The sequence below is a fragment of the Haliotis asinina genome, chromosome 15 (assembly GCF_037392515.1).
Source record: "Haliotis asinina isolate JCU_RB_2024 chromosome 15, JCU_Hal_asi_v2, whole genome shotgun sequence".
Lineage (NCBI taxonomy): Eukaryota > Metazoa > Mollusca > Gastropoda > Lepetellida > Haliotidae > Haliotis > Haliotis asinina.
In genome coordinates, this window is record NC_090294.1 from 3,592,231 (window position 1) to 3,656,367 (window position 64,137).

At 38.4% G+C, this 64,137-nt stretch overlaps 1 protein-coding gene across 1 annotated transcript; it reads right to left on the reverse strand.

Annotated features, from left to right (window-relative positions):
* Positions 1–2,906: 2,906 nt before the first annotated feature.
* Positions 2,907–36,543, reverse strand: LOC137265580 (fibroblast growth factor receptor 2-like). Its single transcript, XM_067801000.1, has 19 exons — positions 36,404–36,543; positions 25,673–25,838; positions 15,273–15,423; positions 14,763–14,887; positions 14,416–14,484; positions 12,501–12,658; positions 12,243–12,366; positions 11,968–12,155; positions 9,833–9,971; positions 9,289–9,476; positions 8,845–9,017; positions 8,571–8,686; positions 8,132–8,242; positions 7,702–7,919; positions 7,217–7,339; positions 6,906–6,976; positions 6,613–6,750; positions 6,303–6,411; positions 2,907–6,152 (listed from the first exon to the last, which is right to left on the reverse strand). Exons 2-19 carry the CDS (start codon positions 25,755–25,757, stop codon positions 6,042–6,044), a joined length of 2,397 nt encoding a protein of 798 aa, XP_067657101.1. The 5' UTR covers positions 25,758–25,838; positions 36,404–36,543; the 3' UTR covers positions 2,907–6,041.
* Between the last annotated feature and the right edge of the window lie 27,594 nt (positions 36,544–64,137).

Sequence of the window (64,137 nt, forward strand, 5' to 3'; positions counted from 1 at the left end):
AACCCTCATAGCTCCTTCTTGTTTAATGTGTGTTTTTTTCTAGCATAAAAGAATTTGAGTTTTGATAGTGTACAGTTTGATTAGTTCTCCTTAGGCCATAGTATATAGCATCCTTGGTCTCTACTGATCAAATGTTTGTGGCGGCGTTATTTGGGCGGGTGGGTAGGTTTAGTTTTACGCCGCTTTTCACAATATTCCAGCAATATCACGGCGAGGGACACCAGAAAATATGCCTCACACATTGTACCCATGTGGGGAATCGAACCCGGGTCTTCGGCGTGACGAGTGAACGCTCTAACCACTAGGCTACCCCACCGCCCGGCATTGTTTGCAAGAATATGTAGCGAAACACTGCACTCAAGAAACAAACAGGTTGCTATCCATAATGTTTGTCCATATGATACTTGTCACGTATTTGAGAGGAATCCTGATTCGCTTTACAAGTTCTTGGTGGGCGTGCCAGCCGACGCTAAAATAAACGTCAAACGTTCAAAGTCAGTCTGAAACAAAATGGCCCATATGGCGGTCAGTCGTGGCGGCAGCCCAGTCACAAATCAGTTAAGGTTAAGCAACGTTGAGCGCTGAGTCATTGGATGGGTGACCGCGTTTGGCAGCTTGACTCCTGAGAGTTTCTGGGACTTCTTTCCTGTCCCACAATGAAGTACATTTGATACATGTGGTCTCACCATAGGCAAGTGGGTTTGTTAAGATTTTCCCAGTTCATCCAGCCGAAAATGGGTACTTTTTACGTTGTTCCTGAAGACCAATTGTAACAACTGATTCTTCTAACAACATATGGCTGCCTGCATCACCATCGGAAACCTTGAACCTGTTATCTAGTCCACTGATACCGTCCTCGGGATACACGTGCATTGCACAGTTCTTACATTGATCTGAGATAGCAGGTGTATTCGTTACATGTAGAATAAATACAATACATCGCTTATCTACGAGGCGACGGAGCAAGCCTAAGAATCTTCCAAGAGGCAGTGGACGGTAAATCATATGTGCTGCTGAAGACGGTAATACGGAGCCCAGTCCATGACTAGACTGATACTTCCCTACCCATGTGTATATATACCCATCATTCCATATGCGACCGGTGACGGTGGGCCATATATCTGCCATCAACCTGTGTGCGCGTGATCGTAATTCCAGCAGTACCTTTAGTCAGTTGTCGGTGAATTATTGCTCCATTTCTCGTCGCTTCTGTCGGCGGGTGATGTACTGACCAAATATTTTTGTTTCGGTTATTCGAGAATAAACAAACAATCTGATAGGTTGATTGCCGTGTTGGCGGAAGGTAATCGGCGGACGGTCGTCTGCTCATTAAATACCATCCTGACGATATCAGAAAGGCTTCTCGTTGCAAGGAGCATTATTTGTAGGTACAACTTCATAGACTGCACATTGGTGCTTCCGGGACTATTGATGATGGATTTGGAAGGTTTTGGAAGTGATAATCTACGGCTTCTGTTCTCCCTGGTTGTGGTCAGTTGTTGGGAGCGTGAAGCGAACGGCGCATTCGTTTTCCGTGTAACACCAGTACTCCTGCTGCTGTGTATTTAAACACATTATACTGTAGTTGTTTAGCAGACGGTCAAAGAATAACGAATCCCGTGATGGGTTGTTTTTCATAATTCGAAAGAACCCGATGTATAGTCGCAGGGGTTAACTGAAAGGTCGTCCGAGCGAGACCGTCACAGTTGTCAGTATTCCGTTTTATATACAGTGGGTGAGTATGGTTGTACGCCGCTTTTAGCAAAATCACAGGGGGACACCAGAAATAGGCTTCACAGAATGTACCATGTGGGGAATCGAACCCGTGTCACGTTACAAGTAGACGCTTTGGCCAATAGGCTACCCCATCTATATATAAGCAGAAAGCTATAAATCATATATTTTGCTGCATATGGACTGGACAACCAGGCCAAATCAATACCAGGAAGATGCACCTCGATGGTAAGCCTTGGCAGACAATCAGCCAGATCGAATCCCGTCCTTGTTTGACCCAGCAGGTTACAGAGGCACATTTTACCCCGAAATCCTGACGTGGGTGGTTTGTGGTAAGAATTATCTATCCAAGTTATACGAAAAATGCTGCCATGATTTGAAAGCAAATACTTTGCTAGTGTCGGTCATGGCCACAACCCCGTCTGAGCTGCCGAAATATTCCCTGTCACAAGACAGGTTTTAACCTCTATTCGGCTACTTCTTTCACAAGTCGATAAGGCCCAAGAAGACTTGCCTAAAAAGGTGCATGGAGAGATTCTGGTCAGATTCGCGAGCAGTCTGCGAAACAGTTTCCTAACTATGATAGCCAGTCAGGCCCCTAAAGTTGCTAACAACTAAATAATACAATAGCCAGAAATTTGAATGTGTGTCACATGGTTCCTGGTGTCAGAATTATGCTTCTAATATGAAGAAAATTTGAATCGGTCCATAATCTTGCATGATAAAAGGTTTATTATGTAACCTAACAAGTCAGAGAAATGATTTACAAAATGACCCCATGGAAATTCACTAGTCACTGGGCCTAAGGATTGGATGTTCACTAGCCACAGGCTAGTGGGCCAGTCACATCAAGGAATCCTGATTAAATATGCCCTAACAACATTTCTTGCAAGTGGGCTAGGTTGATATACCCAGTGGTAAATGAACATATTTTTCTGTTACGCTAAGTGATATTCCAGCCACATCATGGCAGGCACCAAAAAATAGCTTCTTATATTGGCCCCCTGTGCTGAATCAAACACGAGTCTGTCTGATGAGCAAATACTGTAACCACAAGGCTACCCCGTCACTGAGGGGTGAATTTCTGTTGGGATCAAACCAGATCCCAAGAGAGGCAGCCACACATACCATGCAGCTAGTGACAACTCCTTAGAATGACACAACACTCCAAGTAATCTACAGATTGAGTTTTATTTTTCTAATTTACAACAATTGTACAAATATATTACATTAGACCAACAGTGTGATGATAGGATGGTGTCAATTGGTTTAGCTTGTTTCAGAATTTCATCAATCAAACCTCAGTTACATGGCATCTAGAATCAAATTCATTTACATTAATATAAAGTATAAAAAAATATTAAGTAGGCCCAATTATTTACATCAAATATTCAAAACAACTGTGTAGAATTAATCATTAACTGCTGACCTTTATAAAACTGCCAAATGACTTAATGATGGAATACTGAGATTGCAATACTTTCAGATAATTAATTCATGACAGTAGGGTGCCAATACACTTCAATGACTTATGAACACAAAATTCACAACTTGAACAAGTGCAATATGAACATTAAATCTTTAACAATTTGGACAACTCATAAAAGAACCAAAAGAGACTTACTTATAATATCTATTCCATTCTGAATTTCTAAACCTTCTAGAAATTCAGCTAAAAAATAAATTCTCTGGCTAAATTATGCCATTTTAAAAATGAATCTGTCTGAAAAATTAAGAACAGGCCATATTTGCCAATACTAAAACAACAAGCCTTTCTTACCAGTTCTCTAACAACTTTTGCTTCATTAATTATAAAAGTTGCGCAATAAAAACTTGCACAAATAATAAATGTCATATGTCTTGAGGTTTTCACTCTCATTTAGCAAAAGTTGTTGGAGATTCATAAAATGCAATAATAAAATATAAAACTGCATGATACAAGCTGTAAGCTCATACTTTAAAAAACCAGTGTGACAATTTCCTGAGGAACCATCTACAAGATGTCTTGCAGAAAGTAGTATTCTGCACTTCTAATGCAAGTACTGGTGAATATAATGTAAAATGCTAACTGGTATTTGGTGGTGAATATCTTCATAACATAGAAGTCATGAATAAAATTCCCTGTAAGCAATTTCAGGTACATGTTCCATGTTCATCTGGTCCAAGTCTTCAGGCGTGACGCCCCTTTTATCCCACATTTAGTATATATTAACAATTCACATCTTCTCTGTGATCAGGTCAATTAATTCAGCTGGACTGCAAGTAAATGCACACTTGCTGAGTTCAATATTCACATGTGAAAGGTTCTCCATTTAGGCCACGAAATATTCACACCCATACAAAGCATTAATGTATAGTAGCAGCTGCAACTAGTTGAAGGGAAACAGCACATGTACTTGAAGCATGTACAGCTCTGGCAGAGCACATCAAGCACAGGTGCGATTAGTCCGTACATCAGACGTGCATTGCAGCACACTCTTAATCCAAATATACACATTTAGTCTTCTTGGGAGTGTTGATCTTCTGACCTTAGAATACATGTCTTTCGGTAGCATACTACCATTAGGGAAGACAATGAGACAGAGATTTTGCATATGGTACTACCACAAAATACATGAAGTGTTCACAGCTCTAGAATTCCATCAAAACACCAAAAAAAATGCGTTTCATTGCAGTTAAAAAATCTCAGTTCTGTCTGTATATTTTGTCCAGAAAAGTGACAATTTCATGTATTGAGACGAAAAAAATGGCTCGAATTCACCCCATGATTGTCTGCCATTATATATATTAGTGACACAAGAAAGACATTACCTGCCAAATACATTCACAAAACAAACATGTGGAAGACATGGAAATAATGCAACCAACAGGCAACAAGTCAGAATGCTGACTAAATAATTTAGGTAATGAAACTGATATTTACCCCCATAATGCACCATTTCCATGTTGCCTAGGTAACCTGGTACTATGACAACTGAACACATGTGTGGAACCATAAGCACTATTGAAAAAACAAAAACAACTTGATGCCTATTGTCATGATATGCCTGCTAATGTTTAGCTTAATGCAATGTTTTAAGAGATGAAAATGAATCCTATCATCTAGCATGAATCTCCACTAAACATTACCAAAGTTACATTGACAAAATAGATTTCATTCAACCAATGCTTACATAAAACAATAACAAATGGCAGTGACACTAACAAAAATGCATGTAAATTGCAGTTTGATTAAATGCACATCGATGGCAACAAATAATCCAGTTGCTTCTCGGTGGTCCAGATAAATGCAAGTTGGCAAGAGATTCAAGTTTTTTCTTGTAGACATTTCACATCATTAAACATACTAATGTAAATTCTGCCATTGCTTAGACAGTCAAGATTAGTAAAAAGTTCCTGATTATTTAAAATCCATAAATGATAGAATATTGACCTTGACCCCAAACACCCATGGTTGACCCTAATTTGTCTGGAGGCAGTTGGATTGTCTGTCCTTACCTTTTGGTGGCTTTTAATACTTAATATTAACATTAATATACATATGTAAGTCACAATTAACTATGAATGTTAATGACTGACGGAAGACAATCCATGTTCTTTCACTTCATTGGCACACATTTTGGAAGCTCACGACAGACAATATTAAGTTGTCACAGTCCAATGAGTTGCGTCTACTTAAAAAATATACATTCTCTAACTCTGGACTCAATATAATAGCATAAATTTCTCATAAAATTCAACTCAACAATATATATCCTTGAGCAGTCTAAAGTATATACACAACAGCTTTGTAAATGACTGAGCTCAGGGCAGACTCATTTCTTCATGGGGTACTCTTTACATCCTGTCACCCCTCAGTCACAGTGAGACGTTCCAGCAAGAATTTGAAAGGAATATAGTCTTGTCCACAAACATCTCCTGTCCACAGACTGCCAGGACACTACACAAAGTGCCAAAGTTCCAGTTGAAGACTGTGGTTTCCTCATTCTTTCAATGGCGAGGTATATATATTTTCACAATCCTGTGAAGCACAGTATGTCAGTTTTCTTCAAATAGACTCCCAGAATTGCATACATTGTAACTAGCACTCTCAAATTCTTCTCCCATTGGCCGGATTGACAAGTGGTAGTATCTATTAGCATATTGCTAATAGTTGCCCTACACTGTGTGTGGTATATTTACAAATAACACAGCCCAAGTCCGCAGTGTTACAAAATTTGGCCGACTCCACACAAGTAGTAGCGTGGCACCTCTCAGCCGCTGCCCTTGCTGGGGAAGGTCACACGATCACGTGACCACTCACGTGGCTACTCGATAGTGTTGCTCTCTCCACTGCTCGTACTGCTATGTGACATTGAGGAGTACTGACTATCTGACGTGCTCATTGGTGGATCTACAGGCTCCAAGTCTAAGTATGCCTATGAAAAAAGAAAACAAGTTTCAGCCAATATACAGACATGGTTGCCTTGAAAGAACTGGTCATTAGCAGTTTATAGAAGAATATAATTGAGGTAAACAATGAGTAAATCTACATTTACATTACAATACAGTGACTTGATGATACGTACCTCTTCATTCAGTGAGGATGTGAGGATCTTATCAAGCTCCACCACAAGCTGTTGGAAGGAAGGTCTCATCTGAGGGTTCTCCTGCCAACACTTGTGCATTATACCATACCTGGAACACAAGGGATACAAGTTTGTAACACAATATAATATAGTATAACACTTTAAAATAAACATGCTACGAGAATCCATGAAAACATATATAGCAGTTTCTTTACTTCTGCTAAGTGTTTTCTCTATGCACTGAAAACGATGTTTTTTTTCTTTTGAAAGCATTACTTTTTCACAAAAAGACAAAATTAAAATGACATACATTTCATTTGATGCATATGGAGGTTTCTCCATCCGATGTCCTTCTCGCAGGAGTTCAAACAATTTCTCAACTGGTACTGAAGGATATGGGTTTCCTCCCAGTGTGAATATCTCCCATAACAGAACACCGTACGACCAACTGAAACAATATGAAGATTATGCAACACCATACCTATGTTCATGTGACCAGATAACAGAGGCTGATAAAAAGAAGGTATTACTGTAGTTTCATGAACAACTGGACTGAATTGTTTCACAAACTAGGTTCTTGAACAAAATGCCTTAAATACTTACACATCACTTTTTGAGGTGTATTTTCGGTCAAAGAGAGCTTCAGGTGCCATCCACTTGACTGGTAACCGACCCTGAAAGTGAAAGTATTTGATATTTGTTAATTATTTACGTACAAGGTTGAAAGTAAAAATACTACTTCCATTAACAAGATTTATTGTTACTAAAAATATTTCTATCCTATACAAGGTATTGAACAACCTCCAATTTTATACAAAAAATCACATAGTCATACAAAGCCCAGCTAAAGAAACAAGTAAATATTGTGTGAAGGAAGGATACTATTACAAGAGCATGAACATTGGTATACTTACATCTGTCGTTTTTCTGTAGTAATCTACATTACGCAGGTTTCTTGTGAGGCCGAAGTCGGCAATTTTCAAAACGTAGTCATCGGTTACAAGAACATTTCGGGCAGCCAAATCTCTATGGATACACTGAAAAGGAACCACAAATGCAAGTTACCATAAACACATTATGTTTTCCATAAATTTTAGCAATATTCTTGTGAAATCTTGAGAGGGAACACCAGAAAATGTATATGCATCATTATATAACATTTACATCACCATGACATCACAATATTGTTTATGACATCACAATATTGTTTATGACATCACAATATTGTTTATGACATCACAATATTGTTCTTGCAGGAAGTCACTGGCCATTGTGAATGTGATGCCAGTCCTCATGGCAGAATGAATGATTTCTACATCAGTTCACTTACAACAGGGATAAATCCAAGCAAATACTGGTCCCCCAAATCACTTTTTTTTGCATTTTTGGCAGGACTTACATGTTTTGTAGCAAGATATTCCATTCCTCTTGCAACCTGATATGCATATGATATCAAATCTTTTTGTGTGAGTGGTTTATAGTCACTCAGTTCGTCACTGATGATTGGTCGCTCGTATCCTGATGTGCAAGGGTAACCAGAGTTGGGAGGACGGTGTTTCTTCAGGAAGTCACGGAGATTTCCATTAGGTGCATATTCCACGATAACATAGAGGGGACCTGAAAAAAGAAGCTGGACATACAATTTTCTGATACAGTATTTATCGAAAACATACATGGCATGCCATGTGACCCAGTTTGGATTCCACATTAAACTTGATCTATCAAACTATGCTGGTAATAGCAGAATGACAGCCTAATATCAATCACTGGATTGTCAAGCAGACATATGTGGTTCTGCAGCAACATGGCAGCAGTGTCTGAAAACACACCTCTCTGTGTACAACATCCAAGGAGGTTGATGATGTTCTTGTGACTTCCAATGAACTTCATTACTTCCATCTCCTGCATCAGATCGGTCATCTCGCGATCGGTAGCATCCTCTGGTGGGTGGAAAAATATTTTAAGTAAGATACTGAGTATCGATACAAGAAGATATTGCATATTAAGACTTCAGTTGTGTTTAAATGCCTTGTTTTCCCAATTGTAAAACAACTGCAGTAGCTTAAATGGAATTCGCAGTTGGTTCCACTGTTCTACAACCATGGTGACGCACTAAAAAAAACAAATAAACTTGGTTATCAACCAAGTGCATACATAATGTGATACCATACGTATTAGATCAGTATTGATAATCTTACAGCGTATTACTTCTCCATTATACTGTGCATAATGTTACAAGAGGGATCATACTTGTAAATTTCAATTTACCTTTTAACATTTTAACAGCAACAGTAGTGTTTCCTGGCATTCCCTGGATACCAAGTGCCACACCCTTGACGACCAAACCAAAAGCCCCTTCTCCAAGTCTTTCTCCACAGACGAGTCTGAAAGTCAAGGAAAATGTAAGTGAAATTGCAATATACAAGACATGCTTGGCAGATAGAAAAAAAATCTAAATTAACAATCATCTTTTTGGAAAATCTACATAAGAAAATACTTGTTTCCCCTCAGTTACAGAATAATTCAGAGTGTCATGATTTACCTTTCTCTAGGAAATTCCCACGTCTTGTCTAGTGGGATATCATACTCTGAAACTTCCGTGAATTCTGAGGATAGTCGACGCCTCGTGAAGTTGCTGTTCTCTATTCGTACTTGGGGTACCATTAACGGCACTGTTGCATATGGATCCTTGCTGTTAGGGTAGTATAGGTCATTCTGCGAAAAAAAAAAAAATGTCCAGTGACTTCAAAGAACATAATAGGAACAAGACAATTTAATTTGCAACAACTGTCCATTTAATCAAGTACAAAAGGTACCCAAGACAAAATTTCACATTTTCTCAAAAATTGAATGATGTCAAGACATCACTGAAAGGAGGCATCTTTCACCATCCCTATCATAGCCCTGATTCATGGCTTAAACTTACAATGGTAATTAGCACTGTAACACAACTGATATTATTTTTTGTTGTTTTAGCGACTCGTACCTGTCTCATAATGATAACCCGCTTCTTGTATGGCATACTAAGACGCCGTTTATGACGGAACCAGAAGACGATGATGCCAATGCTGATACTGACAATTGCGATGCTGATGACAGACCCCCCTGCTATCATTGGGACGGTCATGGGTTGTTCCACGTCAAGGCCCACTGATGACTGACTCACTGGATGCTCTAAAATTCAAACAATAAATTGACAATGAAAGAGCAACATATGAACAATATATCACATCTGAAGTATCTATCACATACTAAATTCCATTCATTGGAGTGAGCGAGGGAGTGAATGACAAGACACCTGTCAATATTCCAGCTTTCACCTGAGGAATCGGTGTGGATGTAATGAGGAACAAGCTTTTAGCCAAGAGTCCGATCACAAGTGTCCTGTGATAAGCCATCACATGAAGGAATAATATACTGAACTATTAAGCTGTATTCTCCCCAAGGAGCTGAGAATAGAAACCTTGTTTCACTGACCAAGGTTATAATAATATTACATGAGAAAAGATCCATGTTTTCGCAATACCTACCATCTATAACCTTAAGCCATGCTGAGCCATATTCGATGCCAATGCTGTTTTGTACAACACAAGTGTACCACCCAGCAGTCTCTTTGTCCACATTGTGTAGAACCAACTGCTCTGGTTCTGATGTGTTTACGTTTGACATCTGTTGAAAAAATATATAATTGTTAAAATCATGCATTCCAAAACCAGCTACCAGGAAAGGATTGTGTGAGTAAACGACCACCACCTTAATAAACCTGAACAACAATAGGGTTAAAAAATATTCATCACTAAATGATATTTTGCGGTGGAAATTATTCTACACTGAGTAGGCTTAATTCTTAACTGTAGTAGAGTCTGTTATAACTGTGTTATACAATATCTTATAACAAGAAATATTGTGGATAACACTATATAACACTGTGTAATATAGAAGTTGCTATCCATAATATTCCTAGTCATAATTACATCCAATTTTTAGTCCAAAATTTATGAAATCACTCAGCACAGCTTTTATAAAAAAATGTTTTTGTTGTTAAAAGTGCATGTGTGCAACAATCTGTGTGCGGCAAAGTCCATGTGTCTACACATGCAGATGGGAGACAGACATGGGACAAGCGGTTAACATTGTCTATGTCGAAACATTGTGGTTAGAACACAGGGGGTACCCAAACACTTGCGTACCCTCATGCTATTGATGCTGCAATTCAAATGGGATTAAAATGGTCATTTTCAAAATTTCTATCAAGGAGCCCTCACTGTCTACTTATCCTACCAAATTATTCTTGTGATCTTTCTTATCAATATGGACGATGTGGCTAATTTGGCTATTTGCATCATAAAAAGAAATCATAACAAAAAATAGGGTTTCACTGAGAAAATGGTATATAATACCCACTGGAGAGAGAAAAAACATAGCAATCATAAAGCACACCTTTGGCAGATATAATAATTGCATATGCCATTAAATATATCGAAATAAAAAAGTAATACTGCCAATGTAATTATGTAATTAACGTTACTTGAAAGTACAAAACCAGTACTATCCTATCAAGGGATGGAATCGATACTATCCTTAAAAAAAAAACAAAAAAACATGAAGCAGTAGTGTGTAACATTTATTATAAGAGTGTAAAAAAGTAGTATTTATGAGTACAAAATGGGGGTTTAGGCTCTCCCTTGATAGAAACAGAGCTAGGTGCAACATTCCGAGGGCTGGATTCCTGAAAGTGCAAGATGAAGTTAATAGTGCAACTAGTGAATGTGCTGATGTGGTCGCAGAGGCCATATAATGTTGTACTATATATGCTAGACAGACGAACTAGATGGACAAAGACGGACGTTAAGACAACTAGACTGCTCTATCACGTTGTCAGGTTCTATGCCAAGCTGTAAGAGAGACCATGTTCATTCATCACATGCTGCGCCATCTTGTCACGATGTTGTTGTAGTAATTTTAAAAAACAGGCATTTGACATAATCAAAGATTTAATCTAAATAGTTTTCAAATGGTCCCTAAATGAGGAGAATCAGAACAGATTTCATAAACACTAATCATTAAATTATTTTATTAATTTATCATTTGGGTTTGGATTTTAATGTTTTTAGGAATGTTTCTGATTTCAAATGATGTTAAAAAATGTTCAAAATAAATTGTTAGGAAAATGTACATTATGTATCATATGACGACAAGTTGGCGCCTTGACTGCTCCCATTTGAGCTAGTCATATTTCTGTATAAGGTCATCAGTCATTCATCTCATCAACATTCTAGGATCATTCCGACAGCGCCAACGACCCACTACAACGTTGGTACTGGCACAAATGCCACAACATCAAAACTCAATTGGCCAACATTGCAGTCTTACCTGAGTCTGAAGAGAGCAAAAATAGAGAGGGAATTATAACAGGCTCGTCTTAATGTCAAACTCGATAACAACAATCTTGTTGATACAACCTATGCTGAATTTAGGTAGGTGTGAATAAATATGAAGTTCTACTCTTAGCACAAAATTATTTCTACATCTTTCTGTATAACATCAACATTTTAACCTTTTGGAAATCTCTACAAAACAAACTAAACCAGAACAGAAAATGATATAGAACAAGATTTGAAAAAAAAATATTAAATTTGGTTGTAAGTTGAATTAGTACCCTTACCTGTAGAACATTTACATAGGGGTCCCCTTCAGGTGTGGTATACGAGCCATTGACCATGTAATGTCTCAGCCACTGTATGTGAGGGTGAAGGTCACTCAGCAAAATCCTGCAGTTGAAAACAGCTGTTTCTCCGACCACTACAGTTTGATTCTTTGGCCCTTTAATAATTGGAGCATGTGGAAGGCGCTCTGAAATTAACACAAAATGCATTATATACATAATGCTAAAGGTGTGAAAATACTTAGGTGTTAATTGTAGGAGGTAATTCTACTTACGGACAACTTGTAATGTATATGTCCAGTTGATGGAGCCGTGGATGTTACTGACAATGCACGTGTACTTCCCACTGTCAAGAGGGACCAGATCACCAAGGGTCAGCTTGTATCCCTTCATGGACATCTGGAATTTAAAAACCCACATCAAGCACTAATAATGGATTTTTTTGTTTCCTTTACATCACTTCAGCAATGTTTTAAATTGCACTTAATTGATAATATGCACAATTAAATATATATATATTGACATATGTTCACCTGGCCAGATGTGTTTCGTTTGAAGGGTTTACCCTCAAAGAGCCATTCTATGTCGGGCTTGGGTTTTCCAACTGCAGGACACTTGAAGTCGACGTAAGAGTTAGCTGGCTTTGCTATATCCTTCATGTCTTCTTTTTTCCTTGCCCATGTTGGTTTTCCTACAAAAGAAGAATTACACCTTCTGTACCTCAGAACAGTTATGAAAAACATTTCTGAGTATACATATTTCTTGAATAATCAAAATGGGGGAGGCTCATTTTGCAATGCAATATCAGCTAGCTCCTTTCACTTGAACATGTCCTCTAACACAAAATTTAACACTTACATATGAACGTTCCACAGTTTCAAATCTCCAGCAAGTATTTCTTATCCTTCACCTTGTAACATTTATTTAGATAAGATTTATTCTGAAAGATTATTTTGTGCGACCCTGCTGGTGGCCATCTTGATCTACTGCCAGTAGACCCTATTGCATCCTGCCTTCTGCCCCTTGTACTAACTTGCCTTCCCTCTTCATTATCCGTCAGGGCCTACATTTCTACCGATGGAGACTAAATTAAAAGCAGCTGCCTTCAAATTAGCAGCTCAGCCCAGCGTTTCTACTTTTTGATGGTTCTGCTCATTTTTCTTCCTTTTCAGATGGGATTTGATTGGATGGTGTTTTTTTGGTTTCGAGAAGTTTAGAAATAGGCTATTCCGCAGGTTGCATGGTGTTGAATTCTTTTACATATGCTTTTAATATCAACCCATCAGCAACCATTCTAAACCATTGACATGTTTAGCCCTCAATTTCACAGATGATTTCTAAAGTAAAAATAAAAAAAATAATCCCTGTTTCTAATGCAAAGTTCTAAACAATAAAAAAAGCCAAAAACTCAAATGCAATCGTTAGAACAGGAAGTACTGACAGGCTTTCCCCCATGACTGACGAGAGATGTGCACTTGCACAAATAATTTCAGGTAATGTTTTGAAACTAACAAAGACTGCTTTCAGCAAGTTGATGTTTGGTGGCAACTGTTATTCAGCCATCATGAAAGGAAATGCCGTCTGCTACTACTGGCAGAAGGACTCTAGCTGATCAATCGCGTTTCATTTCTCATATCCCGCATCAAAGGCTAGAGTGCTGAACAGAGACTCTGGTCTCTTTCCATGCACCATCACTTTGCCAGAAAACTGTTAAATTGCCCTCCTTAACTTCAGAGCACAAATGTTGTTAAGATTTTCTATGGCAGAAACATAGTCATGTACTGTTCTTTTCCAGATTATCCTGCCATGTTTCTCAGATATCTGCCTGTAGCCATTAGATTCAAAATCATTTTCATCACCCAAAATTTATTTATCTGCCCTACAAGTAATTATCTTTCAAATCTTATTGCAAATCAAAGGTATTTCCTAGCAAATTCAATATACACCATATCTACATAAACTTCACTCCTTCATGCAACATATTTTAATCCTTTCAAAAAATTATACATGGATAATGTTTGAACTGCATTAACTGCCCAAGTAGTATAGGTTTGGATCGGGTGGATTTGATAAAGAGGAGATAACTATGTTATGTCACCTCTGGGATTTCAACTGGACCATATTTTGATAAGCTCTCTCTCTTCCATCAAATTGGGCCCAAATCGAGTGGAAACCCTTATCTGTACTCCCTCCCCTGGGCTTACCGAGCCACGTGATAAGCTGGAAGCTCTCTCATTCACCTATCATATATCCTGTTACATGCTATCTTCCTGCAGACTACTTATAACATGCCTCTCTTTTCATCACTAGGTCTAATTGAAACCTTCACACACAGACGGAGACTGACCAGTCTTCAGAATATTTAAAGCAAAATTACTAACTTCATTACACAAGATATCTATTAAGCATTATGAATAAATATATTGAAACAAACACAGAAGTACTTACCAGGAATTTGCGGTTCATTAACATAATCAGTTTCATAATCGTTTTCGTAGTCATCAAAATTTGTTGTGTCTGCAAAAAAAAAATGACAACATTGTGAAAAATCGTAAGGCACATATATACATCAACATTTGTGCTTGAATGTCAATACCTGGCAATGAATTACAATACATTTCATTGATAATTAACACAGAAATTTCCCTTGCTTTTTCTACACAAAAATCATCTTCCCAATTTTTTAATTAAATGCTTCCCATTACAAAATATCATGTTCTTTCACATTGTTAGTTTGTGAGTGGTGGAGTAACCAGTAGCCAACAAGTTTACATTTTCCATGTCTAGATACTTACTGCGCACTTTAAGGGTGAAGTTTCCCCAAACCTCTCCATGTTGGTTCTGTCCGTGACATGCATACCGTCCTTCGTCCTCTGGTTGTACGTCTTCAATGACCAACGCATAGCGGTTCACTGTCACCCTAAATGTCACAAAAAACAATTAGTAACAGGATCCATTAGAGAGCAGTAACTACCTGACCTGCAGACAACCTAGACTCAACCACACAAACCTATGACTGGCGACAGTTCACACCATCTGTGGCATGCAGCCAGCACTGTCACATAACCTGTCTATCCAAAGGAGAACTCATGTGAATGTTTTGGCTGGTATGCGAGTTTGAGCCTTACAATCCAGTGACTGATGCGGTCATTGATGTAATTGATAAATAATAGCAAGCATCAACAGAGACACAAAATCTGGCCATCCGATTCATTATGTCGACCCTGAGTGACTTGCCAAACTTGTTAAATGCATAAATGCAGAGAAATTCTACTTTTGGCAAACATCAGTCTCACTTGTATTACCTTTCATTACTGGTATGGTCAATGAGCTTGTCACCCTTGTACCATGTTAGAAAAGGTTTGGGATGGCCTCGAACTCGACACCGTAGCTTGATGGTTTCACCAATGATGTGTTGTAAGACAGTCTCCGGCTGCTTCCTAAAGTAGGGTCGCACTGAAATATATATTGATACAATATAGAAATCTCAGCTTTCAAGTTCAGTTGACTATTCATGTTTGAAAATGTAAAACAATTGCCTAAAATAAGGTAAATTTTGCAGAAATACCCATGATTCAATAGGGAAAAGCTGTTACGAGATATCTCTATTTATGTTCATCTCCTTCAGTTGTGAATGTTGAGTGCAATCTGTGGGGGCTTCCTATCTGAGTATCATGTCATATTTATCAGTAAACTGACAACTCTTGTATCAAATGGACAGTTCTGTCCCTGTAAAGATAAGCTATCAAGTTATGATTTCAACAAGGGCAGATAACCCAGTCTGACACTTCAAACAGAACAAGGTTTTTGGAAGGTTTACAGGTTGGCCATGAGTGATAACACTAATAAGCACAAATCTTGACAGTCCTCTTAATTGTCAATTTCCTGTGTGCATTCTTTTCAATGACTATGATTTATCATACTTGTATTATCAATTAATTTACAACATATCCATTGTCATGTGGTATAGTAAATGTTACACCTATTGAACTTTTACAAGTCTTAATGGATCAAACTCCTTTTGCAAATCTACAAGACTAAATTAAATTCTGATTTGCTTGTCTAAATCAGTTTACGTAACATACAAATATTTATTATAAAATAACTATAATTATGAATTTATTCACCCGACATAACTCGTTGCATTTTATTGCTCCTTCTTATCATTGAGGTATCTTCACTTTACGAAATTATTTTTCATACTGCCTAAATAACACTCATCTGTCATGTCTCAATGACAGGTTTCTATCAATTAAATACATGGCATTTTCTCATTTGCTGTGTAGATATGCTTTGTAATTATCATTGCCTACTGCATGCTTCTTACCACTGCGATACGAGTCAATATATCACTGTTAGTTATGAAATGACTTGGATTTCAATTGGTAGCTCATTTTCTAAAATAGGATGATAAGGCATTAAAAACACACCTGGAATCCTGGATAAAAAACAGTGTAGGCAGGTTTGGAGATAAGATAGGTTTAATGTCCAGAAATATTTTAAGTTACGACTTGATATTCTTACAGATTGAGCAAATTTTATCGATAGTGTGATAACCCATGCCACAGTAAACAGCTTATTTTAGTGGAAGTCAGCAACTAGGAAAATTGGCTCGCAATTCATTCACAAAGTTTCTAAAGGTGGTGATCCTGTTCATAAAGAGAAGCATTTAGGAAAGTCCAGATATGATCGCAGGAACATACACAGTGAAACAGGAAGGATGATGCAAAATTCAGCACATAGTTCTATCCATGGACAACCATGTCTGGAAGAAGGGAGACAGCTTTATCCAGTTTGTTTATTTCACATAAACATTTTTCACTTAAAACGTAAACCAAATGGATCCAATTTAAACATTTCGAACTAGTTTCCAGATCTGCCTTTTAGTGACAACTGATTCCACACAACCATCACTGGCATTACCATGGAAACAAAAGAAATTCATATCCATAAATAAACATGTATTTCTTCCGTCCTTGTTGAATTCCAAGGCCCAAATTGAGTCCAATAGAAGTCCACCCTCCGTATCAATGTCAACATGGCCGCTGCTAGCCCTCTGTGAGCAGACGGACAAACACTGCTGGCAGGTATCTGTGTGCTAGAACTTTGTTTAGGGGAACCCTACCTGAGACTTGTGACATTCCACATTCACCTCAGCACACACAATGGAAACACACAAAATCAGGTAATGGAGGCATTAGACGAGAAATTGTTGATAATCAGCAGAGACTGCAGTGCTAACAGTCACACTGATGTGTTGAAAATTTTTGCATTGCAAGCACCAAGCCTAAATATTCATTTTCATATATATATGAAAATTTCTAATTTGTTGCATTTCACTTACAACTACACTGATACTATGGGATCTGAACAATAATAAATACTATATCGCTCTGCAGAAATGTTGGCAATTCAACTGAAAAGGACATGACTTAATCATAACACACTTAACCTTAACTACCATACAATATTGTCATCAGCATTTTATATCACAACATTTCTCAAAGCCCAAAGTCCAATGAGCCAAAGCCTTTTACAACTGCACAATATTTAAAATGAAAGAAATACCACAATTGTCCACTATACAAGCATCACAATACAACCACACAAACACTGGCTCAAATGGTGGTGGGGAGAACACGACATCTTTAACTTGACATCCATACAGAATGCAAGTTCAAATCTCTGCAATTACTATCTGTGTAACCTAATCCCCAGCCTAAACAATGATCATCTCGTAAAGGGAACAGATTGCATACAGGGAGGAGGAAGGAAGAGCCAAACACATACTTGTTGCAACAGAGGTTATTATGACATCTGTTGCAATACACCCCAGATGCACTTTGAAGTTCAGCATCAAGTGCACCTTTTTTCCCACAATACGTTATATGCCCTTGTTATTTTGCACACACGATCGGGCAAATTCGTATCTGATTCCTCATTTTGATAGGCGTGTTACAAAAACTAACAAACATGAAGGATTTCTGTCAGTATTTATATAAAGGTGTTCCAAGGTTTATAGCAGAGTCCTGGTAAGAATGTGGTTCTCACATCAAGACAAGCAAACCTATCCCCCAGCAATAACATAATGAATACTCCTCAAGGCATATGCATCAGACACAATATATAATGTATTAAGACACAATTCAATTGTCCACTATATTTCAAACCCTTTGATCCAAAACCAATTCAAGTGAAACACTTATAAAAGTTAATAAATCCTAAAGAATTGCAAATTTCCATTCCCATGAAAACACATATTACCAATCAAACAAAACAGTCTCCTCATTCTCTTCAAATTCTAATGTTTAAATTGAATTAAGCAAATTTCATCTGTAATATTTTCCTGTAATTATTCCTATTCTCTCTGCTAAAAGAGACATTAACAATTTTTTAATGCTCCCACGCCTTCAGGTTCTCCTGGCTTCCGTTCAGCAACCATCAAGGCAATAATGTGAAACATCATAATCATTATTTCTGTGCACATCTGTCCTTAATACTTAGGATACACATGTATTCATGTGCCACGATGTGCATCCATGGATTGTCTGGGGTAAAGAGACCACATACAGGAGGAAAAACCCTCTCCAGAATCCCATTACTCAGTGTCTGCAAATTGTCATAGTCCATGGTTGACTGCTGAGCAATTCACAACTAGGAGATGCCCATCACTGAATTCAAAACTGTCGATTCACATCCACCCTAGGCCTGTGTTTAAGAAGTTTTACTACAGAATTGTGATATATCTATCTGTGCTTTTATCAACACAGGGAGGAAAACTCCCAGGGTTATGTTCCGAGTATGTGTACCTGTTCAGTGACCTATGGTGAAAGTCCTCGCAAACTATCAGCTGCATCCCGTACCTCTCTAAACAGACACCAGATGGCATTGCTGTTGTATTCTTGGCCTACGACATTAGATAATTGAGTGACAATGCGTAAGTGAAGGCAATGGATGAATACCATTATGTTTCTTTCTGATGAATAAATTGGAAATGTGTCAATGAAGTGTCACAAAGTTCTTTATATACCTTCCCTGTGAGTTTTTTGTCTGAATTAATCATTTTTTAGCAGGGACTAATATCATGGAATAAAGTTTTCCTTCCTGTAATTGTATGATCATGTTCCAAGGGACAATAAAACTCTCTGGTACTCAAGGAAACCCAACAAAGGGACACTCTAACGGGCTGGCCATTGAGATTAACAACACTCAGGGCCAACAGGTGTCACTGCCAACTTCCTGTATATTGTGGTGATAAAAATGGATCACCATCACTGGTCACATACCCTCACTCCCACACTCTTGCTCACTTGCATGAAACCATCATTGTCCAGATTCACTCATCCACGACCTTGACATTCAAACAGGTATCATTGTCACCTGATGTCCATCTTACAGCCCCATCCAGCCTGAGAGACGACTAATAAATTAAGGTCGCATCAATTGACCACCGACTTTTACAACTATTTACTGTTCATCCTGGGGATGATCTGGTGCTCCATATAAATTTCAGTCCTGTGGCAATCAGAAGCTTTGTTAATCCATCTTGGGTCAAAATGGTGGCTGTCCCCCATGATATGATGCTTTTGTGGTATAAGACCTCTTTTCATGTAAAAAGACGTAGTTCATTCCATCTCAACCTCTGACAACAGATGTAACATTTACATAAAGCTTACCTTCAACAATTCTAATTTTTAATAACATTTCTTCCCAAATACATGAAGTTTTCAACCCTCAATAAACACTTAGTATAAAGAAAACAATGAATTTCCCATATCCTGACATAAAATATTCACAAGGGACTACTAAAATATTTCTTTCACAACAGTTTCCTTAACAAAACTATCAGGCCCCATGTCTCCAAAACACTCAAAAACGTTCGCACTGAACTTTTCTCCATTTCAACAGATCATGTCCACCTAACAATTACTGAAGTACAACACAGTCGCCATTTTTTCAGAATGCGAAAACATTCAATATTGTTTTAGTTCCTTGCACACCGACAGGGGGACGAGGCGGCAGAATGGTAAGAGCACAGTCTGCCCCAAGTAGCAACACCCCCATTTCGCACCCTGTCATTGCTCAAAATTCTATTTGCAAACAATACATGTAGCACTTTAAAGTAGGTGGCTGCCATTTCCTGCTGCAATGTGTTTCTCATGAGCCGGCGCTGTCGTTTTACCTACATGGAATGCAGAGGAACCAACCATTTTGTACTCACTACCCTGCTGTATCCCTCACACCAAGCCTCAGTCTGGTTCGGTGTGTGCTCCACACATAACATGGATTTATATACAACGATTATGATGTTCAGTGTTGGTTGTTTCCTTATTGCAATCATTGTCCCTCATTACTTTAGAATGTCCCATTTTCCATTCTCCTGAACCCAAAATGATGTGCTATCAGATTATAATTCAATTTAAAGCACAAGAGCAATTATTTTCTTTGATAATATTCCCACAATCTGCTGAAGAGTGTTCGGAATGTTAATATAGTTAGATGACAAAACTTCTGGTTCTGCAGTAGAGTAGGATACCTGGTAATCATAAATGAATCTGTGTGAATTGTCTTGAACCCTTGATCCTTTGGGGGCTTGTCAGTATGTCCTTAGTAACAGAATACATGTACCAAGGTGACACTGCCTCCTTCAACTGGGTCAGGTCCCGATAACGTACAGGAAATGCCATCATCGCTGGACCTCAAGGACCAGATTACAGGTGAAAGGTGCTTCTCCTTGCTGACGAGCCAACACAGATGATATAAAAATCAACCAGAGCTTGTTTATGCTTCTCCTATATTTGCCACAATCATAATTAAATGAAAAATATGGCATTATGACAAACGAATTCTGCAAGCAACGTCATCATGAACAGACATCATCCAACAACATATCTTTCATATGTCATTTTGGTGAAACAAAATTCCACTTATCACATGCGAGTGTGTCCATGAAATGATACGAATCAGCACAGAGTGCCTGGAGCTACAAATGTTGTACTCTCACTGACTACAAAGTATTCCTGTTGCCAGCAGCAAGGGAGATGACAGGTCCTTATTGTTTTCAAACATCTGATAACAAAATCTACATCAAGCCTGAGGGCAGTTACCTCACAATGAATAACTAAATGTGAAGGAAAAGACTCATTTTGAGACAAACTGTCTACACAAGACTGAATTCTACTTTTCTAGATAGACTAGGATTTCACAGATTGTATCACACATAGCAAGATATTCAAACTAGCATTCAGAACCACAATTACATACGATAAAAACACTTGACAGCCAAGACCTTTTATGTATTTACTTGAGAGAGTATATGCTACTAAACTTCTGTGAACCTAAGATCGAAGCTTAAAGCATTTCTCTATTTTGCAGGTAAGATAGTGGAGGAGTAATCAACGATGCCAAGGCAGGGGGATGGGGGGTTGGCTGTCAAGCAGAGGAAGTACAATGCAAGCAGAATGTCAGAAGATGCCCCCAAATTAAGCCTCACATGAAATGTTGTCTCAAAGCCCATGTTTGTCAGTTTGCTCAATGTGAGAGCACATCGTGTTAATAAAACAATCTGTTTGACCAAGGAGAAATAGCCTGCTTGATTGACAGAATCAACCCAAAGAATTCATTATTTGATCTGCCTGTGTGGTAAATCCTTATAACCAGCTGTCACAGAAATTCAGATGCTGTTAAGATTACCCATAATAAATACATCTGTAGGTAGTGGCCAAAGACAGAAGTAGTGGCCAGGAAAATAGTAGTTTAGGTTGAGGAGGTTGAGATGCTGTGTGATGGCGGATGTTCAAGTATGTTTATTATGCACAGTATGCCTATCATTCGCAAAATCCCTAACAAACTACAAGCATTTGTCAGAGAATTCTAAAATACCAGAAACCTCCTGGCTCTTGTTCTCAGCAGGCAGAAGAATCAGCACATTGTTTTCTGTACAAATTTCTCAAATAATGAAAGAGTTTCAATTTTTTTATTTCTTGTTACTTACCAAGTACACCTACAGGTAAACATTTATCAGAAATGTTTATGAAAAAGGGAAATACCTTATAATACACATTCATGTACTGATAACCCTAAGTCAGGTTATCAAAATGGTTTACTCATAGACCTAGAGAAACATTGGAAAAGAAACTTCCCCTTTACAAACCACCAGATGCCAGCATTACCCCTGCTTGCCCTTCCTATATCCCTGTTATCCCCCCAATCCCTCCCCCAATTTCATCTCCATGGGTCTAAATGATTCCAGGCTGGAAGATGATATTTTATTGGCAACTTTAGCTTGAGAGCTGGAAGAAACCATAACAATCTATATAGTTGGCCTTATTGTAGAGATCCATGAATTATAAATCTGCCTACCATGCCATGCACCTTATCTGTTCTTACATGTGATGAATGACAAACCGATTACACAAATTAAGTTGAACAAAAACTAAAATTCTCAGACAAAAAAAATAGATGCTTCAAGTTCAACTACAACCAACTGAAATACCCTGACCTACACATTTCTGTAGGTACATATTTTCTGTGAGTTTTGGTGTATAAACATAGCATTGTGCAAAGATAAACATTCAGTATCAGTTAGATTTACAGCAAATGGGCCTGTACAGGTGAACTATGATCCTGGGAAACGGAAACCAATTGACTAACAAAGGACTTGTAGTCAACGTCATCAATTATAATTTATACACTTTAATAAACTCAATATTCTCAACTTGACCAGTTTCAATGATTCTTCTCTAGTGTCTTTCTAATTAATGTTGATGTAATTATTCTGTTTATCTATCCAACAAATATGTAACAGTTTATGTATAATGTAATCATAGCCAGGTTGCAGTAATATGAACTGCAGTGATGAATACAAACCTATGTATACAATGCAAATAGCTGTTGAATATTCATTGAATTTAATGGATTTTGTGTTACTTCATTCATAAATGAATTATATATAATTATTTTTAATGCCTCTTTCAACTGATTTTCGAAAATTCTCAATCATCCAAGTGAACCAGAAAGTTTATATAATCACCTGCTGACCGGATAGGATGGTGCAAATCAAGTCAAAGAGCCAATGGCAGTCATACTATAAAAGTTTGTTTAGAATCACTGCGGAAAGGCCAGAGGAAGCAAGATGACTGCAGGCTAGTCTCCTGATTGACTTATGATGGAGATCCACATCTGGGAGTCATCGTGGGTTCCTGTTGACCGATCCAACAGGAAGTGACCATGCTATGCTGAATCTGATGATCGCCATGTGTACCAATGGTTTGGGTATGGATTCTACATCGTATGATTTGTAGTGAAATTCAAACTTTCAAGTTTAAATCTGTTGCAAGAAAATAGTATCCAGCATGCACTAGGACGCACTAATCACATTGAGGAATCAATGTACAGTGATGCAGAAGGTCTTCAATATTAGCAACAGATGCATACATTGGAATCCATTATAAAGAGCAACAGAAGAAGTATTTTGACTTGGATTTGTTTAATGTAAGAGATAGTTAAGTAAGGTGTGGTAGGCTTAACATGCTGAAGGATCAGGTTTGATTCTCTGCATGTGTGACTGCATGTCCTTCCAATCATCACCAACTGAAAACTGGACCAATAAATGTATTTGTTTTCCCAACCGAAACCTGAGTCTATTCTGAAAATTTATATTGTAAAGATATGTCTCCTACTGATCATACCAGCAAACCATGTGGGCATGTTTGAGCACTAGTGAGAAGTTGGATCATAAGGACTGACGTTTGGATCACATTCCACCAAGGTTGCCTGACTAATATTAAATACAGACACGATGTCCAAAATTCAAGCTGGGTGCTGAGTTTGTGTCCATTCCAAGATGGCTACCGGAATAGCTTCACAATGTTTGACCTACAATGAATCATCACAGCAACTGAAACCTCCAGTTCCCTTCAGAACATAAACAGGATCATCAAAATAGCTTGGAAATAATTATAAAATTAGAACCAGCCCTTTTTCAAATCTCAGAAACGTAAACAACGCTTCCAATGACTGCAAATAGCTTTAACAGTTTTGTCTTTTTCTCACGGAAAAGTCCTCATGAAATGAGCCACTGGTGGTTGAACTCTCTGATTCTTACAATAAAGAAGACATTGATGCTAAACTGTCTCATAAATTTCATAAGCATATTCAGTTACTGTAGATGTTAATTTAACAAGTGCCTGAGAAACATCTGGCGCTACACCTACCCAAGAAACCCAATCTACCATTTCCTCAAATATCCCCATGAGTTATGGTTTTATTAGCAGGAATTTTCTTTGGAGTTAGCACTTGAAAGCCCTGCCCATATGAATTGCCACATCCTGTAAACTCTGCATCAGGAACAAAATGCTGAAACAAAGACCATTGTGGACAAATCCATGGATCAAAGTACACAACCTTGGCTCTTGTTTCTTGAATCAGAATGGAAGACAACCACCCACCACCCATTTATATGCTTCGCCAAGCATTTGTGAAGAAAATTAACACAATGGTTTCATGACAAAATTCAACACAATTTTAGGCAGCAAATATTCCACAATTTGAGATCTTTCCCACTTGATTGAAAAAGTCCAAATTCCACCACCATACTTATCCCCTGCCATACTTGTCTGCAACTACATCTTGGTAAATGCTGGTGAATTAATGTTGTATTAGGCAACAGAAAGCCATTACCATGGCAACCTGTAAATTTTCACATCAGACTTGTGGCTGAGAGCATGAGCAGAGAACCATGATACGAAAAGAGGATTTGGCAATATGTAGTAACCACCTGTCATAACGTCACTGATCACTTCTCCCCCCATCAACAGTAGTGGTACGTCCCATGATACCTTGGTTGTCATTTCTGCAAACCTCAGCATAAAACCCAGAAAGGCAATAATTATGTGGAATAGCCTCAGGTCACTTTCCAGCAATGTGTATACAACAATGCTTTCTTTTACATAATTGTTGTTTCATGAGAATTTCTGTCAAATTCCAGACCTACAAACAATTATATTTTCACAATAGTTTCGGTCATTGTTACAAATGAATGAAGCTATCTCAAAGAACCTCAATTTTTTCTCATAATAAAAGCAACCAAAAGACCTACATGATGAATAAAATATTTATCTCCCACCTTTCATGACTACTGTCATTGGTTATCAAAGCCAAGGATAGTAACATATCAGAAACTGCTTTGCACACAACAGACACAACTACACCTTAAATAGCTTGCTGGTTTATCAGTCATTTATGAAGCTTTTCTATGGCTGACATACATGTCTGCTTCTACCCTGTATTCTTGTGTGGACAAAAGAATAGCTTATGCCACATGAACCTTGAAAACCATTTGTGAGAGTTCATAACTGACCCAAACATATTGCTTCATCAAGTATGTGTACCAAATCACTCATCATGGTTATAACAAGTTATTTTAAGGAATCTGACTAATGACATATACTTGCACTAACAACATCCAATTATTTTGGCAAGTTAACAATCAGAGCAAAACGTGAATGTGAAACCGTTCGTATGGAAACAAGTATGCTGAAAAGAAACATTTATTGTGAGATGACTTCAATGTAAATGTTAGATATATTTAAAATGTTAGATATTTTCAATAGACGTCTCCTGAAACTGGCAAACACTGCACATTAAAATGAGATGTAATAATAATTTCCTAAAACTAAATGAACATTTAAAAAGAAACACCCACCTGTAGATTTTTCCTGTTGTAATGAAGTCTGCACACAACTGACTAGAATCACAGAAAGAATACACAGACAGCAGGTAAGTGCCATGATATATCACACAATATCAGCTACCACATCCTCGTGTACAATCCCATGAATAACTGCTACAACATCCTTGAGATGATCAAACTGAAAAAAAAGGAAATAACATCAGTAACCAGAGAAACATGAGTCACGCAAATATTATAAAGTAAGGTTCATGATTTCATTAAATTCTTACAAAAAAATTCCTATGTGGTCAACCATCTATTTCTGACATGTGATATGAGAGGACACATTCCATGGTCTATCACTGTATCCAATTAACCCTCCTGTGTGTGCCTCCTCCTATCACCTTATTAACCCTTCCTAGGTGGCATTCTCAGTCAGTAGGGGAGCCAGACATGGGGGACGTTCTCAACCCAGCTTAACACTTTAATTAATCATGCATCCCTGCCCCAGACCATCCTACATCTTCAAAGTCCATCACAGTCACTCCAGATGCCATCACAGACCCCCTGAACATGCCACATTTAGACATTATTTGCATAAATATCCCACAAAGCCCTCACCTGTAGAATAAGAACAATAAAAGGGGAATACATGAATATATTACAAGCCAGAGAGGGTGAGATTTTCATTCACAAATCTATAATCATCCTGTGTTTCATAGGAAGTTTTTTTAAAGTTTTTTTTATATTTGGACATGAACGGTCATATCTGACTGTGTCACAACCAACTCCCATGGTAGCAGCACAGACATCAAGAACATTCACAACACATGCATTCTGTACACAGTGATCACTGTCCCCGAGCATGACTCATTTCCAACATGCTCACATTCCTCTTAAATCTAAATCTTCTCAAAGACTTTTTTCTCAAGAAACAAACCTGACATGTCTGTCACGCTAAGTAAGTCCTTAAAATCAATGAAATCTAAAAAAAATAAATCTACAAGTTTTTAAAGGCAGTAATTATGTTCTTAATACCCTAAAAGCTTAATCCCTACCAACATACCAATGGTTTGACAACCGTGCTAGCCAAAGTGTCTGCACTACTTTCTGAGCCCACCCATTGGCTACTAATCACTTCTGACCCCTACCAGCACATGACCTGACTCCCTGCAGTGACCCTGACCCTTAGAGAGACCATGTGACCTCCAAACCATATGAAAGGGTCTTAATTCCCTGTTCACACCTTGGACATCCTGTTTTGGTTTTTAATAAGCTTAATCATAGCTCTTTGATGTTAACCATAATTATCAAAAGTTTCCAATTCTAATATGAATGAAATTTCTAAAACTTGAAAACATCCTCTGGTGACCAACATAACAGTGATATTTGTTTTAGACATTATACACTGAAAGTTGTAAGAATACGCATTATGCCATTTGGCATCCATTCTAATTCCTGCTCAGTACCTTGCTGTTTTGGTACATATGTACCAGGCTGAAATATTGCCAATGTGACTTTAATTTTTAACTCACTCACTCATGTACAATGAAGTCTTCTTCTGATCTGCACAGCTATCAAGCACTCAGACTAATGACGTTTCATCACAAACTCGACCAAGAGTTACAGCCCACAAACACTAACTGTGTGCTGACCTCACTGAGTACAGAACAATGTTGTTCATCAATTCCAAGATTTCACAGATGAATCATCAGTTTCTCACAAAAATTATAAGTGGTTTACTTCAGCAGAGGCAGCACACTGGTCTGTGCCAATTCCATACAAGCAATTCCTAACATAAACATGGGCAGCTTTTAAGCGGCTAGAGAAATTTCACAGTTGACTTACTTTTCCCTGTTTGACCCAGTTCCTGAATCTTGAACAGTTTAAAATTTGGATCTTAACACCCTCTATAAACGTGGAAGCAATTAAATAGCATGGATTCCCTGCCAGTTGTGAAGAGAACACAGTGACTTAAAAACAGGACCTATGCTGAAATTGCCAATGAAAGATTGGAAGCATTTGGGACTGAAATACTACTTTTTAAAACTGATGGTGCACATCCCAAATGCCCCTTTAGGCTGGCATGACCCATGCACGATCTTCACTTGAAGCAAGTAATATTGTTTTCAGAAACCACAACGAAAAAAGTAATTACATGTCCTAGATGCAAGGTGAAACCAAATGCTGTTTTCATAATGAATATATTTACATTTTCTCAGAAAAAGAACTGTGACTGATATGAAACATGACACTCGGACTGACATGCAACCTATCAGAGAGTGACAATGTGACATCTTCTGTATGTTTAACTGTATGTGAAGGAGAAGGAACACAAGTTGTGTGATAACCACTATATCACCGCAGAGCTTGTGGTCAAACAGTCCAGTCTTACCACTTCCTCTTACATAACTCATACCTATGATGTCATTATATAATACATAGCCTCCAGTCACAACTGCTTTATTGTACTATTTATCATTATAGCCAGTGACATAACAATTATATTCAACCCATATCCCTTGTGGATAGAGATACAGAAATCCAGAATGGATACAGTTAAGGATTATATTTGCTTAATAACAATGCATCCAATGACAAGTGCCCATATTAATGTACTATATATGTAAGAGTGTCACACAGTTTTACCACAGAAGATATAACATGTGAACTACATTGTGTGCTATTTTCAAGGTACTATAATCTGTGACAGTAAATAAATTTTCAGACAATGCATACCTGCCCAGGTGAACCTAATAATCTTCAGACACACCAGGTCTACAAAAAAGTTATCCCATGGAAGTCAGCAAACTAAATGATAGTCATCGTTTGGGTCTGGTTAATTTATCACCCATGGGTACTCAGAGTAATTAAGAAATTAACATGTCAACAAAGGGAGAGTGTTTTAATGACAGTTAACAGTAGAGATAATTGATAAGTCAACAATACACCATTGTATCCCATGTGTTTCCGTGACAGCTACCCTAATTAATCAACAATCGCTGGATCACTGTGGATGGAAATGTTATATAAACAGTCCAAGTTCAAAGGTGTGACTGTTTGACACTAAACAAAAGATTAATTAGCTGTAATGATAAACATTTGCCAATAAACCTTGTTTAGGTTTCTCTGTATATTGTTCTTACACAGGTTGAGGTGTTTTCTCTGTAATTGGAGAACAGGTTTTACAGGTGAGATTCTTCTCAAATAAGCTTTCTCAAAGAAACACAGTAGGCTCAAGAACGTTTTCCTCCTTCAGTAGGAAGTACTTTTTTAGTAAATACACAATATTTCATCATGTACACAGGATACTTTTGAATTAATGTGACAATATCCCTTCGTTACGTAGACCACTAACATACTTAACGAAAGGGTTAAAACATTACTACATCAAACAAATGGAAAAGACAGGGACATAGTTTGGCTCCTATTGCTTTCACTGCTGGGAAGGCACCTGTATGAGGTAGTATGCTATATTAGGACAAAAAGATTGCGGGCTAGACCACATGAACAAGGATACCACCCTTTGTATTTGTATTTCCTTGGCTTTGTTTACTGGGTTTAAGGGACAAAGATGTGTTCTGTCTGAATGCTAAGGTCTGTAAACATGACTGTCCCCTCAAGCACCCTATTCAAACATACTGGACTCAATTCCAACTGGCCTATCAAATGGAATGTGAAGCCACTGCTTCCAACAAGAGCAATTTTAAAGTAAAAATATTTATAAACACTCAGGTTACCCAAGAAATCAAATTTAAACTGAAGTGTTTTGTATTTTGGTGCTGGTACTCTGTCGGGAGACAATACCACACCTACAAAGAATTATCTTTATCTTGGAATATTGTACAAAATGGATAACACATCTGTCAAGTACCATGTACAAAGCGCATGTATAAAATTCCACTTAGGAACATAGTGTCTAGCTATTGATGCCATGATATACACTGTATGTCCAACAAAATAATCCAAAATATATTTTCACATCTATTTACCAGATATACATTTATATTATTATCAAGGAAATGCTGTAGTTAAAAAAAATCATGCAGTGATTCAAATCAGCATGAAAAACATTCACACGTCTATGCATTTTCTTTCGTGTCTTGATGTTAGAAAACAATTCAACTAAGATGTTATCTTAAGTACAGCAAACTCAGCTACCATCAGCTGGTTTGGTACAAAATGAGACGATTATCTGCATACCAATTTCCTGAATCACAATCAAGCAGCATTCCAGCGTTTATTGTTAAGGAGACATTTCAAGGTGGGCAACATTCTTCCCATAATGCAATGGCCCACAATACCATAAATGCTATTGATGAAACATTATTTCACTGTAAATGTTTTCCATGGCTGATTAAATCAGTGTAGCATGATGTAAGCGAGAGAATGCAATTGTGACCAAGTGGTTAGTCATTTGAACAACAAAAGCGTTTTTTTACTGATTTGAGCTCTACCAGTTCAAGACTAGTTCTGGACTGATAAATTGGTATCTATCAGTCCAGAAATGGCGACAGGAACAGATACCTAACATGATGGGACGTTGAAACAATGTGCAATTTGGCAACATGGAAGATCCTAATAGCAAAGTATCCAGGAATACCATCATCTCATTACAAACAAAAGCAGAAAAATAATAATTGCTGGGGAATGTCAGAGGCACATTCGTCTGAAAGAACAGGAACACTATTTTCTAGGCCGACCAGGGACAATCTCTACCATATGCAGGATCGTTTTTATGCCTGCTAAACTTTTCACAGACTGCCAAATTATGATAAGTGTTATTTTGTATAAAGAATTGGTGTCTCCTGCCTAAAGTGGGAAATCTGTGCAAAATATGTTCCCACCATGGTGACCCTTATCCAGTTTGTTTTTTCTCCAGTTTGTGAATACAAAATCTAGGAAGGCCAAACTGGCTTGTTTAATTTTATATGTAATATATAGATATATACCTTCCTTCACATCTCAAAAATGAGCAGTTCAGTTGACAAACTACTGACTTCTCACTAAGGGTGTCTCATGGTAACAGTGCCATGTGTTTCCATCATTGGTTTATCAATCTTTAAATTGAAAAAAACATATTACACACCAACTCCTTCAAAAAAAAAAACAAAAGAAAAAACAGTTATTATGTGGATAAAAAACTTCCCATCTTTTTCAAAGTAGTTCACCGCTTGGAACCAGTGTAATAATTAAGCTCCATGTTTATTACTGTAATTCATCAATAGCGGGCTTGTATAATAATCTCGCTGATTAGACAAAACATGACAAGACTTTGATGCTACTGTCATGCTTGTGACAACAGATACTACAATGTGTGTTACAAAAAGATAGCGCCACTGTGTTATTGTTTTTCGTAACAAAAGCTGAGAAGACGAGAGAAGACGAGAGAAATCTTGACAAACCAAGATAAACCAGTGATGTGGAGAGTACCCTGACAACATCATCTTCAACAGAGGTCTCAGGATACAAAAGGCACAACCTTATCTCCCGTCCTAACTCTGAACTCAGTCGACAAGGTGACCTACACCACACACTCGGGGAACATGAAGAGAGGGACAATCGAAAAGCTGCAAAACATGAAACTACATGGGCCCATGGTGATATAATTTGGCGACTCAGGTATCTAATGATATGATACAAGATGCTGAGATGGCAATATATCCCAATGTGTGTGTCCTCATGCTCTCCACAATCTGTTCTGGTCACGAAGGTGGGGTCACTCCGCAACTTCAAGAGGGTTTATGTGTGGGGTTGACCTAGCATCTTAACAAAGAATGGAGGTGTGAATGAAATTCCAGCACTTAGAAGTCAATTTGTGGACAGTAATGGGGTCACATTTCTTAACACTAGCGTGTGTAGTTTAACTTGAAATCATATTTTTCTACAACAGATATATTTACCTACAGTGTAGAGTATAAGGCTCATTGATTTCACCATCATCAGTGTACTCAGCAAGAAATCAATGTTAAATATATTAACGTAAAACATGAAAAATGATCAACATTCAAAATTCATCATTTGACACAAGACTAATTCCTGATCATTTGACAATCAAATTGCCACTTCAGATTCAAAAGGCCCACATATTGAAACAGGTACGCATATTAAACATGCCAAACAAAAAATCTAAATATCTTAACCCACCCAGGAAGAACCCCGAAAGTCTCCATAAAGACAACTGGGAAAATGTCTGAAAACAATTATTTTTGTAGGATCTATAATCGCTTTTTCTATCATCAGAAAAATACCTACATTGTAAATCTGTCACAACTTATACAAGATTATGACTCCAACAATAACAGACTCGTACTGGATATGACCTACGTCTTCACCACCCCTTAAAAAGTATGGTAGACCAGTTTTATCGCAGGTCAAGAATCGTTTCCTCGCTAAATGGAGGGTGAAAGTGATTCCATATCTCGATGATCAAAGCTAAAGTCATTCTGATGATGTGAACACATGGCACTTGTCCTTGTGTTAAGAAGAGAGCCATACCCACAGACAGGACAAGCAAGTGTCAGATATGTCAGTCTAACACAATACTGACAATATGGACCTACATTATACTTGTTTACAGGAACATCATGTTTCAGAATTTCTATTATTCTCCTGTGGGAAAATATCTACAGCTCGCTCTTCCACCAAATACACAACTGTGTATGATATCTAGCTTCCCTTCAACTGACACTTCGTTCCACAAGTTACCAATTTCAACAATCTCATAACCAATCACTACAATGCCAGAAAGCACTGTGCAGTCTAATGGCATCCATTATCAAGAATAATGTGATTCCTAAGGATACTTTTGTCAAAAAAAGAAATATATTTACTATTCCAGATCCACCAAATAATTATCAAGGGGTTAGTGTACTGAAAAAAAACAAAAACAATTATAATTTACTGCAGTTTGCCTGAAAGGCATGACATGAGGGGTGAATCCAAATGAGCTCAAGCCAGGGTCATAACCAGGTAATCAGGCAACATCTCACGTAATCCACCATTAATGAAGCTGCTGAAGATGTCGTGAGTACCTCCGCCCAGTAGGGGACTCCTTCTGGGTGATCTGGCTTCCTCAGTACAGGCCCTGGTGTATTTACAGCCTGATTACTTATCTAGTTAAATGGCTCATGCTCCCCATAAACATCATATAAGAAAGCTTAAATACCAATTAGGGTCATAAGGCTTAAACAAATTAGGTTTAGTTCCAGCTAATGTAGAAATCTAATATGAGGGATAAAATCATTTTTTTGTCAAATGTTACCTGTGCAAGATATATGTCAGTTATACACACACAAGACCATTTGAAGATAGGGGTCTGGGGATCTGGAAGGTATGACAGTGAGGTTCTCTGGAGACCCCTACATTATGACTTAAGATTGTGATAAGTACAAGAACCTCAAGTCTGGCAATTTCTGAACACTTTCACCAGAGCTGTTACAGCTAAAATTCTTCAGGGATTAAGAGACTGATTTCTTTCTGGTGAAAACATACTTTCAATTTTATTTGTCTTAAGAGTAACAGTAATAAATAAGTCCATGATTATGTCTTTTTTCCAATTTTTCAGAGTATTGTCTCAACAAACTTGTTTGGCAAGTTGACGGAAAGCAGTGTGTAAGTGTGCACATGTTCTAACTTCCCCACTCCTTCAACCATCCACTGCTAACATTTCAACATGGCCACATACTCTGTACAATCAATAAGGATTCCTTATAATTCACATGGCTCCATAAATCATCCTAAAGTCTTGGCATTTGTCTCTCTGGAACTGTTAATGTTTTCGTTTTCAAGAATAAATTATCTGTAAGCATAGACAGGAAATGGGACTAAACCTACCCTGTCAGTGGCTGGGTCAAGCCAGTGACAAATCTGGTCCCTGGGTTGGTGGGGAAGGGAAGCTGGCTTAGATTCTCTTATAAGGAATTTTAGGAGAAGCTTAGAGGAAGCCTAAGGTACCTGCACTAAGGTGCGGGCAACAGTCTACAGTGACATTGCTGTCATACTGTTTTGAAAAAATGGTGTTGTTAACCACAGCCAAAATACATCAGAAGTTTTTCTTGGAATTAAAGTTTACAGATGTCCAAACTTTTTCACAGTAAATTTAAACCATCTCCCCATGTCAAACCAATATTGTTACAGCTAGTCAGGGTCAATTGTTTCTAGATGTTTCTCAGATGCAATAATGTGTAAAGATATTTGTTTCTTCATTAAGCATTTAATAGCAAGTACGTTTCTTTACAGAAATGGATTGCAAAGTCCTAGGTGAAAACTTGACAAAGCAAACACCAAGTTCATGCAAAGAATGACACTACATTCCCTTGTCACAACCACTACAAACTTTGGCAAATTGTGATGCTATTCTTATTGCTATTCCCTAACAAGCACCTGCTTCCATGACTCCAGACCCAAGCCTAAATTCTGAACTTAAGGATGCAGCTTCTAAACAACTTTGATGTAATCCAAATGCTAGAAGCTTGGTGGACCAGGCCTACAGGAAACTACCTATATAGTTTATCATCTCTTTCCTACATCTGAGAGTAATTAACGCGCCCCTCCGCCAATCACAACTTTCCCTGCCTCTATCCCTCCCCCTCCCCCTTCTTCTGTAACCTGACTGGCTGGCACCCCCTCCTCTCCTTCCATACTGAGAGAGAACTTCCACCATCCACTCTCATAGGCTAAAGACTCCTTACAACTTAGAAAACTTGGCTCTGCTGGATTCCAGCCAATACTGGCACTTATTTGGTGTTCCAATCTGTGATATAAACTAAGTCTTCTTTTAACCATTATCTTAGAGAGATTAAAAATCTACATTAACGTAATTAAATTTTATTACACATAATAAATTCAACAGAAATTGCTTTGTTAATCTTGCAAATTCACGAACATTTACTCCATTTTCTCTGATCAGTGTAGTCTGAAGGCTGCTATCTTTACAGAACATACAAGATTCAAGTTTCCTCTGAAAACAAACTGGATAGATTTGACTTGCTGTGTGCCATGTTGGTTCCGTTGCCCTGAGCCATAGTTTGTATAAAACTGGCAGGGTCTCTCACTTTGTTTGCATTCTCCACAAATCTAACTAAATAAGCCTGTCACTTGATTCAGCTTTTACATAATGCACAGGTTTAACTGCAGAAAATCTTTTACTTTCATTGAATAATACATTCTTCCAAACAAACTTAACATCTATAATTTAGTTAACATACCAAATACACATACCAAAGGCTAAAAAGTAGTTTACATGTTTAAACCATTAAACACTTTAATCTGAAAATTTTGGGATAACAGATAACCTAAAAAAAGAGATGAAAAATGGATCCTCAAAAGTTGTCCAAATTACCAGAAGATCGTCAACACTGTATGTACACCCCAATCCAAAAATGTGTTTTGTCAGATGACTTGTATAATCCTCGATTCCAAATCAATCCATGTGTTGAAAAGATTGAGCTTTATCAGAATACTCCGTACACCTCACACATTAAATCCAAGTCCCAGTTGCCCAAGTTTCTGAGTCATGTCAGCGGCACAAGCAACAAGTGATCGTGGAAGCCACTAGGGTCCCCGTGTTGTGTCAACAAACCCAGTAGTATGACCCCTTTTCCCGCGCAAATCACAATCTACTGACCAACTGGAGGCCTGAGAAAATATTTCCTTTTCAACATAAAGGACATTCCCTTACAGCACATTGCCAGAGTGGTTTCTATTCACGTGTGTATTTACGTTAATATGCAGAATAAGGAGGTAGAGATGAAACTTGGACGCCGAAACGTACATACCAAAGTCGAAGATGTTATTTTATAGTGTATCGATTTATTAACAATTGATATGATAGTATTTGTGTTTCTTGCATGTCAACTCACAAAAAAATTAAATTGAACATCTAATGTATGATTATAAGCCAGTGGAATTTTAAGACTGAATATGTAAAGCAATAGTAGTAATTTCTATGCACATTTTAAATATCAAGGATGGGTAGATTTAACCCCCCACTCACCCACATTACAGCATTCAGCCACCCCATTTGACATTGCAACGCTTGGGTGCTCGCGTGTAGAAGATGATACGAAGTTCGATCGCATCAGGGGACAAAAGCCCTCAAGCTAGGCCCCTGAACTTCGCTTTTGATAGTGAAGATGTCATATGAAGGGACACTCACAAAGAAGATTCGAATCCCGAGGTACCCCGTTAAACACACCCTTACCATTGAGGCGAAGAAATATTTGTTTACTTAGAGGACCAAGCGGGCACCTGCTCAACTTCAAAACTTTAGAGAACTTTGTTGTCCTTTAAACAACTTCGCGATCCGTGTCGTCTGCCTCATTGAGTCAAACGTTCTCTCACTCAAGTACAACTTCATTTTTTGACCGAATATGTTGTACTGTGATAAGAGATTTCACAATAATTTTGCAAGACATTTTTACCGACATCTGTGCAGCACCCACTGACAAAAATCAATGCTCCCTGGTCTGCAACCCTGTCAAATTCCTAAGCATGCACTCCTGAGCAACTTTTGTAACACAATAACTTCCAGTAAAATCTACAAACAACATCAGCGTAACGTCTAAAACGTTTAAATCCATAACTCTGACAACAAGCAAGCTTTCACAGCCACCGTGGCCGAACTCAAGGACCGCATGGGCAAGCCTAGCCTACTTGTGTATCGGCATTCGAGGATATTATACGTGATTTTTGTCCCTTTAAATCGGTGACATCGAGTGGATTTCTCAACGTCACCGCTTCAGACTTCCTCACAAAACTTACCTAACTGTTCGTTACTCCATGAATATCCTGCACACAAGTAAAGTCCGTTAGAATCCGATTCTAATACACGAAGTCCGAGTTTCACCCTACCTAAGTTCCGTTATATCCCGTGTATCTCCACGACTATTTCGCTTGAGCTTCTGAGGATAGTCACGTGATCACCCATTCAAAGCAACAGACCACGTGACCCCCCGAGTGAAAGACGCCATGGAATAAAGGGGGATGCAGGGGTCGCTCCCTTACACAGGAAATACTCATATCAAGATTAAAACGTGAAAAGTGACGCGACGCTGAGATAGATTGTATATACATAAGCATTGTCACGTACCTGACGCCAAATTAATTGAGATAATTAAAAATCTCATCAAGGCTTTCAGATTAATTATAAATTGTCTGCGACGTCTAAACATGTATGAATTTGCATTTTTTTTGTTCTAAAAAGAAGATTTTAATTATGCCAAAAAGACTAATAAGGCTAACATATATATTAAATACATATAATGACTTCACTTCACTTATTCACAATGAATAACAGGAGTGCCTCGACTCCAAACACCGAATAAACATACCATAAAAAAGAAAATGGAATAAAATAGGTTTCCTACGGATATACTACAAGTAATTGAAATTATCTAAATCTCACTATCAAACATTTTTAAAATGGGTATATTTCCCTTACCCCAAAATCTAAAATATGTTTCTGAGGCGTATTGAAGATGTGTAATAACAAAGGTGCACATTTATAAAACGAAAAGGGTATGTTACACTGAATTTCAACTATAGAAAGTTCATGTAATATTCCACTACAACAGTTTCATTCAGTATTTTGATAGTCCATAGTAACCAACCCTACCTCTATCGTCCTGGTTCCGAAGTTCTCTGAAGTATTTTGTCACGAGTCTTAACCCATACCCCTCTGGCAAAGTATGTGTAATCACTTACCTGAGCGTAATAATTACAGGTAGGTATACTACAGTGTCAGGTAGAAGGTATTGTTTGAAGTGCACGGTTAGACTTCTTCAAAGCGACTGACTAACTGCAACTCTTCAGGGCTGTTAACGCTCGGACATTTCCTGGGGGCACTTGTAGGCTTGCAATCTCCAATGAGAAACACGTAAGCAGTGGCAGTACCGCAGATGCATTCTTTGATTGTATAATCTCTTTAGTTCCCGTCTAAAACACTTCTCCCGTCTCATCTCACCGTTTGCGTGGAGACGTGTTTATGTATAAGATTAGTTAATCCTGTCATTTGGTCCGACAATGCATGAGGATTAATAGTGTATTGTCTATCGGTAAGTAGATTAGTATCAATGACTAATTGCTTTGTCAGACTGACGGCGTCTCTTAATTACACTGATGAAGAGTAAACAGAGATTATTTTCCTGTCTCCCCGACCGAAATCAAGCTACAGGAAACAGACGCCGAGTTCTAACTATATGCATATACCCTCACCTTGAACATTGAATTGTTAGATATATGTGATTATAAGGTTTATATAATCCCTACCTATATGGATACAGATACATATTTTGTAGTTCATTGCACCCAAATGTCAATTTCTACATTTTGTCTTTTGTATATCCCTGTTACAGCTTATTTCTTAGAACGTTCACAAATACGTCGAAATTATTTCAGAAAGAAATCCGTGTTACTTGCCAAGTACACCATTACTATTTAGTGTAGCCTCGCTCGCGGACACCTTGAATTAATGTGCCTATGTAAAACATTTACATTTCGTGGCTAAATATGTAACGAACGAGAAACGATGTATTGCTACTGGTATCGTCCACGGTATCACAAGCATCAACCGAGGTACTGTCGACAGAAAACGTGCATGTCATGTGTTAGGGAAACATACAGGGGGTCCAGATCTTATACAGTAACCAGTGGAATTGTTTTTATGTTGTATATTCCGAATTATCCAGATTATTTGCGCGCTGATCGAACGCGTTTATCACTTGGCATTGGTGATTATTAACTTGTGAAAATACAGTTCCCCTAACTTGAAGCTGTACAACGCGCACGCACATACGCATGGAAGCAAGCATGCATGCTCCTACAAATCTCGTGTTTCTTCTCTGTTCGCAAACCCCTTACAACCATTACCTTTGTCCACGTGTAACATACTTATGTTTGATAATATATTCGATGTACCGGCCATGTTTTATGCATCCTTGACCCCCATCGATAATTTCAACAACAATTCGAAAATAACCCCATGTAAGCGAAGATTCATTATTTTTACAAGGCATGAAAAATATACATCGCCGACACATCCCTCCGTTGCCTGTTCGCAGATTCGTGCATTAAACGTGTGGCTGCAGTCAGGTTTTAAAGCACTACAATATGCAAACTACCACAAAACAAGCTATAATGTGAAAGATTTGGCTTGAATATTAAGAAATTATCACATGTACCTTTCATTAAATAACAAAACTATTGACACGTTTAAAAAGGACGAAAATCTATGAGCAACATAATGAGCTCCAATGAACAGGATACTTGTATATCGTATGCCCGCACTGTCTTAATCTACTTCTTGCGTGAATTCAAGTATTTTAAAATGCTTCATGAAAACAACTAACAACATTTCAGCTTTATACGTCCAAGTAGATTTATGAGTGTAATACATGTTAGAATGATGAAAGTCTACTCCCAGTTTACCAAGGAGGCCTCTGATAACGTCCTAGGTTATTGTTATTGCGTCCTTGATGAGCCAGGACGGTCGTTTGTATTTAAGTAATTGTAAGTTTACAAAGTCTTTGGACGTTATGTAAAAAGAAAACGCCATCAATAACTGAATACACTCCGCCGTAGGGAACGAAATCCATATTTGAATCGTCCATACAAGGTCCAAAGTTAATTAAGATTCTATTATATTTTATAATACCACTTAAAAGAAGTTATAGAAAACCAGATTGCTCTGTTTTATTATAGTTATATCCTTCATAGTCTGACATGTAATAGAGAAGAAAGGAAAGTAAACCCGGAAATCTTCCCCTAAAAACCGACCATAGCTACCTCTAGAATAAGAGATATCGTTCGGTATACCTTGTGCAGGCTGACGGACTTCCAGTATACTGCGCTGTGTGACATATATACGATAACAAGGTGTAAATAACACCTTTTTGGAAAGTCTTAACCAATTTGAGGAAGTGTCTCCTAACCACCACGGTGAGATTATGGGTAGTGACACGAGATGGAGATTATGTGTTCGAACACAGAACTTACATCAGCTGTAAACCAACCCCAGATGGCACGACGTCAGACCCGCCAGGAACCCAGCTGCCACACATGGCTGTTCACGGACCCAACTTAGAATGCTTGGCACCAATGGTGTTCCGATACGATGAAGTTTGTGTCCCCGAATGCGTCTGAATGAACCTAAAATATAATCCATTGAAAAATAACAGCTAAAAAGAGATAACCAATCTACCAATTTTCTATGAAAGAGGTTATTCAAGAGACACACACCAGAAGTCAGTGCGTTTTCCATTACTAATTAATGACCTTGTAAAACAAGGGTAAAGCAGAGGATCAAGTTGGCATCGAATTCAGTTTCTTGATAACTGGTAAGCGAATATATGTGTACACAACAAATCAATGTTGTATTTCGGAATATGTTCATCCCATACTTTTATGATTACATATTACGTGCAAGTATGTGCGGCGGTAGAAACTGTTTATCTACAAATTAGTAACTAAGATGGTAAATTGAATTCAGAATTAGGTATCTGTAATATTAGATATGACATCGGTTTATGAGCTGCTGTCATGTGCCAAGAGCAAATACTGACCGCCATACACACTTAGGCCGCCATACAAGCATCTAATGTTTCTATATCTGGGAAATTAAAAAGATCCATATTACCTACGAACCTTCACCCTTCAGGTATCGGTTGCCGCAGAGACTGGAAATCATCTATCAGGGTATCTATGCAATTATAGACGAGGTTTGCCCGGAGTGTGGAGATCTTAAATGATATTTAATACCTTTCGCTTGTACTAACCAGTGTGTGGTTTTATGATCTTGCCCTGTTCGAGAGCACCTGGCCATCTTCGTGTAACCCCGAAAACCTACAAACCCTCTGACCTGTCCCAGTCTCCCGGTGTACAGCCGAGACTGAGATTGACCGTCATGTGGACTATTGCCGACATGTTTGTTGTATTTTTTTAAACAGCGTAATATTATCTACTTTTACGAGAGCAGAATGTCGTGGATAATCATTTTCTGTAAATTAGTTTCACCTTTGATGGCTGGGGGTTTGGAATCGCGGATGAATTGAGGACTTGTCACGTTTGTGTAGGTTTCTTCTCACAACGAATTAATGAAACAGTCATCGTCGAGACTGTCGAACAGTAAGTGAGTCAACACCTTAAAGCGATTCCGGCTATATCATAACAATCATGATAAAATCGACAAAACCGTTTCCATAGTCACAAGAATCATCTGCTAAGCGGACAGTCTGTACCATTGTGGCTATATCACACGGGTGTATACTAATCACAGTCATGATACTAAGTGTTCGCCAAAAAGACCCAACAAAAACATATCCTGCTCCATCGGGGGCAACAATCACAAACACAGGCAAAGACAAGTAAACTGTTCGTCTAAAATGACCTTGGAATATCGATCTGCTGAAACCAGTGCTGCGTCATGTTTGGAAAGACCTCCACATATTTACCATAAAATAAGGATGTGAATCACTGGAATGCCTGGTCCAGCAAGCCCGGCGTCATTTAGCGGGAATACTGCATAATGCATAAAAAAATAATCACTTAATGAAAAAAATCCATAAAAAACATTTCGGAAAACTTTACTGTATAAACGCTGTTTGCAACCCCGATCAACATAATTTTTCGTCCAGAAATATTCGATGTTCGCAGTCTAAGAAGGACATCCGTGACTGTACCTAAGCTCGTAAAGAAAGTAACAACTTGCGTGATCCTCTAGACGTTAAGAGTGAATACAACGTAAACCAAAGCGCTCTGAGCATGCATGAAGACCATAACGCTAGTTAAATACCAATATAAGAGCTGTGAAATACGGCTTTTGTAATACTATCTATACACGAAAGAAAAGTTGACGATGGGAGAAGATGAAATCACGCTTCTTGTCATACTGTCTCGTTGGGAGCTGAAGTTGTCTTTGTGTATAGGTGTGTATAAATAGGTCTGTATGTGTATGTCACTGTCCAGTATCATTTTATACACGATTATTCAAGGATGGCCATGTTCTGTGGTCTGATGCCCACGGTCTGGCTCGGTTGTTCTTAATTTGGAATTTGGTATACATAATAATGTATGCTTGAACCAGTGGACCAATGAACTGTAACTTGAGGGGCGTAAATCCATTTTACTGGGACTACCAATTAACCCAGCATCACAATGTCTCGGAGGAATCGCTCACTGAGCGTACGGCAGATACTTACCCTTTTGTCCAACACCTGGTGTCATCACTGATTTTCCATTTATTTTGCACCACAAGTTTGTTCTTTCACGCTTTTATCTGTTTCTGCAGAGAAATTATAATCTTCCGTCAGTGATATAATACATCAACGAAGATGTTTTAGAACGCTTGTGAAAGTAGTTCATATTACTGACGTACTAATGTCTGGCTTATGCTTACGATTTTGACGCCATTCTTGAACTCTTTACGGCTATATTGTAGTCTAATGTCAAGTGTTTTGTTTGACATAACACACTGTTTTTCTCTGGCGTTGACTTTGGGGCTGTGGAGTACCCTAAAGGTTAAAGCCTCGAAGCCTCGTCCGGGTTCGATTCCCTACGAGAGTACAATACGTGAATTCCATTTATGGCACCCCCCGCGGTGATATTGCTGGAATATTGCAAAAATCGGTGTAAAACGCAGCTCACTCACTTTGGGGTTGACGTAGTATATATAAGCAAATATATGTACTTGTGTTAGATCTTCAAAACAATATCTCGCTTAAAATAAGGCTGCTGAGAAGCAAGAAGTTTCGTAAGCAGGTACTTGACCCAATGGAAAATTTCACAAACTGTCCTTATCAGCAGTGAAAGGGTGAAGGAGTGACTTGTGCCTACTGAACACTACTTCAGTTGTCGCGCATAGTGTCAGCACTGGCCTGAACAGCCAAAGTGTTCCAAGCTAGTTGGCGAGAAATCACCCGTTGGAAATAAACAACTTACTTGTACTGAGGATGCACCAAAAGAATGGAGTCGATGACTGGACATGTTGAATGTAATGAAGCTTTGAAAAGACACCATAGCGGAAAAGTAGGGATATCGGAGTAACACGATGTTTAAAATGCTAATGATGAAGCCAAGGAGGAAACGGACGATGAAGAGAAATTTATGGAAAACGTGACAACTTATTCCGTTCCTTTGGATGTGTTTCATCTGTATGGTCACATTTTACTTTTCCTCATATGCACTGACATTGGGTAGTGGTGTGCTCGCAAACTCGACTATCCCCTACTTTTCTAATGGGACATATTCTGTCTCAGAAGAAGTACCCGTTTCTACGTAACTGTACTGTCCACAAGTTAGTCAAGTGTTGCATTCTCCCATCACATCTGGTACAATTCGCGATGTCACCAACGTAACCACGAGGACACAGCGTTTGTAAGATTCTTTATGGAAGGCTGTTAAAACTAGGAACGTCTTACACTGTTAAACTGGATCTGTCGGATGTGTCACCAGCAGGTGATTACTGAACACCGGAGTCGTTACACTCACTGATTTACAGGGAAGTCAATCAGGGTATTAGACCTGGTGACCCGATCCTGACTAGTTGTGCCTGGTAATCACAGCATGGCTCCGGTGACTAACGGTGACATCAGAAGCTGCTTAGGGAACCGCTGCACCATTGTTACACTGCCAGTCTAAGAAACTATTATGACGACAAAGAATGGTAGTAAGACCCATTGTGATGACATGGGATGGTATTATGAACACAAATTGACATCGTGGATCATTATTATAATACACAAAGACTAAGACACACCAAAACATAATGACAACGGAGAATGACACCGTTAACCATTATGGCGGCACAAATGACATTAGCAATCATTAAAACATGAGAGATTGTTAGTGGCAGTACAAAATGATTGTCCATAACGACAACACATATTGACATTCTGAAACATTATCATAACATCAAAAACATTAAAACAACATAGACTGTTAATGGCAGTACAAAATGATTGTCCATTATGACAACACATACTGACATTCTGGAAGATTATGACATCAAATGGCATTATATTTTAGAACCAATATGATGATATACAACGATAAACCATCACGACAAACGGAATGAAAGCGTGATATATACTGGATAAAATGATTTAGGGATATTGGCATTTTTATGACTGATATTCTATCAGTGTGTCAATGAATAAATACACCATTATTTATAATTGTACATAAATATTTACAGTAATTTACAAATATCCTCACTGTTTTTGTCCAGTTTATTATGAGAACACAACACAGAATGCCACAAAGAACTTATATATGAAATGACTTAAAACATTATGATAATACAGAATGAGGCCATCAGTCATACTGACCACTCTGAATGACATCTGTACAATATTTGTGCAACACTGTTCAACTCCAACGAGTATACATGCCAGCGTTGTACAACACAAACAACACTGTGCAACACGAGCGACCTATACAAACGTTGTGCAACACAACAACACTATGCAACACGAGCGACCTATACAAACGTTGTGCAACACAACAACACTGTGCAACACGAGCGACCTATACAAACGTCGTGCAACACAACAACACTGTGCAACACGAGCGACCTATACAAACGTCGTGCAACACAACAACACTGTGCAACACGAGCGACCTATACAAACGTCGTGCAACACAAACAACACTGTGCAACACGAATTATGTATACAAACATTGTGCAACACCACATGGTAGAGCAAGACTGTGCAACAAAAACGACGTATGTTTACCCCCGGCCATGAACTGTTAGCATGACGGATGCGTTTCACCTATACCAGACCACCGTAAACTGTGTGTATGGGAATGTATAGCTGATTCTCACCTTATTATTTCGTACTGATAGAGGTAAGGAAGCACAAGTCCAATCAAAGCACCCTACCCATACAGTCATCCACAGAAACATGGACCAGTGGGGCGTGTGTGGCCTAAGAGGTGGGTACGCACAGACATGGTTAAAAATCGATTAAGAATTAGAGGTTGAGGAAATTTCTTCTGTGTTATCTTTATTTTCATTACCCCAGTTTTTCATGTGTGGACGTGTGGACGCTGCACGTGGCTAAGTGTATCCTTCACCTGGCACAGACTGCATCGCAGTTCCTGACTGGCCCTTGGGGGAAGGAAAGGAACAACTGCATGCGGCAGAGAAGTATACTCATACGTAATAAAAACGTGACACTGGCATTGTAACCTGAAAGAAGTCTTAAAATCACGAAGATGGCAGTTAATAGTAACTGTTATAATACTTTGGTAGAAATGGATTGCTCACGTGCCCAGGGCGACATCTTCAACCACACAGGCTCCAGATGAGACATACACTACACAGGCATGAGACTGCTGCCCAGAAGCTGTTTAATCATTGCCACATGCCTTGGCAGAACATTGGGGTGGGTTTTAGGTAAACATTGGGATGATATTTCCAAGTCTGTCTCATAGTCAAGAATGATTATAACTCACTCACTCACTCAAATCATGATAGTTGTCGTCCACATTATTTGCCTTTTACTGGAGGCACAGAGCCAGATAACAATGTTTGTCGTACGAGAATGGCCATTGAACCGCTCAATTTCCAAAGCTGATTTTTATAAATAAAATAGAAAAAACGTATTTATAGACATATCCTGTTCACGGCGAATTTTTGTGGTTGAACTTATCAATATTCATATCAGTGGATAGAGTTTTTCGAATGACAAAACCCCCTTCCCGAGTCCTTGGGATGGCTTCCGTCATGTGTACACGAGATTCATTCAGCAGTGACAAGAGGTCATGACGCTGACTGACAGTATACACCTGTGGGCCCATGAAGAGCAGCAGCGTGGTTTGGGAAGATATTATGTGCATATAAAATATATGCTTGGGCAATAATTGCAGCATATTTTGACATTTGCATAATAACAAATAGCCGATGTGTGTAGGATTGCATACCTCTCATAATCGTTCTTTTGACAGAGGGACATTACACGAACACAATTTGCATGGAACTCCCCTTGTTCTGTTTTACTTGAACTATTAAACGTCAGCACCTGAGAATAAGCAGTTTCACGTCTCTGCAGAACTGATGCCTTTAGATTTATTAGGCAGAACATAGGTGAGAAATGAGAAAATCAGAGGTGACACCAGGTGTTAGAGACACGTGTCGGCGCGTCCGGCTCTGTCATCACCTACCTCTCACACTAATGGTTTGTCCGCAGACCAGTGCCGCACCACAGTCCTACTGACATACACGACTGTCTGTAAACAGTCTTGACCAAGCAATCAAAGGATGCGACAGCGCATTTACCCATTTATTTAACCCCTAATCGAAATCAGGTACGTGTATATATTGCTTGTAGGTTTGTCCAAGTGTCATTTCCACGTGATATTTCTAATGTAGCGCTACATAAGAGCTGGAGGCATAAGCTATGAGGTGCCAGAAAGCCACACACAAAATAGGACTATTTTCAAATTCTTATACTCTTCTAACTTATACCATAGTAGAAATCTAGATTAACACTTAGTCTCTAAATGCACATACTTTTGCTAGTAACAAAGAAACCCATTTAAATTATAAGGCGCCACTGTGAGGTGGGAGAATCTAGATTTGCTACATTGCAGGGAAGACAATGCAGTAGGGAAATTATGTGGTTCACGGACTGTGAAACACACTAAGAAGGAATTGTGCAGTGGACGGTTAAAAAGGTCTTATAACGCTTTTATTGTTTTAGTTGCTACGGACAATCATAATTCAACACCAGAGAAAAGGTTCGTTATTGAGTCATAGGACCATGAAACCATCATCTCCCACTTAGAACTCGTTAGACTGAAAAGTACCCCAAAGCTTACATGGTTGGTAGAATATGCCAGTCGAACTCAGTTTACGTTTCATTATCATATATTGAACGTTTCCATGTTTTTGCTTTAGGTCAAAACCGATCAATTTGACATGATGTAAGGAACTAAACTGAACCCGAGTTAACAGCGGAGTAGACTTAAAACGAATGGAACTTCCTTGGAATATTGTCTGCGACGGCCACTCAGCGTGCTCCGTGCATTCCTATATGATAAAAATGTATGGACCAGATAGCATCTTGAGGATTTCCAGGGGGTGATTTGGTTGTCAACATAGGGTCGAAAAAGGCATAGTGCCATTTCCAGCTCATTTCAGACCTCTCTGAACCACATGGTGATATCATGTACGCTACACATGAACATGCTACGTCATGCTACACGACAGATATTAAGAAGAAATCCCGCTAAAATAAAAGTTGATTGTAGAACTGCGATATCATCATAAATCTGTGTTTATGAATCACTATTCATCAGTGATGATACTAAGTAATAGGGTGAAGATCAGTGTACCCTGTTCCACCAGTGGTACCCGTCAGTAACACATGCAAAGGCAGGGAAAACATTAGGTTAAAGCGAAGTGTAAATGCACATTGATTTGTTAAGTCCACGACAAAAATGCAGCATAATTCATTCACTTTCTGGGATGTTCAGAGACTTAGCTAATAGCTATGTGTATTTCTATATCCTTGTACCTTAAATGTTTATATTTGTGTATGCTATAAAATAGAATATTTTATCTTAACTAGCCTGCTAAAGTTCTGGATTGTCGCCCATCTCTTTAGTCACTGTTCCGTTTGGTCTTGGACTACAATATGGTGTGATGCAGCTGTACGATGGCTAACAGCGGCGTAAAACAACATTCGATCAAGTACAACACTTGTCAAGAACACATCTTGTTTATATTTGCATATGGACTACAAGCAGTGATACTACAATTAATCCTTTAATTTTCATGAAGTTGTTTTGGAAGAGAGACTACTCACAAGACACATCCAGGACTTAAGTGAAATTATAATATGACGTATCAACCATTGACATATGAAAGAATCTGATATCATTATACTTCTTTGTATATTCAAGAAAATTTACTTTAACAACAACCAAAAAAAAAGAAAAGAAAAAGGCAAAACGACAGGCGTAAATCAAGGTTAAACTGAAAAATGTGCACAAAAATCTACAGAATTTGCTGGATTTCACAGAATTATTGTCAAGCCATGTGTCGAGGAATGGAAGTTGGTCATAAGAGGGACTCCCCTGCACGCAATATCCTCATTTATTGCACCTCCAGCAACACGACTTCGTCCCCGACGGCACACATGCACCTTCTGGCATAATTCAATTCTGACCACAGACGGCAAAGGTCTTAAAAACCCCATGAAAATTTACGTTATAGTTTCAACGTGAAAAAAATGGTAACATTCATGGGATATAAACGCACGTCTGCAGTGTGAGTTGGGTTAAAATGTTTATCCCTATCTGGTGAATTTATTTTGAAATTATACGCAAATGAGATAAACTGTCGGGAGTTTCCGCTTATGATTGTATCTTCCATGCCTCTCCTTCGCCGAGTCAGTTATCACTGGCGGAATCATATAGCATGGGTATGGGTAATCAGCTCCCCCGCTACCAACATTCCCCCCTCCCCCTCCACGTAACTGCGTCCCGATCTGGTTTTTATTACATGAGGGATAGAAAGATAAAAGAAAGGATGGAGTGAATAAACTTTCTTATCTTTTCAATTTGTCTACTCATATTTTGACACACCAGGAAATGTTTTCCATCGCTGCTGATTCCTCTGTGAAGTGGTTGAAGTATATAGTTAAGATATACGTCGAGAATCACCTCTCGTAACCACTAATAGAGTCATCCTGCTTATAAGAGACTTGAATCCGGAAGCGTGTTTGATTCGATTTAAAATTTTGAAATTCGTAAATTTTACAGCGAACAATTCGAATTTCTAGATTTCAAACATATCGTGTGTTGGATGTATCGTGATTAATTCATGTCTTCAAAGTCAGTTATACAGGTGTGGAGGTGGAAACTGAGTTGTTTTCTTTTTAAATAATTTGTGTCAGTCTGTATACAGGCACCCTAACTTTGACCGATCAAAAGAGAAGCGTATTTTTTATGTTTTCGTGATATCCGTATATCCGTTTCGTGGTTCTTGAATCATGCACATCCGCTGCCGTCGACCCTTTTCCAGACCTTTTGTGACCGTCAATGTTATGTCCGCGGCATTTATGTCGAAACTACACGTCCTAAACGTGTCCTAGCACCTAATCTAAATGATTCGGATTCTAAAATGAAACCTAGGCCTCAACATATACATAATATAAATATTTCAAATGACCTTTACTAACTTTGAATTCAAAGTAGCAACTGGGATAGTCTAGACCCTTTTCATGCACACAAGATCACACACATAAAGAATGAGAATATTTTTCAGGAGATTTGATTGTTCATTTCAGCACCTGATTATTATGGATCTAAAAGGATGTAGTTGTAGTGATAATTGAAAATGTGTGAAAATGCTGATTTATGATGTCTTTGACCATTATTAATTTCAAGGTTTCGTAATTCTTGAAGTTTTACAAAACGCCTATAGACATAATCATATCCAAGTTCTTGATCACGTCAGAAGTTTAGGGTTGACTTCTTCCACTTGCTTACTTGCCTATGTACCCGTGACGGTCCGGGTTACAATTGGTCTTCGGTAAACCATGCCTGTCATAAGAGGCGACTAACTGGACGGGTGGTTAGACTCGCTGACTTGGCTGACACGTCTTCGTACGCCAGTTGCATGGGTCGATGTTGATACTGTTGATCCTTGGATTCTCCGGTCCAGCGTCGATTACTTTCAGGTCGACGCCATGTAGCAGGAATATAACTAATTTCACTCACTCACCCATGATGTTTTAGACAAAGTTACGAGGGCCCCACCGCCGTCACCATGTCTGCTGGTATCTGTAGCTTCAGATCCGGTTTTGATCATGTGTATAGGTCACGTGTTTTTCGTTGTTTTTCTTGTCATAGTTATTTATCAATTCTTTTTCTTTACCATATCCACCACATTCCTTTCATATATCCTGTAAAATGATATCACGATTCCTGTTGGTCCATTTATATCATATTTCAAAGTTTATTTCATACACCATTGTTAGTTTTCCATTCTTGTCGTCCATGATGTGAAGAACGACGCAACAATGCCTGCTGGAATAATTCGCAACACATCCTTGCAAAGTTTACGTTAATTTGCGGGCGTCATCTTCCTTGGCTCATTCTATGTACATGTCGGTTGGTATCGTTTGTATGTTCTTGGTCAGTTCATTCACCATCGTTACCTAGCCATCCTTACTATACATGACTACACGTCTTAATGCCGTTGGTAACATCCGAAGCACTCAGCAGCGTAATAGCTACGATGTCACACACACAATAATACAAAGCATGATCCCTGCAGTAGAGAGTGATGTTTGTCTTACAGTCCCTTACCTACATTATTTTCCCTACAGCCAAACCCTCTCTGCAATGTGTTGGAAACTGTTTAAGTCCTAAATGAAGCAAGTCTAGACGTCAGTGGTGGTGCTGTTTAATTTCAATGCATTTATTTGTTACTATCAAAATCATATATATCCAGAAACTTAGCATTGTCTAGGAGTGATGTCCTGTTGTGAAGGGAATGGAAGATGTTGTTTGTTGAACTCTGCTATATGACACCGGTATGTAAATTACCCCGACTCTACATGCAGTGGTTGAAGATATGAGAATGAATCTACGCAGCTGGGACACGATGACATGCATTCACCAGGAAAGTTATTCACATCTTACGACAAGCATGGGTTCTTGAAGATCAGTTCTAACCCGGATTTTGCCTTTCGCGTCGCTCTGTTGTTTGGTGTTCGAACATTAATAACTTAGAGAGTTCGACGCTGTAAATGAACTTGGTGCTGTCATTTTCTAAAACACACATGCTCCACAACGTCTTCACACGACGCTTTTTGTGCCCATGTTTTTTCGGTGGGCGTGTTGCTTGTGACAGAGTCCATATAGCAGATCGGTGTGTGGCCTCTCGTTTTATCTTTGTACATCACTGCTGCCATCTTTGACGTAATCCCTTGTTTCTCCATAACATCCTCAACAACGATCAATCCTGACCACCATTACCTCTGTTTTCCCTCACAAGCTTTTTATTATGACCTCTTCCATTTTGTGTACGATGGTCAATTAGTAGCATTTGGTTGACACTTAATAAACTACAAATCTCTTGGATCTGTTATGTAGCGCATACATTATGTCATGTCATACACTGAGCAAAGTCAACTCCAAGTGTAACGCAGGGTCAGTCTTTGAATTCTTTCATGGAGTATCCTTGCATCCAAACATCCTTGAACCAGCAGGTCCACGTGGCTGCTTTGCGCATACTGCTTTGTTTTTGTCTCCGCAGGTGATGTGATCTGGCACATTTGTATACACGTCATCTTTGACGCTGGTTGTCTTGCTGGTGTAATGTTTCAGATTTTTTTTATCAAGGTCGTTTTGTCTCCTTCTTTGTTTCGGGACCTTTTGTTTCCTTTTCACATTAAAAGTAAACACCGGACCAACCCCAAACATGTTTATTTATTTAAAGTTTCCAACACTAAGTGTAAACATGATCTACAGACATTTTCTGTAAAACAGCACTACCTTATGTTTTAAATCAAGGGTTCATGTGGTCATTCTCCATTACCTTCTACTCTCAACTGACCGACATTGTTTACATAATGTACATGCAGTGTTTGATGTTGACTTACTAAAGTGCCAGGCACACCCATGGCTTAGAAAAATCCATAATGATGAAACCTATACTGACAGTCAGTGGAGCACCTTCACGAGACACTCTTCGGTATCCTCAGTCGGTATATCTTTAAATGTTCAATATTTTACAAAGAACGTCATGGGTTTAATGACGCTTGCGTAGATTTTGTGCTGAATTCTAAACATCTAAACATCACCCAAGAAGCCATCTTTCTTTCCAGATCCTAGTGAACATATCAAATAATATTCCTTCTCAAGTCAAGACCGACCTGGCTCAGCTCCATCTGAAGTTGTTTTGTAGACATAAATATTTTTAAACGAGATAACATAATTCCTGGGACTATTCTACCAAGAAATGCAAACAATGTTTGAAAAGGTGATATCAATTTCCGCATAATTCTGCATAATTTTGAGACAATTTCTTGTAAGATCTTATTTGCGTCTTCCAGTAGAATCAAAAGACACATGATAGTGAGTGAGTGAGTGGTTAGTACTGTTTTCAGGTGGAAATATATGCTACTCAGTGTACTTGACAGTACAACATTTATATATTTCTTGAAGCAAAATTAAAATGATTCTTAACTCGACAAAATACAGTGTACACTTGAAAACACGTTTGAAAACACATTTGATCACATTTGAAAACGTTTCAAGACAGAAACCAGTCGCTGCCAAAACATCGAACTTGAAGTTCCCCGGAACGTGACAACCGTGTCAAATACAACAACTTCGAACAACAATGACCATATTTCTGCCTCCGTCAATACTACCTTCTTTTGCCCCGCAGTTAGTGCGGTTTATGTGGTTAATTTGATGCCAGTGATCTAATCACAGCTAGTGATCTCCGCTGCAGACTTGAGTTCGACTCCCAAGTCTTTCTGACTTGCCCAAGCCGACACTGAACCACTGACCTTCTTACCAACCGTTTGTCCAATAATACTATCTTAAAATACCATATCTTTAATGATTCAAACGAAAACTTTTATAAAGGAACAATATTTTCAGACATACCAACAAAAAATCACATCGGCCATAATGAAGGGGCGGATCGATGCTATCCTGCAAGCCATTGGTCTGCCTGTTTCAGCGCCGATTAAATGCAGACCGCTGTGATATAAACTGGATATATACCTGGAAATTGTGGAATATAGCTGAATGTACGCAAAAGTAATAAACCTACTAAAATAAGGTGAAACATCGGATTATATCATCTGATGGGCTGGTGGTTTTGCAGCATGCTGCCTTCAAATTGTTGGTGTGATTTCGGCTTATTTAGTACCATACATCAGATACCATGGTATATCTATACATACACTCATACATACATACTCTACATACATGCTGCTGTACAATAACAGCAACTCTGCTCATCCTCCTAATATAGAGTTACACAGAGAAAGCAATCTGACCCCATGGCGCACAAACAACCAGCTAGAATTACTAGACACAGGTAGTATTATGTTATCATTAGTAATTACAGAGATAAAACCAGGCCAGGCCATACCTGCTGGTGATTCCTTAAATTTGAGGTAATTAGTGTGTTTATATACAGAAGGCCAGCCAGACCCAGCACACGAACGAGACAGAATCCGCCCGATAAACAAAGGGCTAAAGAAAGCTCCTTGCACCATGCCCAACCGTGGGGAGTTTTGGCCTTTTGACGTCACGCAATCCAGGGATTGTCTCAAGCACACTTTCACAATTTACCTGTTGTTTTAGCTGTATATTTTCCACCAGGAAAACCGTACAAAAACGTAATAACACAAACGATAAGGGCGAACAGAATAAATATAGAGGAATCGAAAGATTCAAAGTTTCAAGAAAACAAATGAACACGGCTGACTTTTGAGATGATCTTTTATCGTGTCAGGAACAATGAGTTTACACAAGATAGAACTGACACTACAGTACTGGCGTGTCTACCTTGGTGCTATCTGGTGCCACGGGTTCCTGGTAAATAATGGTAAGTCTGCATACATCAGTCGTTACGGACACTCCTATACTGGTATACTGCTCCTGTGTCAGGATACCTACATTCCTGATGCTGGCTCTTTATTTAATAGCTAATTAGCACCTTTTATGAGAAGAGGTACCTTATGGTCGTCGTCGTTGATGTCTTGCCGGCATAATGTTGAGGAACACGCCTTTTGGCCTCAAAATGCAAGGAGCGGCCCCCAGATTTCGGCCCCAAACCATTGCAGAGCTTGTGAATGATATTTTACCCCAAGTCCGATTATTCTAGCTATGTCACGGTGAATATTTAAATAATCCGGGTCATGCAAACCCGTGATCGACTGCATGAGCTACAACCACCACTGTCATCAAATGTTGTCACGTATTAGCAACCCTCTGCAGTCAGCCAAAATAACAGTTCATTAGAAAACCGACTTGTGTCTTACTGGCTTCTGACTGAAGCATTCGTTATGATGTTTCCCAGTTTCCCAGACATGGTCTTTCTGTGTCTAACCTCTAAAAGAAATACCTAATTTGTCGCAAGAAAACCAGGCAATGTTCCAAACAACTTGGGCTAAGGAACAAAACCTCTAAGGACACACATACCCAGTAACAGAATTAAAGTAACAAGTAGGCACGGTATCCTGAAATCTGAGATCCTGAATATTGTAATCGGTTTGTCTGAACGTTGGACTAAGTATGTCTGAAAGTTGGACTAGGCTCGTCTGGAGGTTGAATTGGGTTTGTCTGAAAGTTGGGTTTAGGTGAATTCTCGCCCAAGCAAATGTCTGCCATGGATTCCTTGGTCTTTGTCAATGTTACATTGGGTAAGGCTGAATATTGGATTAGCTGAAACTGTCTGAATGTCACTTAGAGTTAGTCTGAATACTGGATTAGCTGAAACTGTCTGAATGTCACTTAGAGTTGGTAATTTTCTCAAAGTCTGAATGGATGGGTTGTCTAAATCTAAGCGTTGTATCAGTCGACAGTCTGAAAATAGGAACTATGTGCAAGATAGTAAACTTCCCTGCAAATGTTCCTCAGAGTATCACATGCGTTCAATGGAAGCCGTCTCACGTTTCCCTTCTTTCTGCAGACATCTCAATAAAGACAAAATAAAGTCTCATGCCTGATACTGTATCAAGGTAATTGGCCGTACCTCCAGGAGATCTGGCTACGATCAGCTAGCTACTGTTCCATGCAGTCTGTAATTACAAGCCTAAATCCAGCCCCTTGGGTCAACAGAGCTCCAAGGTGCGCACGCCTAACACGCCAAATCAAACACACACATGCGGGAATGTTCACGTCCATCATGAAGTATACCGCTCAAAACAAGTTAAGGAACACCTGATTCTTTCATTTTACCTATGTTAATCGTTAAACTACAAATGAAAGAAGACAACCCGGGGCACAAAATATATGCGTGTGTATTTGTACAGCAAGGATAGCGTTGAAAGTACATTCCATGAAGAACCAAACTGGCATAGCTTTGTATATAGTGTACAGAGGCCGTAAAGGGGAGCTAACTCTTATTGGAGTCTAAAACCTATTCAAATGTAAATTGGGGAATTCAGCACTGGTCCCCAAAAATAAAATGACACAAACAGAAACATGTATTTGGCCTTATTATTTTCAGTATGCAGAAACTAAACAGGATATGTCCGTATTTTTTTATTTTCTGTAATTGCATCATAACTGTTCTGATTGGCTGAATGGTATTTCTTGTTATTCTGTAGTCAACATGGCATCAGCACTCCTTGATTTGTTGGAAACAACTGACCCATGACATCAGTGCTTCCAACATCCTTATTAATTCACCATGTCTGAGAGGGTGGGCGTTTTTCCTATGTATTTCTATTCTAAGATGCAAAGAAGCAAACACACACTGATAAATCAGTTCCTGGATCTCATGACAGACATGGATCTTCACAGCCACTCACAGTGAAGTATTTCAGCTTATTATGTGCCTTGAATGATAGGTTGTGACATCAGTATCTTAATAAGAAGGTGAAGCAAAACATGTTACAGCTAGGCGTGGTAGATAATTCTGGTGTACTGACAATCTAGGTCAGCAAAAGTAGAGTGAGTGAGTGAGTGAGTGAGTGAGTGAGTGAGTATGGCTTTAAGAGACTATTAGCAATATTTCAGTAATATAACAGTGGGTGAAACCAGAGACGAGCTTCAAGCATGAAGCCATGTGGGGAAAGAACACAAACCTTCAACATGAAGAGCAAACACTGTAACCACCTGGCTACCTAACCGTCCCTAACAAGCCTTGATGCAGGAGCTGCAACTCTCTGGTAATCCCACAAACTAAAATTCTATTCAAATGGAATGAGTCTACACTTTCTTTTCATCATATATTTTTACCCTTATATTCTCAGTGATGAATTGATGAAACATTAAATTATTTCAAATTTCAAATTATATATATAATTATATCCTCAAAATATTGAGAAATAGCTTAAGAACAAATTTAAACTTCTTAATCATTACTTCAAATAGATTATTTATATTGATGACACAGTAATTTGATATCTTATGCTGATGAAAAGAATGAAAAAATTAATTTCTCTGTCCCTTCCATGTTTTTCAAATTAGCATGTTTCAAACCAAGTTTAGAAAAAGCTGTTCTCATCACACCAAATTCCCCCTGATGTCGTCACAGAGGTCGCAATGCTTTAACAGTTTCAGTGCTACAAAAAGCTCCAGAAGTACACAGCACAGAACAGGAGATATGTTTTACCGGTGATGTCTGCAACGATGGCACTGATAAATGGTACACGTTTTCGTATGTATCATCTCTTCCCCATCACCAACAGTTGTCATCCAATCAACTTCTCATACTTTCCTTGCCTTTTTCTTCCTGTGTAACCCGTCATCATGTGTGTGGGCAATGTAAGACCTTACCAGTCCAATTCATCTATTGCTGTATCTATTCCAATAACATATTTTTGTTTCCCTGAAGATTTATAAACATATCCTTGGCATGTCATTTATCAAAATATCACAAAACAAAAAATGTTGAAGGTCAGCTTACTGCCACCAGTATAAAGATATAGTTATTGACATTATGTATAGAAAATGTATATTCACGATGGTCTTAGTCATTAGTTATATGGTGGTATATATACTGCTCAAAACAAATCAAAGAGGAAAGCAGTATGTTCCACAAAAGATTAAATATTCTTCCATAAAAAAATGGATGTTCTTTAACTTCTTTTGAGTGGGGTATGTAGAATGCAGTTTTAGCACTATGGTTACAGTTCTTCTGTGTGAAAGTGAGGAAATTCTGATGATCTTAGAACAAGAGCACTTTCTATATGTCACTTACAACAAGTTAAATTCATCAGTTTAGCTTAATGCTGCTTTTAGCAATATTCCAGCAATATCACAGGGGCAGACACCATAAGTGGGCTGTACACAATGTACTCATGTGAGGAATCAAACCAGGTCTTCGGTGTGACAAATAAACACTTTAACTAACAGGTTACTCCACTACCCCTTAAAGGACAGCCACAGGTTACCCCACTGCCCCTTAAAGGACAGCCACAGCCAGGTCTTCAGGGCAACAAGTGATCTCTTTAATGACTCTTAAATGACCCCACCGCCCCTAGAAGAATGACACCCACAGTATTGGATAACAGATTAACTACAGTTGAATATAAAATCAGGTATCCTTATCTTTAGTTGGGTAATACACATACAAACTGACCTCTACACTACAACTTCCATAATATCATGAAGTATGAGAGCTACGATCATCTTAGCGTTAAGATCTGTTTGTGAAACTGGGTCCCGGTCCTACTACAAAAAACAGTTAAAACATTAACAGTACACATGAAAACCACAAAGGTATATCACTAATCAGTGGAAAATATTTGGATATTTACAAAGTTCATTTTGTCAGACCTGCCTTGTTTGACATCTTCTTCTAGCTGTAATTGAGGCAGAAACCATCTTGGCATGGTATTAGCTCAGGGATCATGTCAGATTGAGTCTGTTGTGGCCATCATCCTCCCACACATTTACCTGAGGGGGAACCGTAGGAGGGGGAGGAGGGGTAATTAAGGCCAGGTAAGGAGTGGGCAGAGGGTGATCAAGTGGGGTTCTAACTGTCGAACATGCTGGGATTCCAGGTTTAAATAGGCCTGCGGCAACCTATGCTAGTTGTAAGTGTTGGTTTGGTGGATTGGGTGGTCAGGCTTGGTGGATTGGGTGGTCACGCTTGGTGAATTGGTGAATACAAATCAGCATATTGTGCATTATTGCATGTACTATTAATAAGGATAAAAAAGTGGATGCTTATACTATGCAATACTACACATCACAAAGGACCATGCTCAAAGCATGCACACATAGATAAGCCAAGCTGCTTGTTAGGCATTAGAAGGTTTGGTCATATGAGTTATCCCATCGGGTGCCCATTTTCTGTTGGATGAACAAAGACAAGTTTGTTCAAACTCACTTGCATGAGGTGAGACCACATGTATCACATGTATTTCGTACTATTAGTCACAGGACTGTGTGATCCACATACTGTTATGTACAAGCCATTGTGACATGACTGCCATGGTTTTCATATTGCTGAAAGCAGCATAAAAAACATATCTCCTGCAGAACCTACCTGGATATCTTCTGGGATCGATCGTAATCTTGGTACAGGCAAACCATAGCCGATATACTGGGGGAAGGCTAAGAGTGAAAGGTAGAGGAGTACAGTAGTGTATCATGATACTACAGTACATAGGTACACATCTGTAAGTATGGTGCATTAGCTGAGGTATGATAATAAAGGTACAGAGATTCTTTTATCATGACACACATCTGCCCGGAGGGTACATTATCTTAGATATGACAATAATGGTACATAAATATTCCTGTGTCATGACGCACTACACATGCTAGTATGGTAAAATGATCTTGGACAATGCCACACTTACAGTACATAAACATTCTTGACATTTTCAGAACTATTTTCCGTTAGTGACAATATCCACATTTGAACATCAGTTGTATCAATTATTCCAATATCTTTATAGTCAAGCCATAAATGTGAAAAGACTTCTATGGTATGTACTCAAACACCCTGAAGCTCTTAAAGGTAATGATCCCACAGTCAGTACTTAAATCTGCTGAAATGAAATGTAACTAATTAACGCGAACCTCTACAGGGCCCCGATGGAAATGTATGCATGAAGTGTAGAGGGACTGGATAACCTGAGAATTTCTTCATGGCTTAGTAACGATGCACTCTGTGGTCAGCACTGGCGGACACCACCAGATGGTGGTAGGGAGAAATCAGCTCACATCAATACATACTGGGAGGCAGCATCACAACATACCTCAGATTTTCTGTGGATGGAATGACAAACACATCAAATTGTTAGTGAAACATTGAACTTCATAAAATATGATTTGATGCTATTCTGAGTCACACACTAGTCATGTTGTGGAAATTCTCACAGTCTTGGTCAAGCAAATTCATGGTTGATACTATGAGCTACAGGAAACTTTGTTGGGGTGGTGAAACATGTTAGCAAGGTCACGGTGTGAGTGCGGTTTAGTATTATGCCACAGTGAGCATTATTCCACCTATATGGCAGTCTGTACATAATCAAGTCTGGATGAACCCAGTGATCAACAGCATGAGCATGGATCTATGCAACTGACGTACAATGTCAACCAAGTCGGCCAGTCTGACCACTTAGTGGCCTGTTATGACAAGCACGGGTTGCTGAAGATCAGATATTATGAGGATATTATGGTTTACATGTTAGGCTCTACCACCAGGGGGACATGGGGACCAGTTCTCACTTGGAATCCCACTACATGAGGGATCAAGGTGTTGTTGTGTTGTTACATGTCTTCATGTTCAGAGGTGAATATACCTTTTTGATAAAGTGGAGGGGCACACTATCGAGAAAACGGGGGGTGCACAATTCATTTTCACCCGAGTTCCAATGGTCATTTAATAAACTTTCAAGACGAAGAAAAGGGTGGGTGTGTGGGGGTGCATGTTGTGTAGCACACTCTTGCAACCCCCCTCTGGATCTGCCAATGATGTTCTGTGTTTTTTTCCACTTAGAGGTACACATTCTGAAACACATTGTTGGTGACCTATCTAAGATGGCTTCAGGTCACATGGAAAAGCAATAAAATAATAAATCTTTCCTAGTTTATTTATTATCTGGTCAGCACATTTTGTGATGAAATGAGACAATTCTCAATAAATGAGATGTGTGATAATTATTTATTAAATAATTGATAAAGTGTATTGTATATTTTAGTCTGAACCAGAGATGGTAAATTTGTTCTAAGTACTGTTTCATTTCCTGCATGTTTAGCTGAGATCCATGTAGTGTGTAGAGGTTTATCCAACAATTCCATCGCAAACCAGACTCCGCAGCTGAGGTAACAAAGCAAGACACACACAACATGGCAATGTTTGAATGACCTACACATATGGGTATTTTTAATTAAGAATTAAATTGGTTTTAAATCTTAACAAATAGAGATCTTGCCACAAATTTGGGATGAGTCATAAGCAGAGATTACACTGGAGTCAAACCCAGCCATTTAACAATCCCATTTGTACACAACATACAGCAAGTGCTCTTGATAGTGTCAAACTGCTGGATTTATACAAACAGTGAGCACCGTAAACATCCCAATAACTGAGGTATTCCCAGACACACTGTGAGAAGTCATGCACATACAAATAGTACAGGAAACCAGGAAGGAGATTTTACCTCATGTGAACTGAACTGGGTGTGTAGTGTGATGGAAGAACACTTTGACCACTGGGCTACCAACACTTAAATGATGCACAATGAAGCACCCTTTCAAAACATGTGCAAGATAATACATATGGAAGCAGCAAAAACTTGTCCAGTTGAGGGAGTTAATTTCCTGAAAACAAACCTTAGAATTAAAGTGAGTGAGGGCTTTTTGGTTTTGATATTCCAGAAGTATGACAGATGGGGGGGAACGGAAATGGGCTTCACACATTATACCCTTGTGAGGAATTGAACCCAGGTCTTCAGTACTTCATGTTGACATGCAGTGGTATATATATACAATTAAAAACAACCTAAATACCTAATGTCTCACTCACTCACTCTTCTTTTTAAAAAACAATGACAAATAGTCAATTCTTGCATACTTGTCCAGAATATTTCCTTTCCATTGTACCAAACAAGACCTTTATGAAGGTACTAAACCATTTTGTTGAAACTCATCAGTTTCATCACTGTATACAGTTCTGGTAATTCATTCCTAAATATTTTAGTCTTATTTAGATATGTGAGAGAGACAATCTGAACTGAACTTTCAGGAGTGACCTAGATTTTAAGCAGTAAGGTATTATAAAAGCCTAGACAATATTGTGGTTTTTTTCAACACTGCTTGAAAGTCAACACCAACAACCATCAGCCTGTGCTATCTGATTTAAATTCAGCAGACACTAGACACAGCTAGCAATGAAAACACCTCCCATCATCATTAACAGAGCGTAGCATTTTTTCAGATAGGAAACTTTGAGAAACCGTTAAATATGTGGCTTGATGGTAGAGATGAATAGACATAAAGCTCAACATGCAAATTTAGGTGCTCTTTTTTCTGAAGTAACCGTTAGGGTCACATACCAGGGTGTCAAGTTGCCACAGACACTTGCTGAGACTGGGTAGGCCTTGATAACATTTGGCGATAATAATACCCTTCTTTTGTCTGTGTATACATAAACGGTACCCATTTCTAGGGCACTGTTTTCATGACAACCAAACAAGATGAGAACAGGAGAAAAGAATTGCGAGTGAATATCCTTTGTCTGGATTCATCCACTGTGAATATCCTGGATGTTGCAGCAACTTCTCCATTTCATGTTCAGTCTAGGTAAATTGAAATATAGATTGATATAATTTGGAATATTGTTGTAGTTAAATCCTTGTGTGCTAGTGAATAAAGGCCATCGATGTAACTCAACCCTCGCTAGCAATAGAAGGACAATTCAGAGCCAGGCAAGATGTATATATAACTCAGGTGGATGAGTTAGATTAATGCTTGGTTGCTGAACAAATACGATTTGATGGCAACAAATAAACCTATTTCAATTGAAAAGGAGCCCCAGTGAGTTGGAAGATTAACCTGGGGAAATCTAGACTTGCTTCATTTAGGGTTTAAGCGTTTTGGTGATGGCTAGGCAGTAGGAAAATAGTCTAGTTCAGGGACTGCATAGGAGAGGGTGTAGTGTTTTATACGTTTCAGTGACAATATTCAAACAATATTATGGTAGTAGACACTAGAAAGAGGTTTCAAACAATCAGAATTGAACCAGCACCTTTGGCAGGAGAAGAAACACTTTGACCACTGGGCCAACACAAATTTGGTTACATAGGCATGATAAACTTCTAGCATCATTTCATTATGGTAAAATGGCACCAACATACTGATTTCTACAGGGATGAATCCTATGTGTAGTTTTCTTGCAGTATATCTCATAACTCATAACTGTGTTGTCCCCAGTTTTCAGTTCTCCTGTAGATGGGTTCAAGTCTTTGTGACAGGCTGATTCAATCACCCTGGTGTGTGTTGGTGTCAACTCTTTCAGTGCCTTGTTTGGTGGTCAGCATAAAACTACACTCACTCACTCACACTCTCACTCACTCACTCACTCTCTCACTCTCTCACTCACTCACTCACTCACTCACTCTTTGAGCTAACAAAGTTACATTTGACTACCATCTGCATATCACAGCCTGGCTCAGTGAAATGAATATCTGCTGCGGTTTCTTGTTCTATACCTAACTACACTGTGTATTTCTTGTAAAAGCATTTTTTTAAATTAAAACTTGCTTTTTTACATGCTTAAGATAGGAAAACAAGGCAAAAAATACAATCACTTTTTTCTGTTTTCTTCTTTTTACACCAAGTACTAAAGTGGAGAAGATTACAAACATATTTAAGACCACCATCCTATCAAATTCTGTTCACTGCAAACACACATTAATCAATCACCCCCATCACATTGGTTAAACAAAGCCTTACCTTCTGCAGTATTTACAGAAAGGATATTGTAATTATATTCCAAAACAGCTCTTTGAAAGCTACCTTCAATCTGAAATCCTATCGTAATTACTTTTTTCACAAAAATGGTTAGAATGTTTCCAAAGTAATTGTTTCAACTATACTTTAACACAGACAGGCATGCTGCTATGAGATCTGTGTCTGACACCAAGGCTACACTAACCAAAGCAAACAGGCATGCTCTTTCTTTGTTGCTGGGCTTAGTGTACATGTGACAAATATGATTTCTCATTAGAAACAAGAAACTGGACTTTGTACATGTTTAGGTGAGATGATAACAACATCCAATGTTTACTGATAAGTGCTTTATATGAAAAGATAAATACAATTTCAAACATTAAATTGCTGTGCTGCCTGCCCAACAGCAACTCATATCTATGACAAATACAGCAACAGCAGTAAAATATTGTAGAAACTGTCTGTCAAAACAATGCCACTAACCCTGACATCAGTTTTCTTAATAATTCTTCAATAATTATTTCACAAGTCTACAATATTATATTTCAAAATCTTAATATAATGACATCTATTTCATTGGAAATAAATGCTGAGCAATTAATGAATTCAAAAAGATATTGTGCTCAAATTTGTCATAAGATGAAAGTGGATGCCCAAATTTTGTTTAACTTAGCCCAAATCTTGATCATTTGCAACTGTTGCAGTAGCAGGGTAAGCAGCAAGACAAATTAAATCCAGTCACATCCATTTATATTCCTAATAATTTCCTAAATAAGTTAAAAACTATAAGTTTGCAAGCACAACATAATTGTATTTCCAATCAGTGACTTCTATTCTTGTAATATTGATGGCTGTTCTGACAAAGTATATTAGCAATCTAAGTTACTCAGATTATACCAAAACAATTAATGACAAATATATCATATAGGTAATAAAGAAAAGACATATAAAACTGGCTTATGAATATGTTATGCCCCAGGAATAATTGATAAACAGATCTCTCAAGAGAGTAAATACACTGGCTGCATGGCTGTCTTTATTACTATCATAAATATGCTCCTTCACAAGCTGACTGACTGAATGTCTCAAGGTAAAGGTAATGGGCACACATGGGCACAGCTGATTTCTCAGAGAAACTCCTGATGTCTCGGGAGGTCCATGATGAAAGCTAGATACACCTGCTGCCTACGTAATATTCAATTAACTTTTCATAAACACAATATGCTCATGTCAACTTGTCAAGGATTATTATTTTTCTGTATATTCCAGGTGAGTCATTTAATCTGCATAATCCTGCTTGGTGTTTGACGAGTCAGCGTAATGCTGGTGTTATGTACAGAAATGTATTCATGTGATGCCTCTGTGCATGACCCCTTCACTTGTGGAGAGGACATGACACGTTGATGGTAACACACTGAATAAAGACATTCATTGTGTGTTTATTGTATGTGTTTTTATTAAAATAAAATGCTCAAAAAACCCCCTAAATTTACCTGCAACTTTATGTTCTTATTTTCTTCAGTTTATTACAGTAGACAAAAGACACAATCAACATTTGGGTCTACTGCCTTTTTATGATCATGTTTTCCTCATACTGACACAACAATGTAGACATGAAAACAATTGTTCTCAATAAATGTAACTTCTTTCATCAGAAGATTTATCTTTAATTTGTCATGACGTCATCTTTAATGTTTTCATGACGTCACAATGGAGCAATTCCAGTGATGTCCAACTAAACAAACCGGCAGCACATGATGACTCATGAAGGCTCAGTGTCTGAAAGTCTGGACTTTGTATATCATTGCATATACTCTATATTTGGGAATGAACACAAATAATGATTTCTACAGTTCTTTTTCAAATATTATGCTATAATGATT

Bases quoted from the DNA above. Each gene is read 5' to 3' on its own strand.
- LOC137265580 (XM_067801000.1), bottom strand. From the start codon at position 25,757: ATGGCACTTACCTGCTGTCTGTGTATTCTTTCTGTGATTCTAGTCAGT. The intron at 14,888-15,272 runs GTAATACAAGTG...TGTGACATTTAG, and splicing joins GACCATACCAGTAATGAAAG to GGTGACAGTGAACCGCTATG. The intron at 12,659-14,415 runs GTAAGTACTTCT...CTTCTTTTGTAG, and splicing joins TAATGAACCGCAAATTCCTG to GAAAACCAACATGGGCAAGG.